Source organism: Cannabis sativa, chromosome 1, assembly GCF_029168945.1.
Source record: "Cannabis sativa cultivar Pink pepper isolate KNU-18-1 chromosome 1, ASM2916894v1, whole genome shotgun sequence".
NCBI classification, from domain to species: domain Eukaryota; kingdom Viridiplantae; phylum Streptophyta; class Magnoliopsida; order Rosales; family Cannabaceae; genus Cannabis; species Cannabis sativa.
The window spans coordinates 23,369,405-23,441,493 of NC_083601.1; the positions used below are offsets into that span (position 1 = coordinate 23,369,405).

The following is a 72,089-nucleotide window of genomic DNA, read 5'->3' on the forward strand; positions in this document are numbered from 1 at the left end:
GATCTGGGCCCTAAACAATAAATGAGCATATTTCATTTGAAAAGCTATAAGGTTTAAGGGTTACATATTTTATTATCCATCTCACAACACTAGAATTGTGGAATTAAGAATTGACTTGATCAGTGGGAGTGATCAATCTAGGAACCTAGTTTCCGAGAAAGATCATTCATATTTTCTCAAACTTTCACCTCAAGTGTTAGATTAATTATGATTCACAACAACCCTTAAGATTAATGGTTATTGAGAATTCATAACTAATCATTAATAATATACAAGTCATTGGTAAAATTCTAATAAGTTATGTTATTTAGTAATTGCTTACAATTTCTAAAATCACATGTTATTAAACCATTTGCTCTTTTAAGAGTTTGTTGGTCCATCCTTAAGATGACTTATTAGAACAGTAAGATCAATGTTTTCTAGTGATTACATTTTGTATAATAAGAGTTCAACTACAATATTAATTTGAGACATAAATTAAATTATAGAATGATAAAGAATTGAAGTTGTAGTACAACATGCCATGAATGAAGAAATAAATATCTTAAAGAGCGATTAATAAAGTTTATCTTTAGTAAAGTTGCCTAATGGGGTGGAGAACATTAATTAAGCATAAGTTTTTTCACCAATAATATTCATTAGGCAACATTGAGAAACATAAAGATATAAAAGAATATTCATTGCTAAGTAGTTCATTTTGAACTAAGAATCAATAACAAAGGAGATTTACATTCTCACTTGTTTTTATAAATGATTCTATTATAGACCTTGGCATTTGTTGCTCGTTTCAATTCATTAATCAGTTCCAAACAGTGAACTAGAGGAGAATGTATACAGACTGCCATAAATTTTTCCTCTAATAGTGGTGAACATATGCAAGCTTAAAGTGTCTACCTGTAGATTAAAACAAACATCTCACAAATTGGTATTATATCATCTTTTCCTTTAGGTTTGAAAAGAGAATTGTTGAAATAATTATATACCAGAAGGTTAGTGGGAGTAATATTTGTTTTATACGTAGACAATATATTACTTGCAAATGATGATAAAAGTTTTCTATATAAGTTAAAATAATTCATATCTCAAATTATTATTTTGAGATAAGGAATATAAATAATATATATAATTTTAATTAATTAGAGAGTAGCCACAGCATCTCTGATTAAATAAAATTATGTATTATTCATCTGATATAACTTTTATCTTTAAGTGTGATAAATTCAACTCGAACCAAAGCATACGAAAAATGATCTGGAGTGAGAATAAATTAAGAACATTCATTCGCTTCTATTTTAGAAGCCTAATGTATGCCTAAGAGTCTGAATAAGACTTTGCATTACATTTGTTTCAGGATCGTTAAGCAGTATCAGAATAACTAAAGTTAAGACCACTTTATTCTTCATACAAAGTGATGAGGTGTCTTTAAGATACTAAAAAAAATTATATTCATACATATTTTGTTAAGATGAATTGACCATCTGGAAATATAGTTAACCAATTAGATTCTAATGTACTTCACTGGTTGTATTGATTCACGTAAATCAATATTTTATTACGTCCTTAAGATTACCGGTAAGTTATATTGTAGAGAATCTTGATTGTTATTTCCACTATAGAAGTCACATTCATTTATTGTTTTGAGGATACATCTCGTATGATGTATTATAGAGTTTCATAGTAGGCCTAGAGTTCAGAATTACAGTTTCATTAGGCCATTAAGAAAATTTTGCGATAAATTCAGCTACAATATTTATGGCTAATAACTCTAAGAGTACTGGTCAAAGCTAGCATATCGACATTAAGTATTTAGCCATAAAAAGGCGTGATAAGTGGTCATTAATCACGCAAACTGAATTGGGTGATCGCATAGATCCTTGGCTAAAGGCATGCCGCAACACAAATTCAAGGATCATAAAGTAAATATGGGATTCAGTTAACCCATATGCAGTTTTTTTTTTTATTTGTACAACCAAAAATTATTTAATGAAACTCTAATTTCGATATTTTCTCATATTTATGTGCACCTTAATTTCATCTGAGAAAATTATCGTAAGAGGACCTGAATAAATATAAGGGTTAGGGTTTATTCACTTAAGTACATTGCCACATAAAGTACATTGTTATATAATAAATATATCGTAATACATGGAAGATAATACTCGAATTATAATGAGGACATGTCGCTATGATTCGTATGTTTATTATATAATGAGGAACGTTTGGGTTTGAATGTTTTAGTTTAAATGCTGACCAAGTGGGAGAATATTAGAATATTTCTAATATTAAGGAAATAAAATAATATTATTGATTCTGATAAATGAATATTTTATATTCATTGAATCTGAACAGAATCAATTACGTAATATTCTATATATGGTCAGATTTCTATATTCATTACCTGATTTGATTTCCTGAATTAATTGTCAAAATATTCTGACAATTAATGTGGCACAGATACTGATGGAGTATCTCACCTATAAATATAGGGTCTCGGTCCCCGAGCTCCTCACTCATTCTGTGTATAACAGCAAAATCCATCTAAAGAGAGTTGAGAGAGCGAGGAAGCCCGATTACCCACATCAACCAATTTCCCTTGCAGATCAAAGCTTATGTGGGTTTGAAGCTCAAGAATCAATGGCTGGAGGTATTTCGAACCTTTATTCATAGTATATATATGTTTGATTTAATTCCGCATTTTATACATAAACATATATATTTCAGTTTATACATTTAAATATCTAACAATATAGTCTTAATTTATGAATAGTCTTGTTTTATTATCACCCCTAGCTCCTTGAGTCATGTTTTGCTTCTCTTCATTTGAGGTGTTTATCGTGTGTCTGATCAATCATTAATTATAAAAAAAAATAGTTACTTTTAGTAATAATTTTTTAGTTATAATATAAATGTTTGGTGATTAAATGTGACTTTTAGTCACAACAAAAAATTAGTTGTGACTAAAATGTAATATTTAAACACAAGTTGTTACTAATTTAGTTTTAGTCACAATAAGTATTGTGACTAAAAACACATTTAGTCACAACAATTTGTAATTTTTGTGATTAGTACTTTAAGTATCACGGACTTTTCAGTCACAACATAAGAATGGTAATTTGTAATTAATCACAATTATTTTACTTTTAGCCACAAATTTTGTTATGACTAAAAATAAGATTTTTTTGTAATGAATGGGTAGTGTTTTGATACGTTCTCCATATATTAACGTGTGGCCTTATCTTGATAGAGGGTTCAATCAATATAAAAGCCCCTACACATCTTCATGCATGCATTGAGTTAATATAGGGTGATTATATATAGTAGCACACATGAGGAAAAGATTCAGAAATAACCAATGTTATTACACGCCCCACCAACATTAGAGGCTGTTTCTTCCAATCCTTAATTGGTACTAATAAAAATATGTTGAAAAAATAAAAAATAAAAACATTAATAAGAACTATAAGTAGTACGTAGTAGTATAAAAAGAATTAGAGTTTAATTATGGACAATTGTAGTTCAAATCTCTCTTATGTCTTATTCTTATGATAATACTCACAAAAGGCCTAAAAAGTCTAAGTTTGGCACCGAAATTTTGGACTGTCGACCACCTGATATGATAAATAATTACTTATTTCTTCCTTCGATCAGATGTCATATAAAATATAATAAAATAATAAGCCCATCAAATATACATGACAAAATAAAAATATCACTACTTAACAAATTTCACATTTTTTATTATTTATATTAATAACTAATAAATAATTTTATGATATGTATATTGACAACAAATAATTAATTAATGATAATATTTTAGTATTAATTACATTAATTTGGGACAGATTTAAATTTTAGTATCATCTAATTTAGTGTACAGCATTTTTTTTAATAAGAATTTCATTAACAGAGCAAAAACTCAAACATGATTGGGTAAGTCAGCAGCTGCCCTTACCACAGAGGGACAAAATTTCTTCCAAATAGCATTGGCTTTAGACTTTAAAACTGACTTAGCTTAGAACTTGTGCCACTTTGTTATTGTTAGTTTCCCTAACAGCAAAACATAAATTCAAACGATCAGAAATTGAAGATAATTGTTGGTGTACACCATTTTAGTGTATATAATTTATTTATTTTTTTGTTTAGGAGAGGTGTATAATAATTTAGTGTATTTTTTTAAGTGAAATGGAGAACATTCCCCACATGAAATGGTTGTTAAAGAAAATATATATATATATACTAGCGAAAAGCTGCGTGCGAGGCACGTATACTAAATTTTATGCTAGTTTTTTTCTATGTTATTTGAAAGTGATTCAATTAAAAATTAAAGAAAAAATATTATTAGTTATTAGGTGAGATTATTATTATGTGTATCTAAATATTTTAGTTTATAATGTTGTGACAGTCAGTATTCCCGTGATCCGTAAGGGGGGAAATACCGGGTAAGCTGTGTAATCCCACATCGCCTGAGGAAGGTCAATTGAGATGATTCTGAGACTGTGTAGGTATGGGACTACACAGTTGATGAGGGCTTAAATGGATTGATTGGTACTACCTATATCAATAAGGTGCATCTTATTTTTCGGTAGCCCATCTTAAAAGAACTCCACAGTTAAGCGTGCTTGACCTGGGGCAATTTCAGGATGGATGACCTCCTGGAAAGTTTTCCCAGGAAGCGTGCGAGTGAGGACAAAGCACGCTGGAAACACTCGTGTTGGTTTGTAGGGTCCGTCGTCAGTCCAGGAAGCAGCCAGAGTGGTGAACTCGTGTATAAGAGCCATAATTTCGTGGGTGTAAGGGCCCAATGGAAGCTTGAAGCAAGGACGTTACAATGGTATCAGAGCCTTGACCCAGACGGAAGTGTGGTCAACGAGGACGTCGGACCCTGTAAGGGGGGGTGATTGTGACAGTCAGTATTCCCGTGATCCGTAAGGGGGAAATACCAGGTAAGCTGTGCAATCCCACATCGCCTGGGGAAGGTCAATTGAGATGATTCTGAGACTGTGTAGGTATGAGACTACACAGTTGACGAGGGCTTAAATGGATTGACTGGTACTACCTATATCAACAAGGTGCATTTTGTTTTTCGGTAGCCCATCTCGAAAGAACTCCACAGTTAAGCGTATTTGACCTGGGGCAATTTCAGGATGGGTGACCTCCTGGGAACTTCCCAGGAAGCGTGCGAGTGAGGACAAAACACGCTGGAAACACTCGTGTTGGTCTGTAGGGTCAGTCGTCAGTCCAGGAAGCAGCCAGAGTGGCGAACTCATTTATAAAAGCCATAATTCCTTGGGTGTAAGGGTTCAATGGAGGCTTGAAGCGGGACGTTACAAATATTGTCAATTAAAAGTGAATACCGAATGCAATATATTAGTGTTTAAGAAAGCTTGATGATTTAAATATGTTCTTTAGTTAATCCAAAAATAAATTAAAAATTGCTGTTCCAATACTTAAAAGAAACATTACGTAAATAGGTGTAAGATAAAAAGAAAATTAAAAATCAATCTCTAAATTGTTGATAATTGAAGATAGTATTTGTTTAAAAATTGTGTAGATAAGAAAACTAATGATAGTCATTGGTAGATTTCAATTTTCATTTGCTTCGATAAAGACAATAGTGTAATTTTTGTATTTTGCACTTTTCATTCTAGCCGGATCCGCATATATTTGGATTGTCCATTTTTTTGTTAATAAATTGAATATGGTAGTGTCGACAAAAAAGTGAAAACCATGTTTAACAAAAAGTGATAGTATTCTATAACAAAATACTATTAAATTATTTGCATTTAAATTATTTTAAAATACTATATTTTATTAAAATAAAACTCTACGCGATTAAAATTTCATATTTATCTTTATTCAAAAAGAAAAAAAATGATAAAAAAAATAAAAATTTAATTCTATTATTATCTCTACTGCCTTTCTAGATGTGAATAATGGTCTCTCTTTCTTCCATATTCTTCTTTATTTTTTGTATATTGTGTTTGCAGCATATATGTAAATTATTACGTAACTTTAAAAAACTTTGCTCCTGGAAACTAATGCATATGCCGAGCACTTACAATCATTTGTTAGCTGTAAATTTTGTTGGGTTTTTTCGCCATTGATGCTTGGTTTTGTGAACTTTGGTAAAAGTCACGCTTCTTCTTTATTATTATTATTATTATTATTATTATTATATTTTGTTATTAAGTTATGAAGAAGAAAAAAGAGAAGTGCGGATTGGAATATTATGTGTGATTCTATGGGAATGTCCAAATTGTAATAGGAAAAGGAATACAATAAATAATTAAAAAAAAACTCAATCGTAGATGTACAACAGCAAAAACCCAATCATATTTTTTTTTAGATTTAATGGGATTTATTTTATTTATTTTATTATATTTAAATAAAAAGTGATCCGTGAATTTCTCATAAACCATTTTATTTTTAATAATAAACTATTTTATTTTTAATATAAATAAAAAGTCACCCATGAATTTTTCATAAACTAAGAATTCTGTTATATAAGCACACTTTATATACAATAGATATATATATTAACATTTCCGAATGGAGATACAATAAATTTCAAAAAAGAAAAAAAAAATGGAGATACAATACTTATGTTTAAGTACATTCTAAAGTATTTTTCTATCTGTTCAAAAATATATATATATTTTTCTATAAACAAAAATCTTAATTTATCAAAGTCTATTTTAGTTTTCAGATTTTTTTTTCAAAAAAAAAAAAAACATCATCTCATATTATTATATCCCAACTAATTAGTGAATTATTTTTTTGGTATATATGTTTATTATATATGATTAAATTCAGACATTATATATGGTTCCACCATTACGCTACACTAAAAAATTCACACGTATATATAAAATTATAAATGTTCCACACATAAAATACGTACGTAATATTTTTACAACAATTAAAAAAAAAAAACTTTATGCACATATAATAATTATAGGCTAATTAAGATTTTTGCTCTTAAACTTTTAAGGTCATTAAAAATGTTCCTGAATTATTGAGATTGTTGGATTTTATGATTTTTTTTCAATTTTAGTTAAAAAATCTTACATGAATGAAAGTTTAAGGACCATAATACGTGTTAAAGTTCGAGGGGCATAATTTGATAGATATCAAAATTTGGGGAGCATGATTTAGTACATAAACAATCACTGATATAATAAAATTGAATGAAATTAGACAAAAATCCTTAAATCCAACAATCTCAATAGTTCAATAGGCGTTTTTAACGATCTTAAAAGTTCAGAAATATGATTTGGTACATATCAAAATTCAAGGACAAAAATCCTAATTAACCATAATTATATGTAATTTACTCGAGACGAGAGAGTGTTATGACCAACATGCTTACATGATCGAGCAGTTAATTTTAAAATATTGAGATTGAAAGTTCGTGTGTAAGGGCCTTATTCATTCCTTCAGTTATGCTACTACTATTTATATATGTAATATATATATATTAGAGAGAGAGAGAGAGAGAGAGAGAGAGAGAGAGAGAGAGAGAGAGAGAGAGAGAGAGAGAGATGAGACTTTGTTTATGGCACAGCACATGCATGTGACCAGCTAGTGTCCACATCAAAATAATATTATTGTCAATATATATGTATTGTAGAGATATGGTGCTGATTTTGTTATTGTGACCTAAAGCTAGCCTACCTCTCTAAGTTTCAAGTTCCTTTTCAACTAGGAAAATTAGAGACTATATATTTATCACATGACTCATGTTCATAAAGCTATCATTTTATTATGCTCCAGCCCAATTGCCTCCCGCATTCAATCTTTTTGAACAAATCAAAAATATATAATAGACTTTTATATAAAGTGTATAGAGTAAATTTATCGGATTATTAACAAGCCTTTATTTAATAAAGTATGAGTGTATCGTATCGAAAATATTACTTTATAATTAATAAAAAGAATAAATATATATGTGGAATGTTGTATAAAATAAGTTGCAAAAGTTAACAGATAATTCAATATCTAAAATGCTGATCGAATAAAAGAAAAATGTGTGTGAAGCTTCGTTTCCTCTCTCCATGAGGCGGAGGAAAAAGTTCGAAAATTCAGGTCATCGCCTATGTTGCGAATGCTAAAAATGATTGGGTTCGATCCATGGTGGTGTAGAAGACTTGACCAATATGAAGTTTTGCAAGATACCTAATCTGATTTAGGTAACGATTTGGGGCCTATCCAGGCTGAGATTGGTAATGAATTGGGAATCAATCCAGGGTCCCAATAGTGTCTGCTCAGCGAGCGGGAACTTGGGCGAAAGAGCTAGAGAGAGTGGATTACCAGAATTCAATGAAAGATGTTTGGAGTAAATTCAAAGCTAATTAAGTTTGTGCTCATACTACTAAACTTGAATTACTAAATCTTTGAAACATGGGATCAACTCATTGCTAAAATTTATGCTGATGAAATTGTTACGGAAACTTTTTTTTTTGGGAAATTTTTGTGATATGGGTTGTTTTATTAGGAGTTAATTCCTCATTTTCGAGTGTTCGAAGGTTTCATTAAAAGGGTATGGAGAAATCTAGGAGTGGATCGTATAGTACGAATGCACTATGGTTTCACTCTTGTGAGTTTTTGTGAGATAGCTACTAGAGATTTGGTCTTGAAAATTGAGGTAATCAATTTTGATTAAAAAAATCCAATGGTAATTAGACCCTGGACGAGTGATCTTGATTCGATTCATATGGTGCATTCAGTTTTAGTTTGGGTTCGATTAAAGGGTTTGGTTTATAGTACTCGGGTAAGAATAGCCTAAGTGCTCTTGTGAGTACGTTAGGAAAGCATATTATGATTGATAAGGTAACTCGGGGCATCAATGATTAAATATGCAAGAGTGCTTGTAGAAGTTGAGATATATATCAGATAAGCTCCATAAAACCATTAGTTATTTCAATGAGAGAAATCAACTCATGGAACAATAATTAGTAGAATACAAATGGCTACCAACTAAATGTGGTTCGTGTGATATTTTTGGAACATAATGTGAGTAATTGTGGTAAGGACAAAAGGCTTATTTGGGTTAAAAAGCTAAAAACATATCAGGTGAAAGGAAAGATTGTAGAGAGTAATCCTCAAAAAACTTAGGAGACTGCTTCAGATGCTGAGATTAAATAAAGAGGTTGAGATTATTCAGTTTGTTGGTTCTAACACTGGAATTTAGCCAATCTCTCTAAGGCTATAACTGTGTTACCATGGGCTAAAAAATGGAAAATAGGTTGGGAATATCCATGAGTCTGCTAGTGGTGAGTGGATTACTCCAACGAAAATTAGAAATAAAAAATATAAGGGCTCAGGGGTGGCAACTTCCATTAAAAACACTTATGAAGCACTTTAAGAGCCAACTGTTGAGGCAGGTTTTGATACTTCTACAAATAATCAAGATGGAGTGGTGCAACCTTCTTTTGTTGGAATGTTAGGGGTATGAATAAAGTCAATAAGCAATGTTCTATCTTGAATCTTTGCGGCTTGAATAAGATTAGTTTTGGATCTTTTGAAAACCAAGATTAGGGGTGAGAGTTTGAAGACTATGATGAATAATAATTTCCTTAAATGGAATTACTAATATAGTATAATAATTGAAGGGTGATTCTCTTATTATGGCAGAATTTTTTTTGTCCAAGTTGAGGTTCTTGATGCTCAAATGGTTCATTGTAAGGTCAAGGCAACTGGTCTTAATTATGTTTTTTTATTACAGTTGTTTATGGTAAAAACACTTGTGTTAATTGGAAGCCACTTTGGGATCTTCATGTCGGTATTGATTTTAAGAAGTGTCTGTGACTAGTAATGGGGGATTTCAATGCCATGTTTAACTATGAAGATAGTGAGGGTGGTAGATGAATTACGCAATCTAACATTATGGATGCTCAACAGTGGCTTGCTCTTGGCCAAATTGACAATCTGAAATGTTTTGGATCCTATTTTACCTAGTTAAAGAAACATGATCTAGGTGTTTATATTTATTCCAAGTTGGATTGGATTTTTTAAAATAAAAGTTGGCTAGCTTGACTTATTTCCTTTGACTGAAGCTATCATGCAATGGAATGTTATTTTGGATCATTATTATTATATTGTCAATAAATTGGGAATAAAGAAGATGTAGATTAAACCTTTTCAGTTCTTTAATTACTAGATGGAGCACCCGTAGTATAAGGAGCTAGTTATTTAAAACTGGAGGAAACCGATGTGTAGTAAAGGGTTGAGAGGTATCATTGGTAAGTTGAAATGCTTAAACACTACCTAAAAAAATTTAGTAGAAATATTTTCAGAAATATCTCATTAGATTACCAAGTTGCAAGATAACTACATTATGGCTCAATCATTGTTGGTTGCTAATCAAAATGATTTGGGTCTGCAAATGGTAGAAATAGAAGCTACGGAGTAATTTGACCTTGCTAGTGCCAAATATGTGAGCTATCTCCATTAAACAAGTAAAATCACTTGGCTTCGATTGAGTGATAAAAATAAAAGCTACGAAGAAGGCTCAAAATCAGATTACTACTTTTGAAAAAAGTGGTAGATTGTAGATGATATAATCTTGTTGTTGATCATTATTTTTCTCATTTTTGAAATTTTATGGGTAAAATAAGTTTATCTACAAGAAAGATTAATTTGGATTGTCTTGCTTATGGTCCTAAACTAAACTTGAATCAGATGCTTTCTCTTAACAGAGCTTTCTTGAAGAAAGATGTGCAAGAAGCTGTTTAGCATTCATTCCTCTAAGAGCCCAGATCTAGATGACTTTAGAGCGGGTTTCTTTAAGGGGTTGTGGTCAGAGATTAGGGATGATATTACTTTAGTTGTGCTAGTCTTTTTCAAAGAGGGGTGAATCCTTGAAAAGCTAAATAAGGTTGTTATCTCTTTGATCCCAAAAACTAATTCTCCTTCCTCAGCGGTGGACTATAGACATATTGCGTGTTGTAACACTATCCACAAATGTATCTCTAAAATGATGTACTGTTCCAAAATGAGTGAGATTATTCCGACTCTAATCCATAACAACCAAGGAGTCTTCATCAAAAAGATGTCGCTTTCCCATAACATTCTCATTAACTTTAATGAGTGAATCAAAGAAACTAATAACATGAAGAGGAGTTCATGATTACTCAAGATTTAGGCCGATCTACTATTGATCATCATGATCATATAAATTAGGTCTTTATAGTAAACAACATGTTTGATAAAGACAACTTAATTACATATCGGTCCTTGTCATATATAATCTCTACTATATGCAACACATTCACTTAGATGTCATACTACATTAGTAATCCGAATCGAGATTACTTCCACCGAATAACAGGCATCAGTGAACTGCACTAGCAGCCGTTGATTAAAGATTCTATAGCTTTAATATGTTGTTGATTATTTTACTTGTGGCTAAGTACTGATCTTAATTCTCTGTACAGTACAAGTCATAGTCTCATGTATGAATAAGTAATATTCTGATATTTATATATAAATTATTCAATATTTAATATTAATAATTTAATTTTCAAGCATATATGAAAATATTCAACTCTTATTATAAATAGAAATATCTTTAGAGACTTTTAAGAGCATAAACCCTGACAAAATGGTAGAATAGTTGCCTATGTTTCTCAAAAATTGAAACTACATGAGAAAAATTACCCTATGTTATCTGTATGGTACAAATTTTGAGCTATACTTGGATCATAAAAGCTTGAAGTATCTTTTTACTCAAAGAGACTTGAATTTGAGGCAAAGAAGATGGATTGATTATATTGAGGATTATAATTTCACTTTGCAATATCATCTTGTAAAAGTTAATGTAGTATTTGATGCACTAAGTAGAAAGCCTCGTGATATCTTAGCATGTTTGGCTCTTGAAGATTTAAAAAGGACAATCACAATGGGTGATTATAACTTGCAATAATATTAAGGAGAAAAGGTAGCTTGTATCTCTAACATAGTGGCTACACCAGTGCTACTTCAACAAGTTAAGCAAAGTTAGTGGCAAGATTAAAAGCTAAGGCTTATCTAGAATAGAATCCATGATGGTGAACAGTTAGATGGGTGGGCAGTTAATGAAGAAGGGTACTTAAACCATAAGGGAAGACTAGTTGTTGCAGATATCCGTAATTTTAGGGAGTCTATTTTGATTGAGGCTCATAGATTCAAGTTTGATGTACATCTTAGAAGTAAAAAGATGTACCAAGACTTGAAGACACATATTGGTGAGAAGGTATGAAAAGAGATGTGGCTAGTTTTGTAGCTAAGTGTATAGTTTGTCAGCAAGTTATGGTTGAGCATCAAAGACCTTTAGGTTTACTTCAACCTTTTTATATACCCGAATGAAAGTGGGACGAGATTACAATGGATTTTGTTACTGGATTTCCATTGGCACCCTTGAAGCACGACGTTGTTTGAGTGATTTTTGATCGTTTGACTAAGTCTACTCATTTCATTCCAATAGAAAAGGATATAAGCTTACCAAGCTAGCTCAAATTTATGTGGACAATATAGTTTGACTGGGTGGAATGATTTCAAGCATTGTTTCTAATAAAGATCCTCGATTTATATAAAGGTTTTGGAAGGCCCTGTAATAAGCCTTAGGAACTAAACTTCACTTAAGTACCGCCCATCATCCACAGATAGATAGACAGTGTGATAGGACCATATAGACTTTGGAAGACATGTTTTGCTCTTGTATTTTGGATTATGGAGGTAGCTAAGGAGAACACTTATCATTGGTGGAATTGATCATGTACAATAATAACTACAAAGCCAGTATAGGCATGGATCCTTATGAGGCCTTATATGGGGGACGGTACAAATTGCCACAGTGTTGGGTCGAACCAAATGAGCATGTCATTATTGGAATTCATATTATCACTAGTACCACTGAGAAGATTAAGGGAATCCAAGAGAGACTTAAGGTTGTTCAGAGTCGTTAGAAAAGCTATGTCAATCTCCATCGACGAGATATTGAGTTTGATGTTTGTGATTATGTCTTCTTAAAAGTTTTTTTTTTTTTTTTTGATGAATCAGAATGCTCATTGCACAAAACACTTTTATACAACCTATAAGCACCAAACAAGGCCTTAAAATAATCTATACAACTTTGTATTTACAAGTTTTGAAACCAATCTAGATCTTTTTGCTTTACTTTTTTTGGTAAAAGATACAAAGTTCTATTCTAAACTGCCCATTTCACTTGCTTTACTAAATCTGCTGCATGATGACTAGTTGCATTCCAAAATAAGTCATTTCTAGCTCTCCAAATTGCATAAGCCAAGGCAACAACAGCTGCCATTTTTACACCCTTGCGGAACTTGGAGTCTTCGAACTTTCGGATACACTTCAGCAGCCCCTGTAAAGTATCCAACTGTACCTGCCAATTCAGCCAAACTTTCAACATCTTCAAGAAATCAAGAGCAATGTCACACTTAAAGAATAAGTGTTCGACATTTTCAGATGACCTGCTGCAAAAAATACAACCGGGGGAGTCAATGATGTTGAATTTATAATGTCTTTCCCGAGTTTTCAACTGGTTTTGCACAGCCAACCAAATCAAGAAACTGTGTTTAGGAGAATTAAGTCTATTCCAGACCTCATTGCTCCAAACAACTCTGTCAAACACAGGAGCAAACCAGCAATAACCATTTCTGATTTGATATTTTACAGCAGTAAATTGTTGTGGCTACTGCACTTGCTTGATTTTGTTCTTTATTTCCACCATTGTCCTCCAATACTAGTTGCTGGTTGTGGAAGCATTGTACTCCCACGATTCTTGTTGTTTGATGTATACACAATGCACCCATTTAACCCATAAATTGTCTTTTTTATTGGCTACAGCCCAAACATGCTTACCCATGGCTTCTATGTTCCATGCGGCAATATTCATTATGCCAAGACCCCCCTCTTTCTTAGGAGTGCAGATCTTCTCCCAAGAAATGCTTCCAGCCCCTGTCATCATATCTTTTTCCAGTCCACAAGAAACTTCAACATATGGCTTCTATCTCTTTTATTACTTTCCTTGGAAGTATCATCATTTGACTCCAGTAAATATGAATTGAAATCAGGACTGCATTTACAAGAACTAATCTGCCAGCAAAAGATAGGTTTCGTGTTCCCCATACCTTGATTCGGGCAGCCATTTTCTGAGCTAGACTACTGCAATCGGATGCATTGATCTTCCTGTTGGAAATTATTTTACCAGGATCTTAGATCTACTCACAAGTATGTTTATTAACATCCTAAATATGAACTTTCTAAAACGATGAAATAAACACATATAAAGTTTAAGAAACCTTACATTGGGTGCAGCGGAATATAATGACTCCTTCCGTTCAGATATCTAGCCCTTGATTCCTTTCTGTAGCAGAGCATTATCAATATCTGAACCTGGATCTCTTTCTCTGAATCTTTGATGCTGAAACTCCTTTGCTGATGATCTTTCTTCACGATCTTCCTCACTATGATTGAGGTATCACTTGATGTGTGTGGGCACTACTCATACACTAAGGATTTCGAAATTATCAAGGAAGAAGAGAGAGAGTGGTCAGCTAAAGATAGGGAGAGAGAAGGCTCAATTTTTCTGAATAGAAAAAGTCAGAAGAAAAGTGTGTTATTTTCCTGAAGCCTTCACTATCTATTTATAGCATTCCACTAGGGTTTGATTTGAATTATATGGCATTAAAATAATGAAAAAATCATTTAAAAAAGATGACATAAGTGGCCGGCCCTAGGCTAGGTGGACTGGGCCTTGATTTTTGCAATTTTGCAATTTTACCACTTTTTGTATCTGATTTTCTCAAAAATGCCAATTTCCTAATTCAATCATTTAAATGCCAATTCTAACTATTTAATAACTATAAATAATTATTAAATAATATTGTCATTTATCATATTTATTAATTGCACCATACAAAGTATCATAATTAACAAATATGCCCCTGTTAACTCTTTCTTTACAATTTCGCCCTTACTTAGTGAAAATTTCACAAATAGACATAGTCTAATTTGTGAATTATAATTGATTAATCAAAACCAATTACATGAGTCTTACAAGCAACATTATCTCAACTAGTGGGGGGACCATGGGTCTATATAACCGAGCTTCCAATAAGTAGATCAAGAATTTAGCACTAAAATTCACTAACTTATTAATTCTTCGTTGAATCCACGCATAGAACTTAGAATTGCACTCTCGCTTATATAGAATGCTCTATATGTTCCACCATATAGACACATCATTAGTTATCCATTGTTATAATCCTAATGTGATCAATGATCCTCTATATGAATGATCTACACTGTAAAGGGATTAAATTACCGTTACACCCTACAATGTATTTATTCCTTAAAACACTTGACCCCGTATAAATGATATTTCACTAATGTGAAATGAGTACTCCACCATTTATGTTCGTTTGGTCAAGCTCGAAGGAGATCATCCTTTGCTTACTATTCGCCAGATAGAAGCTATAGATTCCATGTTTATGATAGCGCTCCCACTCAATTGCACTACCGTGTTCCCAAAATGTACGTATCACCCTGACCTAAAAGTAGGCTTAACTAACAAATCAAAGAACACGAATAGCCTTTCAAGATTGAGCCTAATCATATCTGGATTAAGATCATTTGATCTAGGATCAACTAGGCGATATTGACTTGAATAGATTTTACGGTAAGTTTAATTAAATCTAAGTCAAAGTTCAATATCGGTCCCTTCCGATGCATACTCCATGCATCCAACCTGAGCTTTACTTTAACCAATGTTGGAAAGAACATAGTATTTCTCCAAATACAAGTAAACTCTTGTTGTAGATTATCATATCAGTAAAACCCTTTGTCTGATAAATCTAGGAAACTTTATTCACATAGTCATGTTTACTTTCCAATGTGTTGACGGCACAATAAACAGGATCAAGTATGTGAAAAGGGTTTCATATGAATTTATACATTATGTACATATAATCATGAAATAAATCATGTGAACCATGCAACATTAAATGTTATTTCGATCTATATTAATAAACAAATACGATTATATTGAAATGAGTTTTATTTAGGGCATAAAACCCAACAAACTCCCACTTGCACTAATATAAAACAAAAAGTGCGTTTCAAATAATCTCAACACCTTGATATGCAAATCAAGTGTAGTAGTAGTAAACTCCTCGTAATAGGATCTGAAAGGTTGAATTAACCACAACCTTTTCTCCACTATTACTCTTCCTTAATCACAAAATCATTGATAATGTGAAATTCCTCTCTATATGTTTACTCTCTTGGGATACTGGATTCTATATCTTTGGCAACTACTTTTGGTTAATCAGGAAATTAACACTAGTAGTTTAAGGCAATTTGGAATGGTGCCAAAGATGTATAGAACTTTCCTTAGACTGAATAAGTACCTTTCCCGCAGCTTTAACATTCGGTCTCTCTCGGTAGACCTAGAGACTTCGGATAGGTTTTTCCACTTCTCCAAAATCACTATTCCACCCCTGTAGTAACCACCATCTTATCAGAAATATTTACTAGCACATAGGCAAATTTCGAAATCTGATATGGTGTAGTCTAAGAGTTTTAAACACACCCTTATAGACTAACATATAGTTCCTCTTCTTTATCTTAGGATTTACTTGATTGTCTTCCAATGTTCTTCTCCCGGATTAATCCGATACCTACTCATTACTCCCACTCAACAACAGTGTCCGGTCTAAGGCATACAAAAGCATATCTAAGACCTCTCCTTGTTGATGTAAGAAATTCTTTCATGGCTTTATCTTTTACGGAATAGTCAAGACTTTTCCTTAGATAAATAAAATCTATACCTAAGAAGTTGTGACGCTTCTATAGATTGCCATGAGAAAGAAAATGCTTCAAAGATCTTACTAAAGTAAGTTGCTTGCATTAGAGTAAGTAATTACTGTGTATACCACAAGCCATAGATTTAGATAAACTCAAACATATAATACTAGGAACAGGAAGTTTGTTAAGTCTATTGAATGGACTTATAAACAAAAATTTCCTTTTATGTCCTTGTAATAGAAAACTTTAGGTTATTCCATGTGAATGGATTAAACCATAGTTCTATTGGCTTTCTTCTTAGTTTCTTATCTTGACAATCCATTACTTGTTTAAACTCACAATGGATTTTAATCACTTGTGTCTCCCAAGTCATAAGAAGGTGAGTTCCTAGAAACTCTCCCACTACGACAAGGTACTGTGAATTATGTCGAAGAAAACTAAATGGTATTGATATCTTCGGTTGTGACAAGACAACAGAGGCAGTGGGATCATCATATGTTATATAAGATGATAGAACACTTTTGGAATCAAGAATAAATATCTCCTTTATTTGCTACTTGTGTTTCAGACTTAGTCATTTCCTTAGAAAAGTAGTATTTGTTTGAACAAACACTTTCTTATCTATTGACAATGGGATGGTCCACCCCTAATCACTTAGAAAAGCTAACAAACCATGGTTAACAGTTCTAGCCTTTCTTAAGATTTTGATTAGGTCATCCATGAATCTAGTAATGATTTACATTAAGTATACAACCATTACATCATTACGAAATTGTATTACCATAGAAGGACTTAGGCAACGACTAGTAACTAATCATCAATATGCAAATCGAAATTTACGGGAGGTAAGTTTGGATATAATTCAAAAATCAATTTAATGATCTTTGAACTGCATATCTACTAACTATTTCTCCACCCCTATCAGTTCGCAAGATCTTTAACCACTTACCTTAATGGTTTTAACCATTGCTAGAAATTAATGAAATTTTTCAAACATTTCAAATTTCTTTGCTAAAAGGTATAATCTAGAGTTATCGTCTTAAGAATACAACGAAAAACTCATATCCACCCCTGAATGTACATCCATCTGCGAATGAGATGAACTACTTTCAGTGGATATAGGCATATTATCTCTTTGCAGAGATTGATCATGTCAAATTCACTATGAACAAGATACAAATGCCATAGATTAAAAAAAATGTGGTAGTGTCTTTTGATGACATAGGTTTAGTTACATCAAAGAGTTCTTAGAATAGTGCAAGTGGATCCTGGTCACAGAATACCTAACTCATATTCCATACAGTTTGAATCCATTAATAAAAGATGGATATTAAACACTTGAGAAAGTGTAACTGTATTGTATTCTGGAATTAGAAATTTAAGAAAATTTCTATTTGGAATCTAAAATTAAAGTCAAAGACTTAAATTTATACCAAATATAATGAGTAATTCTATCTTGGACCAGCACTACTAATACAAACTCTAAGTCGATTTGCCCATTACAAGTAGGAGATTTCTAAGATTGAGGATTTATATCAATTGGGAATAGAATTTCGGGATTATAATCATATGCGTCATATAAAATGACATGAAATGATTTATAGACCATTCATCCAATGATATGTTTTGAAAGCTAATTCGAAATGAATAAGCTAAGAGGAATTAGGATAATTTCGTTTAAAATAAGAATCCAACGATGCTTCGATTAGCGAAAGTCAAAGTAATCTTATTTATATAATCTTCTTGTTTCATATCGTAAAAATACTAGTCTAAGGTGTCATCAATTGATGAACAGCTAGATGTCGCATATACAATATTTATCTTTCGAGATCTTACACTATTATGTATGTCTAATGGTGAAAATCCACTAGGGATTTATCTCATTAGAAAAACAAACATGTTAGACCAACAATGAAGATTCGAAATTAAACTACAACTTAATAACAGAAATTAACATGGTTCAATATAAATTCATACACAATTCAGAAATTATAAACATATAGCAAGTAGGAATGACTAGTGAAAATACTAAAACATACAATCCTAAATAATTTCCAAGGTTTTCAATAAACCGATACAAAGGTCCCCGTAGGCGAGAGTCAAAGCATCATTTATTGAATAGAGTTGTCAGCTCATCTAAAATAAAAACCATTCTAGCAACCTTTTATTCGATCAAAATAAGAATCCAACGTTGTCCCGGTAGGCGAGAGTCAAGGTTATTCTCATTTTATGAGCTTCTACCATTGTTTCATGTTTCATAAGTTTATCTCTAAGTAGTCACCGTAGGGGAGAGTCTAATAGAGACGAAAACTTACAAAACACTTATCAAATGAAATCTTACGGTGTTAAATGCGTTCAACGAATAACCATCCATAGGGGACGAAGTCTAGCGTCTCGAGGTTATATTGAAAACATTTAACTTTTGTAAGACCAACAATGGAGATCGAATATCTTAATAATAATCAAGCTCATTATTTAAAGTGAGTTGTATTTTCTTTGATTCTCTTTATTTAATTTATTTATTTTAAATATATATTTATTTAAAATTTCCAATTTAGAATGAAAAATTCTAAATATAAATTTTAATTTAATATTTATAAATTTTACTTAGATGGATATGAAAATAACATGAATTATTTCCATCTTAGTAATAATTTCCAATAAATATTTAGAAAAATATTCAATTTAAGTTGTTACAAAATTAATATAAATTAATTTACAACTCAAATTTAATTTTCTATAAATATATTTTGCATTTCGAAAAATTAAAGTATTTAAGGATACAATTTTCGAAAATGCATGTTAAAATAAAAAATTAATCCTGGAAAAATTATTCTAATTTAATGTTGGCCCAAAATTAATTAATAAAATTAATTTACAACAAAAAATATAATTTTCCTATTTAATTAAATATATAAAAAAAATTTCAAATATTTAAGTATGATGATGAAAATCAACTTAAATATTAATTTTCTATTTAATTAAATACACTAGAAAAATACTTCAAGCAAAAATATCATCTATCTAGATTTTCCTTTGACTAATTAATTCAATTTCTAATAATATACTTTAATTCAATTTATTTTAAATTAATCAATAAATGAAAAAATCATTGATTTAAGTTGATCCAAGAATTAATTAAAATAAATAATTAATTTACAACTTAATCTATTTTTCAAGATAAAATTCGAAATTCTAGCATTTAAGAAATGCAATTTCGAAAAATTGATTAATAAAGAAAAAATATATTTTGAAAATTATTTAAATTTAGTTGAAAAATTAAATTTCAACTAAAAATAATTTTCTTTTTAATTAAATGTCATGAAAAAGAAATATTTAAGTATGATGATTAAATCAACTTAGATATTTTATTTTCAAATTAATTAAATGTATTAAATTCAAGAAATAAATAATTAAGTGTAGAGAAGACTTAATTATTAATCTCTAGTTTAATACTAGGAAAAATATACTTAAAATAAATTGTACCAAAATTAATTATATAAATAATTAATTTCACAATGTATAATATTTTCCTATTTAATATTAGAAATAATAAGTAGTCTAGAAATAACTATCTAGAAAATATCTTATTTAACTAAGTATCTTTTCCACAAAATTTGAAAAAATATCTAATTTAAGTTGTATTAGAAAAATCTAGAACTTAAATATTTTCAAATTTAAATTTAATTAAATATCAAAAATTAAGTTGTAACCACTTAATTTGAAAATATTCCATTTTAAGTTAATATTCGAAAAGATATTAACTTAAAAAAATATCTAAAGAATCTTAATAACCAATGCCTAAAATTCCTCAACTTAATTTTGAAATTTGAAATTCAAAAGATATTCAGATTTAAGTTGGTTAGTTGTAGATAACTAAATATCAACTTAAATAAGAAAATTTAATGAAAAATTTAAATTAAGTTCCAGAAAGAATCTAGATGGTTATAATTCTATATTTAATTAAATACAAGAAAATACATATAGTTTAGCTTAGAATATAAAATTCCTTAAACTATATTTTTCTTAAATTAATTTCAAAATAAATGAAATTAATTATGTTGCTAATCAATTTTATTAGGTTAAACTAGTTTAATTAACCTAGTACGATCATTCAAATCGAGCAAATGGGCCTTCACAATTGGGGTGGTTTGTGTGAGGGGGTGCTGGGTTCAGTATGTCGTACCCACTTCTATGGCTCCCAACTCTCACACAAGGCCCAAAAGAGAGGAATTTAACCTTAATAAGAACAACTGTTATTAATTGAATAAGCCCAAAACTAAATGGGCCTAAATAAAATCTATCAATGACTATGATATTTTATTTAGCAACATTAACCTATATGCATCTATAATAAAATTAAACACACAGGCTCACACAGGCACACTTTGGATGGGTCCTATCATGTTGCTAGGTCATACACAGATGAAAGAAGATTGTAAAATTTACCTGTTACAAATTATTAACTTGACCAAGGGAGCCATCAGATCATTAGATCTGGCAAAAAGTAACCATGGCTATTTGCAATCAAGTAATAATAGGTTTTGAAAACTTACAAACAAGCTAAAACACATATTCCTGCAACAGGGTTAGCTGGATAGTTGGAAGTAGGATTTATTTAATTTTAAATAAATAATTTCGAATAAATAAATAATTAAATTAAAAAAAAATATTCGAAAAATAATTTAAAAAAAATTAATTTCGGAATTTAAAATTAAATTTCGAAAATAAAAAAAATTTTAAAATTAAACCTACTTTTTTTATCTTATATCTATTTAAAATTACATGATTATAAATATCTATTTTAAATTTAAATAAGGTCAAAATATCTTAAAAAGATTTAAAAAAAAATCTTAAAAGATAAGATATTTTTAAATATCTTAAAAGATAAGATATTTTAAAATATCTTAAAAGATTTTATAAATATCTTAAAAGATATTTTTTAAAATATCTTAAATATCTTAAAAGATATTATAAATATCTTAAAAGATATTACAAATATCTAAAAAATCTGACCTTAAATTTAAAAAAAATATAATCAAATTTAAAAATAAGATAGATTTTTAAGCAAAAAGATAAATACTAATTCTATTCGAATTCAAATTACACTAATATCTTGAATTAATTTAAAAAAAATTAAATTAATTCAAAATGATAATTAGAATTGAATTAGGAATAGTAATAGTATATATACAAAACCATACAAAAAATTGGAAGTTAATTCCATGAAAAAGTATGAAAAATTGAAGAAAAAGGAAAAAATCCGAAACTGTACGGACAGTTCTGCGATCGCAGGAAACTATCAGCACAGCCCCGATTTTGTCAAATCTTCAAAAAATCATAACTAATTCAAATAAAATCCAAATTGAGTTCTGTAAAAGGCTAACTTGCTTAATTTTTTCCATACTATCCAATAAAAATAATTCCAGAAACGAAATCACAATTATTGTTCACGAAAATTTCACAAACATCAATCAATCATCAAATAACACTCAATACAACATGATACCATCCAAAGAACATACAAACAATCGTTTTAAAGTCCAAATTTCTTGCAAGTAAATCAATTACCATGGCTCTGAGGCCAGTTGTTGGAAATTATTTTACCAGGATCTTAGATCTACTCACAAGTATGTTTATTAACATCCTAAATATGAACTTTCTAAAACGATGAAATAAACACATATAAAGTTTAAGAAACCTTACATTGGGTGCAGCGGAATATAATGACTCCTTCCGTTCAGATATCTAGCCCTTGATTCCTTTACGTAGCGAGCATTATCAATATCCGAACCTGGATCTCTTTCTACCGAATCTTTGATGCTGAAACTCCTTTGCTGATGATCTTTCTTCACGATCTTCCTCACTATGATTGAGGTATCACTTGATGTGTGTGGGCACTACTCATACACTAAGGATTTCGAAATTATCAAGGAAGAAGAGAGAGAGTGGTCAGCTAAAGATAGGGAGAGAGAAGGCTCAATTTTTCTGAATAGAAAAAGTCAGAAGAAAAGTGTGTTATTTTCCTGAAGCCTTCACTATCTATTTATAGCATTCCACTAGGGTTTGATTTGAATTATATGGCATTAAAATAATGAAAAAATCATTTAAAAAAGATGACATAAGTGGCCGGCCCTAGGCTAGGTGGACTGGGCCTTGATTTTTGCAATTTTGCAATTTTACCACTTTTTGTATCTGATTTTCTCAAAAATGCCAATTTCCTAATTCAATCATTTAAATGCCAATTCTAACTATTTAATAACTATAAATAATTATTAAATAATATTGTCATTTATCATATTTATTAATTGCACCATACAAAGTATCATAATTAACAAATATGCCCCTGTTAACTCTTTCTTTACAATTTCGCCCTTACTTAGTGAAAATTTCACAAATAGACATAGTCTAATTTGTGAATTATAATTGATTAATCAAAACCAATTACATGAGTCTTACAAGCAACATTATCTCAACTAGTGGGGGGACCATGGGTCTATATAACCGAGCTTCCAATAAGTAGATCAAGAATTTAGCACTAAAATTCACTAACTTATTAATTCTTCGTTGAATCCACGCATAGAACTTAGAATTGCACTCTCAGTTATATAGAATGCTCTATATGTTCCACCATATAGACACATCATTAGTTATCCATTGTTATAATCCTAATGTGATCAATGATCCTCTATATGAATGATCTACACTGTAAAGGGATTAAATTACCGTTACACCCTACAATGTATTTATTCCTTAAAACACTTGACCCCGTATAAATGATATTTCAGCTAATGTGAAATGAGTACTCCACCATTTATGTTCGTTTGGTCAAGCTCGAAGGAGATCATCCTTTGCTTACTATTCGCCAGATAGAAGCTATAGATTCCATGTTTATGATAGCGCTCCCACTCAATTGCACTACCGTGTTCCCAAAATGTACGTATCACCCTGACCTAAAAGTAGGCTTAACTAACAAATCAAAGAACACGAATAGCCTTTCAAGATTGAGCCTAATCATATCTGGATTAAGATCATTTGATCTAGGATCAACTAGGCGATATTGACTTGAATAGATTTTACGGTAAGTTTAATTAAATCTAAGTCAAAGTTCAATATCGGTCCCTTCCGATGCATACTCCATGCATCCAACCTGAGCTTTACTTTAACCAATGTTCTGGAAAGAACATAGTATTTCTCCAAATACAAGTAAACTCTTGTTGTAGATTATCATATCAGTAAAACCCTTTGTCTGATAAATCTAGGAAACTTTATTCACATAGTCATGTTTACTTTCCAATGTGTTGACGGCACAATAAACAGGATCAAGTATGTGAAAAGGGTTTCAGATGAATTTATACATTATGTACATATAATCATGAAATAAATCATGTGAACCATGCAACATTAAATGTTATTTCTGATCTATATTAATAAACAAATCTGATTATATTGAAATGAGTTTTATTTAGGGCATAAAACCCAACACTTCCTTGCACAGATAGGGACTCCAAGGTATTTGAACGGGTCATTTTGTCTAGTAAAACTAGACATATCTAATATTCTTTGGATCTCTCTATCTGTCATGCTCGAGCAATACACAGCTGATTTCTCCTTATTAACATTCAAGCCTGAAGTAAGAAAGAAAAGCAAAAGGCCTTGCATTAAGAAATACACACTCTTGAAATCACCTTTGCAAAATAAGAGAATATCATCCGCGAAACTAAGATGATTAAGCCTCATTTCACCACATCTTTCATGGAAATTAAATTCCTCTTTCTTCCCCACCTTGATCAGGATTCTACTTAGGTACTCCATACCTAAAATAAAAAGTAAGGGGGACATAGGGTCCCCTTGCCTCAAACCCCTTTTAGCCTCAAAAAAACCATGAAGAGATCCATTGAACATCAATGAGTATCTAGGAGTCTTCACACATGTCATAATCAAGCTTATGAATTTTGATGGGAACTTCAGCTCTCTCAACATTTCCTCAAGGAAATCCCAATCCAATGTGTCATAAGCCTTTTGCAATTCAATTTTGATCATGCAATTAGGCTTTGCTCCCTTTTTTGCATAACTCCTGATCAAGTCTTGACACATCATGATGTTATGTGCAATATACCTCCCTTTGATGAATCCTCCCTGGTTTAAAGACACTAAACCAGGAAGAATATGCTTCAATCTAGAGCAAATCAGCTTAGTGGCCACCTTATAAAGCACATTACAACAAGATATGGGCCTAAAATCACTCACCTTATTAGGGCATTTGATTTTAGGAATTAAAGTAATGACTGTAGAGTTGATCTCCTTTAGAAGGTTACCTGAGTGCAGAAAAGAAGTTACTGCTTCACAAATGTCTTTTCCAATAAGATCCCAGTTGTCTTGGAAGAAATAACTGCCAAACCTATCAGGCTCAGGGCTTTTGATTCCAGGGATGCTAAATACTGCATTCTTAACTTTAGATTCAGAGAACTCCTGTAAGAGAAACTCAGCTTGTGACTCTGATAAAACCGGCCCCTCTGCTATCACCGTATATTTCACATGCAATCTCCCATGCATCTTAGATCCTAAAAGGCCTTGGTAATAATCCAAGAAAGCTTTTGTCACCTATTCAGGATCCTCAACTCTCTCTCTATTACTCGCTGCAATAGACAAGATTCTGTTGGAAACTCTTCTATTTCTGATGCTGGCATGAAAAACTGTTGTATTGGAGTCCTCTTTCTTAATCCAATCCACCTTAGATTTCTGCTGTAAGAAAGATATGTAAGCTTTCTGTAAAACAGCATAATTCTCCCTAATATCTTGCTCAGCTTGCTGAAGATCAATGTTCAAAGGGTCCCCTTGAAGAGCCTTCTGAGCCTCTTCCAAATTTATCTTGGCCTTCTTCTCAGCAACTTGAATGTCATGAAAACCCTGCTTATTGGTCTCTTGTAAGACCGGTTTAAGAGCTTTCAGCTTCTTCACAATTTGATACATTTTAGTGCCCATCACATTCATCTTCCAAATCGATTCCACCTGTTGCTGATAATGGGGGTGACTTGACCACATCTTGAAATACTTAAACGATTTCCTACCGCTAGAAATGGAAGGATAAACCGTAAGCAGAGCAGGAGTATGATCAAATAACCCCTCATTAAGAAAGATTGCTTCAGCATTAGGAAAAGAATCCATGCAACTTTGGTTTGCCATTACTCTATCAATTTTAGAGTATATCCTGTCCTCACCTTTTTGTTTGTTATTCCAAGTAAAAAAAAAAACTACCACCAAATTTGACATCTTCAAGGTTACAAGCAACAATAAAATCCTTAAAATAAGGATTGTACTTTATCCGAGCCCCTATCCTTTCATCTCTCTCAAGGATGTCATTAAAATCCTCAAGAATTACCCATGGTACATCGATTTTGAAGAGCATCAATTCTTGCCAAAGTTTAAGTCTTCCCTCCTCATTATTTAAACCATAGACAAAAGTGACAAAGCATTGATTCCTTTTATCTGTGGAAACAACAAAGAGATGCATAGCTTGGCTAGAACAAGAGATAATATTTACTTCAAAGCTCAACGGATTCCAAGCAACTATTATTCTTCCCTCTTTATGCCAAGCTATGTTAGAAGTGAAACACAAATTACTAAACATTCTCAAGTATAAGGCTCCAAGCTTTGGAGCCTTAACTCTCGTCTCAAGGAGACCAATAAGCCCAACATTATTCTTAGCAATAAATTGTCGTACCTCGTTGTGCTTGTTTGGACTGTTGATTCCTCGGACGTTCCAACTAAGCATTCTATCCATTAAGAAGAGGAGGCTCTCCCCACCCCCTCCTTTGCTTGACCCTTCTTGATCCATCCTCTGTTGCACTTCAATTCCTGCAGTATCTTCATTCAGCTCAAGAGCTTTAAAAGTGTTAGTCAATTGCGTATCAGGGACTGGTTCTTTATTTTTTAGTTTCCAACCTTTTGTCACTGGCTGGAAATCACGAGGATTCTGCTGCAATTCAGCTCCCACGTCCCTCGTTTTACTCTTATCTTTCACTACCCATTCTTGCTTCTTCCCCTCTTTCCTTCTACAGTCCTCCGATGTATGTCCCATTCCTTGGCAATGCTTGCAAACAATGGGTTTCCATTCATATTTATCTGTCACCGAGACCTCATTACCATGTTCATTATCAAAGTAAATCAAATCAGGGAAATCCTGCTGCATTGAAACCTCTATTAGCACTCTAGGATATGTCAGCTTATCCCTTTCTTTTGTAATTGCATCTTCCAAAATTGGTTTTCCTAGCTGCCCCACTATCTTAAAAAAAGATTTTTGCCCCCAATACTTCAATTCTAGGTCTTCTAGCTGAATCCAAATAGGCACAATCCTAATATCTTCCTTTTGTAGATTGAGATTTGGATCCCAAGCCTTCATAATGATAGGCCTTTTATTAAAGAAAATGTATCCTTAGCCAATATCTCATCTCTTTCAGCAATACTTGTAAATCGAATTATGAAAATGCCATATGAAATCATACCTATTTTGTCCACCTTTCCTTTCCAAATTCTTCTAGCAAATCCATCCAGTACCGAGAGAGGTGGATTTGCACCAAGAACATAACACACAATAGCTAAGCTCCAGTAAGAGATTTCATCTTCAATGTCATCCATTGTAATCTGGACTTTATCCTTTTTCTTTGAATTGGCAAAAGTAGAGTCTAAGCTCCGTTTCACTGAATCTGGTCTGAGAACTGGTGGGGTAATTGTAACACCCTTCGAGATTGAACTTTGACATTCTTTGTTAGCCGCAAGAAAGAATCCAAAGTCTGCAACAATCTCATCCTACCTCTGCAATAATCGCAAATATGAATCAAGGGATAATGGTTGAAACAGATCCTGGCTCTTATCCTTTAGTTGCTCTTTATCCTCATCGTCATCTGAGATTTCCAGGGGTGCAACCCCCAGTATTTCATCCATCGTTTTCGTCTTCTTCACTTCAGCAGATGAATTCGGACCCTTTCTCTTAGTTTTCTTGCCTGAAACCTTCATCTTCCCCACATTCTTAGCCCTAGTTTTCGCCATGGCACCAACTCACAAGGGAGTCGAACAGAGCGAAGAGAGAGGAGATTGGAAGGGTTACAATTAGATATACTCTTAAAAGTTACACCTATGCACGATGTAATGAGATTTGGAGTGAAGGGTAAGCTAGCCCTGAGGTATGTTAGAGTTTTTGAGGTTATAGAAAGGGTTGGGGAGATCACTTATCGATTAAACTTACCAGTGCAGTTGGGACATGTTCATAATGTGTTCAAAGTGTCAATGCTAAGAAAGTATGCTCCAGATTTATCGCATGTGATTGAGTATGAGAATATTCCTATTCAAGAAGATGTAAGCTATGAAGAAAAATCTATCAGAATCTTGGCGACAGAGTTAAAAGTGTTAAGGAACAGAGAGATGCTAGTAGTGAAGATCGTATGGTAGAATAATAGAGAAGATGAGGATGCTTGGGAATTAGAGTCCGAGATATATATGAAGTGTCCTTACTTGCTTAATTTACAACCTAAGGTTGTACTTTGAAATTTTGAAACGAAATTTCTTTGGCGAAAGATTGTGAAGACTCCGTCAACAAAGAAAGAAAAAGAATAATAATTATATTATATGTGGTGGGACCCACTCCATACATTAACTAAAAAGAATTCTCTTTCTTTTTCTCTTTCCTTGAGAACACCTCTCTCTCTCTCTCTCTCTCTCTCTCTCTCTCTCTCTCTCTCTCTCTCTCTCTCTCTCTCTCTCTCTCTCTCTCTCTCTCTCTCTCTCTCTCTCTCTCTCTCTCTCTCTCTCTCTCTCTCTCTCTCTCTCTCTCTCTCTTCAAAGAAACCCACAACCACCACCACCGGTGAACGTTGACGACCACTTTCCGGCCACCTTCTAACCCCACGCGCCACACCATCACAGCCTTCAGTCATTGACGATTTTAACCCGTAAGCGGTGCTGCCTCTTTCGCTGACGTTATCCCGGGATTTTGAGTCAAAGTTTTGAGGTTCAAACTTTGAACGCATTTACAACCACCTTTGGTGTCTATTTGATGCGTCGTCTTTACCACTAGATTCAACTCATCGAGAAGAACAATCTCCACTAAGCCATTTCACCCAGTTCGCTGCTTATTCGGTGATGTTTTTGTAGCTCCACCCCTTTCCAACAACTTTCCAATGATATTGTGTATCTTTTTGAAAAATAGTTGACATGGGTGTGATCTACTCATCGAGGTGGTTGTTTTGATATATAACACTCCTATTTTTGGTGACGTTTTCGGTACACTGATTTCTACCCCCACCGATTGTTATTATGCACCACTTAGGTGAGATTTTGAAACTTCAAACTTTAAATATAGTCATGTTATATATCATTGAACTTAGTTTTGAATATAAAATACAATGATGATAACCATTTAACTATTCTATGATCATAGGTGAATGTGATATCTAGGATTAGACTAAATAGTTAGAGCTCGAGACTTGAAAGCTTAGGATTGTCTTTTTGGACAAAGTTTAACAACTTGGGGGAGAGTTAAGGACTCAACTTGACTATTGGACTTGATTTTATTGTGATGAATAGCATCTGACATATACATGTTCTAATTTTATTGATTTATAAAATGTTTGAAAAAATAAAAATTTAATCTGCATATTTTTCTAGACTATTCTAGAATTATTGAGTGCCAAATATATTTTTGTACAATTATCTATGCATGTTATGAGTTTTAAGTTTTATCAAATTACAGTCGTTATGCGCTGCTGAATTTTCTAAAATAAAGGGAATATGTACTTTTGTTATTTTTGATACTTGTATTTACTTTTACTGGTGAGAGCCATATTTATTGTAACGTCCCCGCTTCAAGCCTCCATTGGGCCCTTACACCCACGGACTAATGGCTCTTATACACGAGTACGCCACTCTGGCTGCTTCCTGGATTGATGACTGACCCTACAGACAAACACGAGTGTTTTCAGCGTGCTTTGTCCTCACTCACACGCATCCTGAGAAAACTTCCCAGGAGGTCACCCATCCTTGAAATTGCTCCAGGCCAAGCACGCTTAACTGTGGAGTTCTTTCGAGATGGGCTACCAAAAAACAAGATGCACCTTGTTGATATAGGTAGTACCAATCAATCCATTTAAGCTCTCTTCAACTGTGTAGTCCCATACCTACACAGTCTCTGAATCATCCCACTTGACCTTCCCCAGGCGATAAGGGATTGCACAGCTTACCCGGTATTTCCCCTTACGGATCACGGGACTACTGACTGTCACATTTATCATGTCTTCTGCATGTTGTTGTTTCATGACCTAGTCTCTGCATCATCATACGTAGATCAGATGTGCACTCACCTGTAGGTGTAAGACTTAGAATTTGTATAAGAAGTGAACTGAATATGAGTCCCAGTATTTTGGTGGTTCGCGACTACCCTGTTTAGGATATCATTTTCTATGATTAGTATTGAGAGCTAGGAGTTTAGTGGACGGTGGGATATGCATTTGAAGCTTAATTTTGTGATTATTTATGGTCTCTCTATTTGTTTGTACATGATGAGATGTTTTGTTTTAAAAGCCAACCATGCAGAAATTTTTATTAAACTAAGGGTCATTCAATATTAGTTATTTTTTTTATTGGGTTTTATAAGCTCACCCCTTATTTTCTCTTATTCTAAGAACTCAGTTTGATGCTAGTGAATAAGAATGGTATTGTTGAGGAAAAATATCGTTATTAGTTTAGTCTTATTCTAGTTATTAAAATTTCTATTGAAAACTAATTTTGTAATTAAACTTGAATAGATAGTCTGGAGGACTTAATTTGTTGTGTGTACGGGTTAGGGAGAATGAATAATGGATGCTTAATATTATTTTGTTGTTTTATGACTTATTAAAACTATCTATTTGGTGAATATATAACTATGAAGATATTATTGTTCATTTATATTGATGTGTGGTCCTGATTTAGTTACTAATATGTTCTTTATATTATAGGAGTTACTCCATTAATTTTAAATATGATGATTTTGTGATTTAAATTAAAGGATCATTTGTAAGCTCTGTTTTCTAATAAGGGTTAAAGTGTTACCTTTCACTACTAAAAAAATACTTATAGTGACAACTTTTTAGTCACAATAAAAAATTACTTATGACGAAAACATAATATTTAGATACAAATTGTTACTAATTTAGTTTTAGTCATAACAAGTATTACAACTAAAAATATATTTAGTCACAATATATTATGATTTTTGTGACTAATACATTTAGTCATGGACTTTTTAGTTATAATATAAGAATGATAATTTATAATTATTGAAATTTTTTTATTTTTAATATAAGTTTTGTTAGGACTAAAAATACAATTTTTTATAGTATTTGACCACCTCAAGTTTTAAATTTTACATATCTGCCACGTCTAATGGTCACAATAAACCTATACGTACTAATTAATATACTCAGAGTCACTAATGATAATTATGATTGAATTCATATGATAAAAGTAACCTAGTTTTGGTTATTATGAAGTATCATTAAATAACTAGCTCATTATATTTTGTTTGTGCATGTAAATGTAATGTGTGTGTGTGTCTATTTAATTACTATTTATTAAGGGAACAAATAACACAATATTTAAAACCATTATATCATGCATATATACCAAATCTCACTCGAGCTAGCATTGAGTTAAAAAATAAAATAAAATAAAAAAAGTACTTGAAGATAAAGTAACCTAATGCGTGACCATCAATAAACTCACCCTACGTACTATCAGTCATCAAACTCTATCTATGGTACTCTAGAGTAGACATATAATATATATAATATAGCAATACTCTTTCTAATTTCTATACTATATTTTTTCTTATCATTTCTTTTAGATTGTGCTTAAAGTTTTCCTCCTTGATGTTTAATTTACAAAAATAATATAATGATTGGAAAAAGGATGCTACATATGTTTCATGACAAAAGAAGAATACAATGAACTGGAAAAAGAAAATAAAAAGAAGAACAAACAAAAATAAAGAAGTGAATATGGAAAAGGCCCAGCCCACACACTCCTTCACCCCAAGCTTATTAGCCCACACACATCAACATAGCTTAGAAAATATAGGGAAACTTACAAAAATACTGTTTTTCTACCAAATATTTTCAAAAATACTGGGACACGGCAAACTTTACATTTTTACTGTCCAAGCCCATTTTTATTTCTTTTATACTGTCCATGCTCAATATATTTACTTTTATACTGTAAACAGTAACAAAACACAAACAGCACCTCTCCTTCGTGGTTGGGGATGGACAAATCAACACCAGAATTATAGAAACACCAGGAAAAAACTATAAAATCTGGCAAAGAGAAAAAAATACTAAATCAATAACAAATTACTGTTTTGTAGTGTTATTTTACTGTTGTTTTAATATGAAAAAAAGGTCACATAAATGAAATATTATAAAAAATGACAGGACATGGAATCTATACCAGTTCTCATAAAGAGCAATGGACAATGGGAAAAAGAACATAATTATTTCAAGAGAATGTGACAATCCTATAAAAAAAAACATAAGAAAACAGTACTAAAACAACACAAAAAAAATAAAAAACAAGCATAAAAAAACTTCTGAATGGTAGTATTCCGATCGGGTGTACTTGGATTCCCAATCCTATAAAAAAACATAAGAAAACACTACTAAAACAAAACTAAAACAACACAAAAAAAAAAAATAAAGAACATAAAAAACAAGCATAAAAAAACATTAAAACTAAAATAATGAAATGACACACCTCGACAATTCTTTTCCTAATTATGTCTTCAAACAAATCAGTTGATTGAACAATCTTCACTTGGTGTTTACCCTTTCCCTAAGAGTTAACAAAATAAAACCAAAACAACAACAAGACACAGAGTCAAAAAAACAGAAAACTATAGAATGGGACTAACAAAAAAAAAAAAACATGTAAAAAAAAAAAGAAATAGGAAATATAATCAACTTGAAAAAACCCTTAAAACAACACAAGATCAATAGAAAAAAACCTTATCAGATTTGGGAGACTTTGGAACTTTGGCTCAAACTCAAAATCAGAGTTGGAGTTCTCCAACACAGATTGAGGGTATTTTTGATTTAGTGTTCTTTGAAGTACCAGAACCTATATTTACAAGAACAGATCTAGAAAATCAAATAAAAAAACCACTCTTTTATTTCCTCCCAAAAGTGTGACTAAAAATTAGAAAAAGTAAAAAAATGAGAAGAAGATGAAGAAGAAGAACTTAAGAAGAAATAAAATAAAAAATTTATATGTTAATGGAGAGAGTAAGAGAACTTAAAGAGGAAGATAGTGAGAAAAAATATAATAAGAGTATGGATTTTGAAAAAAAAAAAAAAAAAAAACAAAAAACAAAAGAAAGAGACCCATGAAGAAGAAGAACAGAAGAAGAGCAATTACTATTACATGACACCTTATCTTCATGTTCATCATATGAGTCCACCCATCTTCTAAAAAGAACAGGTACTTCATGTTGTTCTTGTTCTGCAAATAGTTTAGAAGGAAAGGTGTTTGATAAAATATTTGGTCTGAAAGTTTAATTTATTTGTGGTTGTGAATGTGATGAGTAGAGACGACATGGACCAGTGGCTCATATAATAATAGGTGTGATAAGAGTTGGTGTGTTGTCACTTTCATGGAGTGTGACTCACTTTCATCAAAAAGTAAAATGAAACTCAATTAAAAGTGACAGCTTTTGTCACTATAAAATATATATATAAAGGTTTAAAAAAAAGCTGCTACATACTGTCAAAAAAAAAAAAAAAGCCTGCCGTATAAAATAGTAAAAATGTAAATATTATCGCCTTACAGTATATATGTAAAAAAATAGCAAAAATAAGTATATTATGTAAATTTCCCAAAATATATTATATAAATCTGCATTCTTATTGATCAATGGCTTAGTGAAATACTAAACTTTAACAAATTATACCATTTTCAAAAAAAAAAAATTAGTGATCCAATAGTAAGTAAGGAGCACTGATACATTCAGAAAAAAAAAAAAAAAAGAACACGTGTACAAAACAATGTTCAAGAAGATGATGTGGCATCTCAAATGAATTTTCTTTCATTTTTTTCTCCCTCAATTTTTCACAATTTTTGTTAATTTTTTATTATTTAATTATTTTTATTATTTATCATTTGATAAATTATTAGTATATTTTATTTTCTTAACTCCTAACCCAATACCATATTATTACTACAGTATTATTTTTTTAACAATGAAGATTTATTGAAAATAATTTGAGTTTAATACAAATTAGTTTATCATTGCTAATTTATGTATATAACGAATATGAATTAGAGATACCTCAAAAAAATTTGATAACCTATAACTAATAAAATCATTCAAAAAGGATCCAAGTAACAAAAAAAGATCTCCTAGGGAATGTAATAGGTGTTGAATTAAAAATTCTATTGTGGGCACATATGTATAATGTATATGTTATTATAAAGTGTGATTAAAATTATTATATTATAAGTATCAAAAGGGTATTAAATTGTTATGGAAATAATGTGTAGATACCATAAGTTAATTTATAATTTGTTGAGGGGCCAAATTATAAATACTCAAAACTCATTCTAAGATGAGTCTATGAATAGGGTAGTGGTCCCCAAGAAACACTAGGTTTCTGTATTCTTTCCTTCCCTATCAGAAAAAATACTTTAGAAAGATAGTGTATTCTTGGAGGATCATAACTTTCTATGCAATCTCTAACAATGACTTCATGTTAATACTTCCGCTCATCTTATTATCATCATCTTCTTTTTCTTTAATTTAATAAAAGTTCTATAGATTTATGATTTAAGATTTTCTATATTAAAACACTTTTAAGAATATGTTTAAATTTGTGATATATATATATATATGTATATATATTTTTTTTTTTGAGTGTTTTATAAGTCTTAACAAGTTACAGATTTGATGGTTTTATTCATGAAATTTAAGAATTTTAATAATTAAGGTTTTAATTTTTGTTTGAATAATTCAGCCACTATAATTTTTTTTTTGGCTTTAGATTCAATCGCATATATCAAATTATATATACGTTGTTAGATATGATTACTGTGTATATATTTGGTATGTATATATATATATGATCGGTGTATAGTTTTGGTTCGGCCTCAGTAATGATTCATATTACATCCCATAAAGTTTTGTTTATTGATCAATGGCTTCAGTAGTTGTTGTCATTGATGTTTCGGGAGTGACATTTGATGAATTTGATTAAAACTTTCTGTTTTCCTTAATGGCATGTTTACTAATAAGTAATGGGAATCAATAGTAAGGTAATCATTCCCTTATATTTGTTTACTTGTATTATTAAAATTAGGAAAGGGAGAAGTTGATTAAATAAGGGAGAAAAGAAAAGGAGAACTTCCCTTACTAATTTTGTAAGGAATGCGATTAAGGGTAATGGATTTTTATTATTTTTTTTTTATTTTTTAATATTAAATATATAATGAAAATTTTGTCCTTTAAAATATGTCTTGCTAAATAACTACCATATAATATACTTTAACTCAAAAGGGCAATTTAGTCAATTTAAGCATTCCGATTACGTTTCCTAATAAAGTAAACAAAATAAATCACAACTATTCCATTTCTAAAAAATTTTAGTAAACAACATATTACAAATATTGATTCTGATTATTTTTCATTTATTCCGTTACATTTCTCCATTAATTTATTCCGATTCTGATTACTGTATAGTAAACGTGCCATAAATGTAAAGGCCTAACCCATTAGTTTTTTGTTTATTATATTTAAAACTTTTCTTTTATTGATTTATGTATACGATGATGAGCTTTTACTTTGGACTATTATTTAAAATATTATAAATGATACATATTAATTATATATATTGTTTACAATGAGATAATAGTATGAAGCAATAAAATTTAAATTTGGTATAGGTTTATGTCTAATATTTTAAGTAAATTAATTGAAACAATATGTCACTAAAGTGATCTTTTAAATATTAGGATGATTGTGTGTTTGTAATTGATGCATATGTTGACTAACCCAAAGATAAGTGAATATTTTGCTAAATTTTAAACATATCATGTAGCAATAAATGTGTGACAATTATAAGATATTTTGTGTGAGCAATACGTTAGTCCAAAGATTGACCTATTGTTTGGCACAGTTTTATTGTCAATATTTGATTGCTACACCAAGAGTACTGCTTATAGTTAATATTATTGTCCAAAGACTTGATATTAATGTGTGTTTAGTATCTTCAGATGGGATTAATCAATTTTTGAATTTATTGTTTAATTAAGCATATTGATGTGAGCTTGTTTTATTTGTTTTATATTCAGCTAGTTCATCTTCTAGTGCCTCAATGTCTGCTAATATTAATTCTATTCATATGCTTAATGGGACCAATTTCAAGGATTGAAAAAGAGACTTACTTATATTTATGGGATGTATGGATTTAGACCATGCACTGAGAAATGAACAACTTGCACCTCTCACTAAGGAAAGTTCCCATGATGATAAAAGGGAATTTGAGAGTTGGGATCGTTCAAATCGCATGAGTCTAATGATTATGAAACACAACATTTCAGAAGCCTTTTGGGGCACAGAATCCGAAGGGGTCACTATGGCCAAGAATTTCCTTTAACAAATTGAGGAACGTTTTGCTAAAAATAATAAGGTTGAAGTGACAACACTTTTTGGTTCTTTAATGTACATGAAGTATAAGGGGTCAAGGAAATATAAGTGAGTACATTATGGAAATGTAGCATATTGTCTCAAGATTAAGGACACTTAAGATTGAACTTTCGGATGATGTACTTGTACTCATGGTTTTGTTAACGCTTCCTCCACAGTTTAACAAATTTAAAATTAGTTACAACTGTCAAAAGGAGAAATGGACTCTCAACGAGTTTATTTCCCATTGTGTGCAAGAGGAAGAAAGGTTGAAAAATGACAAAACTGAAAGTGCCCACTTGGCCACCACCCCTAAGGATAAGGGCAAGAAAAGGAAATTTGAGAATGAAGCTGCTAAGGGTCCAGTTCAAAAGAAACAACAGCAGGATTCTAAGAGTTATTTCTTTTGTAACCAACTTGGACATGTGAAGAAAGATTGTGCCAAATATCACGCATGGCGTGTAAAGAAAAGTATTAATCTTGCTTTGGTCTATTTTGAGATTAATTTAGTTTCACTACCTAGAAACACTGTGGATAGAATCTAGTGCTACTACTCACATAAGTGTTTCTATGCAGGGTTGCCTGAGTTACCGAAAGCCAAGTGATGGTGAAAGACACATCTTTGTGGGCGATGGATAATCGGTAGAAGTGGAAGCAATTGGGCATTTTAGATTGTTATTAGGAACTGATTTTTATTTGGATTTGAAAGACACTTTTGTTGTGCCGTCTTTTAGATGAAATTTAGTTTCTATTTCCTTGTTGGACAAATTTGGATATTGTTGTTCATTTGAAAACAATTAGTTTATTTTGTCTTTAAATTCAAATGTTATTGGAACTTGTTATTTGAATGCATATGACAATCTTTATTTGATAGAAATAATTGAACCTATAATGAAACTTTGCATGTGGAATCACGAGGTACTAAAAGCAAATTAAATAAAAAATGCAGCGTCATTATGGCACAAACGCTTAGGTCATATCTCAAGAGATAGAATTGAGCATCTTGTGTTTGATGACATTTTAAAGTCTCTTGACTTCACAAAGTTCAATGTCTATGTAGATTGTATAAAGGGAAAACAGACCAAAACTAAGAGATTAGGTACCAATAGAGCTTCAGAAGTCTTAGAATTAATGCATACATATATTTATGGGCCATTCCTTACGGCATCTTGGAATGGTCAATAATATTTTATATCATTCATAGACGATTACTCATGTTATGGGTACCTATATCTCATTCATGAAAAATCGCAGTCTGTGGACGTGTTCAAAGCTTACAAAGCTGAAGTTGAGAATCAACTCAACAAAAGGATTAAGAATGTCAAATCTGATTGTGGTGGTGAGTACTACGATAGATATGATGGCTCAGGTGAACAACGTCCATGACCATTTCCTAAAGTCCTAGAGGAATGTGGTATTGTCCCACAACACACCATGTTAGGATCACCTAGCATGAATGGTGTTGCTGAGAGATGAAATAGGACTCTTAAGGATATGGTAAGGCGCATGATCGCTCATTCTTCCTTACCTGAGTCCCTCTGGGGAGAAGCATTAAAGACAGCAACTTACATTCTGAATAGAGTACCAACTAAAGCAGTTGCAAAGACACCTTATGAGCTTTGGATAGGTTGAAAGCCTAGTCTAAAGCCTTTCCACATTTGGGGATGTCTAGCTGAGGCAAGGCCTTATAGGCCACATGAAAATAAATTGGACTCCAAAACAGTTAGCAACTACTTTATTGGTTATCCTGAACGATTTAGGGGCTATAAGTTTTATGATCCCACTGTTAGAAATATTTTTGAGACGGGAACTGCAACATTTTTTGAGGATGTTAAATTTGGGGGGAAATAAGGTTAGAGACATTGCTTTCGAGGAGTAATTGAATTCAAACTCAGTTCCCACTATCATTTTAGACAATGTTCAGGCTTCCACACCTATCATTGATCAAGAAATGAAGCTAGAACCTCAACAAGACAATGTTGAACAACTCCCAAATCAAGATGAGGTTATTGTTCCAGAAGAACAAATTCAACACCCTCAAGAACAAGAGCCATTAAGGAGGTCCACAAGAGAAAGAAGAAATGTTATTTCAGATTACTATTTTGTATTTCTTCAAGAACATGAGAATGAAATTGGAATGATGGAAGATGATCCAATCAACTTGCATCAGGCCATAAAAAGTTCTATTTCCCAAAAGTGGAATGATGCCATGAATGAAGAGAATAAGTCTAGCAAGACAATATAAGTTTTGGGAAGTTGTCCCATTACCAGAAGGTGTAAAACTAATTGGTTGTAAATGGATATCTAAAACCAAGAAGGATGAATATGATAATGTTGTGAGATTTAAAGCACGTCTTGTAGAAAAAGGCTATACTCAGAAATAAGGTATTGATTATACAAAGACTTTCTCTCCGGTTTCATTGAAAAACTCTTTTAGGATAATATTGGCGCTTGTTACTCACTTTGACCCTTATTTACATCAGATGGATGTTAAAACAATGTTTCTCAATGGCGACATTGATAAGACAATTTATATGGAGCAACCAGAAAACTTTTTGGTTGGTGACCCAAAGAATATGGTTTACAAATTAAAGAAATCCATCTATGGACTCAAGCAAGCTTCTCGTCAATGGTATCACAAGTTTCATCAAGTAATTATCTCATTTAGTTTTAAGATGAATATTATTGATGATTGTGCATATCACAAGTTCAGTGGGAGTAAATACATATTTCTAGTTCTATATGCCGATGACATATTGCTTGCCACTAATGATATAGGCTTATTGCATGAAACCAAAAGATTTTTATCTAAGCAATTGAGATGAAAGATATTGGTGATGCCTCTTTTATTTTAGAAATTTAGATATATCGAGATTGTTTTCGGGATATTCTTGGATTATCATAAAAGAGCTATATCGATAAATTACTCAAAAGGTTTGGCATGTAAGATTGTAGACCAGGCGATACCTGTTGCTAAAGGAGACAAATTTAGTCTTAGTCAATGCCCTAAAAGCAGCCTTAAAATTCAAAAAATGAAAAAGATTCCCTATGCATTAGCTGTTGGGAGTCTAATGTATCTTAAGTATGTACGCGTCTAGATATTGCATACATTGTTGGGATGTTAGACAGATATTTAAGCAACCCTAGTATGGACCATTGGATAGCAATCAAAAGGGTTATGAGGTATCTTAAGAGAACAAAAGATTACATGCTCACATATAAGAAGTCATATCATATGGAGGTCGTAGGGTATTCTGATTCTAATTTTGCTGGATGCCCAGATAGCAGAAGGTCTACATCATGCTACATTTTTCTACTAGCTGGAGAAGCTATATCTTGGAAAAGTGTCAAACAAACACTTATAGCTTCTTCCACTATGGTAGCAGAATTCGTAGCGTGTTATAAGGCATTAAATTAGGGAATATGACTGAGAAACTTTGTTACTAGGCTGCATATTTTGGAGAATGCAGAAAGACCACTCAAAATATTTTGTGACAATAAATTAGCAGTGATGTATTCCAATAACAATAGGAGCTCATCCAAGTCAAAGCATATTGACATAAAGTTCTTAATTGTAAAAGAAAGAGTGCAGAGTGGACAGAATTCTATAGAGCATATTGGGACAAACTCCATGATAGCAGATCCACTCACAAAAGGATTACCACCCAAGGTCTTTCAAGGGCACACTGCTCATATGGGTGTAGTATTGCTTGAAGATATCTTGATTTAGTGGGAGTTTGTATTTTTTTTTTGCTTTATGTTTGTTTAAGATATTTATGCATTCATTCACTATGTTTTGTTATTAAGTCTGACCTTACTTTAATTTAAGGAGGACCAATTAAAAATAGGCATGTTCGGTTCACATTGCATGTAATGAAATGTAACCTCACTTTGGTTTAAGGAGGACCAATTGAAAATAGGCATATTTTGATTTTGCTAATCTCCCTAGTAAAAAATGCTATGATGCTATCAACATGTTCACATAATTTGTTTAAATGACAATAAAAGCTCTTACAAAGATGTTAAAAAGAAATAATCAAACTCTTAAGCAAACTAACAAATCCCAAAAGTTAATAATATTAGAAGAAAAGATATGAAAAACTTATTTTATTCATGCACTCTAAGTCTTTATCAGAGTGTATGTGAAAATCAACAGTCTTCCAACAAAGAGCAAAATCAAACAAAGACAATACCAAGAACCAAAAAAAAATTATGGTTACAAAATACTAACAAAAAACTTAACGGTATACCAGAAATAAACCCAATATATTTACATAAACTACACATTTCTAAAAGAATAACATAAAAAAATAAATATAAAAAAAATTAAATGATATAAATTAATTTTAATAAGGAAATTTAATTTCTTAATGAAAAAAAACCGCCTAATAACTGCATGATAAAAAAAGAAACATTTATGGCATGTTTACTAATAAGTAATGGGAATGATAATCATTTACTTACATTTGTTTACTTGCATTATTAAAATTAGAAAATGAAGAACTTGATTAAATAAGGGATAAAAGAAAGAGAATACTTCTCCCACCAATTTTATAAGGAATGTCATTAAGGGTAATGAATTTTATTTATTTTTATTTTATTTTTTAATATTAAATATATAATGATAATTTTATCTTTTAAAACATGTTTTATAAAATAACTACCATATACTATAGTTTAACTTAAAAGGGTAATTTAGTCAATTTATAGCCTTCCGATTAAATTTTCTAATAAAGTAAACAAGATAAATCACTATTATTCTATTTTCAAAAAAAATTAGTAAATAACATATTACAAATATTAATTCCGATTATTCTTCATTTATTCCGTTATATTTCTCCATTAATTTATTCTGATTCTGAATACTGTATAATAAACGTGCCATTAGTTTCAAATAAGAAGACTTTGATTCCAAACTAATCAGTAAATTCCAAATAGGAAAAGAATGATAAAAATTTGTTTAAATTGATTAGTGGAAACCACAAAAAAAAAAGGACAATATATGTATCAAATAGATGTTAGACTTTTATTTGGGCTTACATTAAATTTTATTGGTTTTATTAAAACTTGGGTTGATTGGATAGTTCTTTGCTGTGTTAGCCCATGTTGTTGGTGATCAATTGTTAATGGGCTTAGCATCTGTGAGTAAAGTCTAGGTGAAGCAGAAGTGTGGGCTTTTCTAGTTGACTGAAGCCTTTGATGAGCAGGCCCAGCCCAACTAGGGTTTTGTAGCTAAGTCCCCTCCCTAACTCTATAAATACATATTGTCTCATCACAATTGTATACCTTTTGATAATCAGAGAAAATAAACTGCTTCTGATTTAGAGATCTAGGGAGGAAGACTTAGTTGATAGTATTGCACTATCGAATTGGAGTAACTGCTGTGGATCAATCAGAGATAATTGCTATGGATCAATCAGGTACACATACCTAATTATTATATCTTATTATTGTGTTCTATGTTATATACAAATAGATCTTGGGTTAATTGTTAATTTATATAACATGTGGTATCAGATTGCCTATTGTATATGATTTAGAACCTATAATTAGTATAATTAATTTGTATATATTAATTATCCATAATTTCATATTAATTTCGTTATTATTTTATGTGTAATTTTTTGTTTATAAATCTTAAAACTTTAGGGATTTTATTGATCGTTAAATTCTCTTTCAATTCATATATTATATGTTTGAATTCATAGTCTATATTAAGAGAATTTTAATTTTAAAGTTTTAGGGTTTATATGATTATAATGTGAAATTATAATTGTGTATTTTGATTTTATCGTTTTTAATCTAAAATTGATTATAGATATCTCATTATTAATTATTTATGAATGTTCTTAAATGATTAATTTTGTATTTTGATTAAGATCGATATTCCAAATCAATTTTTTTTATGTTATTTATTTTTGGATAGCTTTTCTTTAGATCTATTGTTTTTTAGCAATTAATACCCGAAATTAGTAGCCTAGATTGATTAGAAATTCAATCCCGAGCAAAACCCATCCAAATTCCGGTGTTTTCATCGAGTTTTTGGCCGGAAAACACCGCCAGACCCGACTGGGCCGAACCGGGTCACGTGACCCGTATTGCAGGACCGGCTGGAGGAAGATGAAGGTCCCAGCCGCGAAGCCCACTCGCGCAGGCGGCGCGTGGGGGCGCGTGGGGCCGGCTGGGAGGTCCGTTTTCGACGATTTTTTTTTTCAGCGTTATTAGAATTTAATTTCTGATTTTTCTATGATTTTTAATTAATTTTTTGACTCCGTTTAATAATTATTATTATTTTAATGATAATTATGTAGTTAAAAAATTATTAAAAATATTTTTTGATAATTTTTCGAAATTTGTCAATCATAGAAAATTTTTTGAGTTTCTTCTCGTTCCATAAAACATAGTCACTCTCTTATTTAATTTGTCTTGACTATGTAATCTCCACCAATATTCTTTATTTTACATTTTCCCATTAATTGTTGTTCTAAAGTTATAAAACTTGATTATTTGATATAAAAATAATGTGTTATGGTGGACACTTTATTTTTTTTTATTATCAATATAATAAAAGCAATTATATATCTCTTTTGGAAATTTGGTTGAAAATTATTAATTTTCAATGATTGTTATATCACCAAATTTCACATGTTGAAGACAATATTATATTTTTGGTTGACTATATGTGTAATTACTTGCCCAAAGGTAGTATTTACATATATTAGTTCACATTCCATGAAGTGAGTTAATATTAAATGTATATATTTTAATTATTTGCCCAAAGGTAATAATTTAAATATATAAATTTATTATTATTTTTTGCTTGAATTAATACATATTTTTAAGAAATTTATTTGCCCAAAGGTAATAAAATTCTTAAATGATATGTATTTTTTCTTTGTTGTTAACTTCATGAAGGTAGATCATGTGTGTGTTACATTCTCACCCCAAAGGGGAGTTTATAATGACCAGTTGATTCTACAATATTTTCTAATACATTGCTCATATTGCTTATTCAAGTTTTATTTTTTGAATTTTTCAGTCTCCTTTTCTGTGAACAACAATAATGCTTCCATCCATATTTTGAATGCTTCCAACTACAAGACATGGAAACGAGATGTGGAATTTACATTAGGCATAATGGATTTGGACTTGTGCCTACGAGAAGAAAAACCTGCTGATCTTACTGATTCCAGTACAGCTGCCGAGAGAACTCATCACGCACAATGGGAAAAGTCAAGTCGACTTAGTCTTCTTACTATGAAAAGATCCATTCCTGAACATCTATTGAGTGGTTTGCCAGACACTACAAATGCCAAAGAGTTTTTCAATGCTGTAGAAAAATTATACGACACTGGTGAAAACGCTGAAGCTGGACATCTTATGGATGAAATGACAACCATTAAGTATGATGAATTAAAAGGAGTGCGAGATTTTATTCTGAAATTGGTGAATGTTCAGTCCAAGTTAAAAGATCATAATATTCCTCTTCCTGACTCTTTCATTATTCATCGAGCTCTTCATGCTCTTCCTGCCTCTTTCAGCCTTATCAAGACAGCCTACAACACTTACAATCAAACATGGACTATCAGCGACCTAATTTCTCAATGTGTAGCTGAAGAAAGCAAGCTTAAAAGGGAGAAGAATGAATCTGCTAACTATGTTTCTCACCTCAAGCCCAACAAAGGAAAAGGAAAATTCAAGAATAAAAATGATGGTGCTACTAAACATAATGGTAATGGTAAGGAGCATAAGAATAAACAGAAGAATAACAATGAAAAGTCCAAATACTCTAATGTGAAGTGTTACTTTTGTGAAAAATTGGGGCATCGGAGAACAGACTGTCACAAATTTAAGACTTGGTTAGAAAAGAAGCAAGCACAATCAGGTAATCCATTGGCATGTGTTTGTTTTGAATCTAATCTAGTTGATGTTCCTATTGATTCTTGGTGGTTAGACAGTGGTGCTACTGTTCACGTTTCTGCTTCCTTACAGGGGCTAAGGGATCTCAGGAAGCCAAGTGAGAGGGAGTCCAAGCTTAAAGTGGGCAATGATGTTGGAGTTGACGTTATCTATGTTGGAACATTTATTCTTGAATTACAGTCTCGTGATAAGATTATTCTGAACAATACTTTTTATGTTCCTACTTTTAAAAGAAATTTAGTTTCGCTTCCGCTTTTGGTTAAACAAGGATATTCTTTTCATTTGCAAATGATAATGTTGACATTATGCTTGACTCTCGAATTATTGGAAATTGCTTTTATTCTGATGGTCTTTACAAGTTGTCATTGGCTCCTTTAGATTCCTCTTTTAATGTTGTGAATACTGTGGGTAAAAGACCTCATATTAAGGAAACATCCTTATTGTTATGGCACAAAAGATTGGGTCATATTTCCAGAGAAAGGGTTGATCGTTTAATTAAATCTGAAATACTTCCTCCTCTTGATGCTTCTGATTGGGATACTTGTGTTGATTGTACTCGTGGAAAATTGACTAAAACAAGAAAGAAGACTGCAAACCGCAGTCAATCTTTATTGAAAATTATCCACACGGACATCAGTGGTCCTTATTCCACCACGTTGTGCAGAAATAAGTATTTTATCACTTTTATCGATGATTTTTCTCGTTATGGATTCACCTATTTAATTAAAGAAAAATCTGACGCCCTTGATAAACTCAAAATTTTTCGAAATGAGGTTGAGAAACAATTAGGAAGAGTCATCAAAGTTGTTCATTCTGATCGTGGAGGAGAATATTATGGTCGTTATACGTAATCCGGACAACACATGGGGCTTTTTGCGAGTACTTACAAGAAAATGGTATAGTTGCTCAATACACTATGCCCGGTTCACTCGAGCAAAATGGCGTTGCTTTGAAAGGAGAAATCGCACTCTCATGGATATGGTTAGAAGTATGATGAGTAGAACAAATCTTCCGTAGTTTTTATGGGGTGAAGCACTTATGATCGCAACTTATATTTTAAATCGTGTTCCCGCAAATGTTCCCAAGACCCCTTTTGAGTTGTGGACCGGGCGGAAGCCTAGTCTAAATCATCTTCGTGTATGGGGTTGTCCAGTGAAGTAAAGATTTATGATCCTAATTTGAAAAAGTTAGATCCGAGAACAAATCGCTGTTATTTCATTGGTTATCCAATGCGCTCAAAAGGCTATCGCTTTTACTGTCCCACTCGTGGTACGCGAATTGTTGAATCTCGCATCGCTAAATTTCTGGAATTTGATGTTGCTGAAAAAATTCCTTCAACATCTCTTGAAATGGGGGAGTCATCTAAAGGAATTTGTATTCCTATGTCATTTTCAAGAGATGATAATAGTAGTCTCCATCCTACTCCAGTTGGTAATGCTCCCAGTGTTGATGAATACATTGCTCCCGATATCGAAGATGATGAAGGTCCTATTATTGATGAAGGGCCTATTAATGATGAAGCTCCTATTGTTAATGAGAATCCTGTTATTGAAGAAATTCCAGTTGTGGAAGATGTTATTCAAAACAATGATCAACAAAGAGAAGTTATTCCAGAAGTACCTCCTCTAAGAAGATCTCGTAGACAAAAGAAGTCAACAAAGTGTCATGATAATTTTGTTTATCTTGGAGAAGGAGAATATGATATTGATCATTTTGTGGATCCTGTCACTTTTAGTGAAGCACTTAATAGTCCACAATCTTCAAAATGGTTAGCAGCTACGGATGATGAGATCGACTCCATGAAGAAAAATGGTGTATGAGAGCTAGTTTTATTACCTGATGGTTTTAAACCAATAGGTTGTAAGTGGATTTTAAAGGCTAAAAGGGATAAAAAGGGACAAATTGAAAGGTTTAAAGCGCGTTTAGTGGCTAAAGGCTTTACTCAAAGAGAAGGTATTGATTACACTGAAACTTTCTCACTGTTTCCACTAAAGATTCATTCGAATTATTATGGCCTTAGTTGCGCATTTTGATTTAGAATTGCATCAAATGGATGTTAAAACTGCTTTTCTGAATGGAGAATTGAATGAGGAAGTCTATATGTCTCAACCTGAAGGCTACAAGGAGAATGGAAAAGAACACTTGGTTTGCAAGTTGAAACGATCCATTTATGGTCTCAAACAGGCATCTCGCCAAAGGGTACTTGAAGTTTGACCAGTTGTGACATCGTTTGGTTTCGTAGAGAACAAGTTTGATCGGTGTATTTATATGAAGATCGGTGGGAGTCGTTATATTTTTCTTGTTCTTTATGTAGATGACATTTTACTTGCCAGCAGTGATTTGTCATTACTAAATGAGACCAAAAATTTTCTGTCTTCCAATTTTGATATGAAAGATCTTGGAGAGGCATCCTATGTTTTGGGGATTGAGATCCATCGTGACAGGAATCGAAAAGTTCTTGGCTTATCTCAAGAAGCTTACATTAATCGTGTGCTCAAAAGGTTCAACATGGATTTATGTAAAGTCGGTTCGTTCCTATTACGAAAGGGGACAAGTTCACTAAGCGGCAATGTCCTAAGAACGACTTGGAAAGAGGAGCAATGAAGAACATCCCTTATGCAAGTGTAGTAGGGAGTTTGATGTATGCTCAGGTTTGCACTCGACCTGACATAGCTTTCGTAGTAAATGTTCTTGGGAGATATTTATCTGATCCTGGCCATGATCATTGGGTTGCAGCCAAGAAAGTTTTGAGATATTTGCAAAGAACGAAGAGTTTTATGCTTGTGTATAAGCAGGTTGACAATCTTCGAGTTGTTGGTTATTCAGATTCAGATTTTGGTGGTTGTGTAGATGATTTAAAGTCAACTTCTGGCTATATTTTCACCTTGGCGAGTGTGCCGCTATTTCTTGGAAGAGTGTCAAACGGACTTTGATCACATCATCTACTATGTATGCTGAGTTTGTTGCATGTTATGGGGCATCTTTGCAAGCTTTGTGGCTGAAGAATTTTATTTCGGAGATACGAGTGGTTGATTCTATTTCCACACCTATGCTAATCTATTGTGATAATGATGCTGCTGTTTTCTTTTCAAAGAATAACAAGATTAGTAGTGCTTCTAAACATATGGAAATAAAGTATCTCACTGTCAGAGACTTGGTCAAGAAAGGAGACATTGTCATTGAAAATTGCAAGACCGAGTCGATGTTAGCTGATCCTCTAACCAAAGGGTTAAGTGCCGTGCTGTTTAATAAACATGTTGTTAATATGGGCATTTTAGAATCTTTTGATCTTTTGGGTTAGTGGGAGTTTTGTTTTTTGTTTGTTTTTAGAAATTATTATTTATAATTTTCTGAATAAAGTTATGAACTACATTTTATGTTTCAATATTTTATTATTGAATGGATATGTTTTCAATTATGTTTTGTTATATTCTCGAGAATGATTGAATTGAAAGCATGTGGTTCATATTGTTGTGATCATTGTCTTTTAAATTTATTTGCTTATTGACAATGATATGTTGTTGGCTTAATTATTTAAGCAAGTTTAGTGACACTTACTTATTTTAAGTGGTGTATGTTTAATTTTACTGGCTTATTTATTAAGCATCACGGTATCAGTGAAATTGAGGACTGATAAGGATATTATGTTATTTTAAATTGATCACATGTTGAACATAATTCCTTACCACACTACTAGACTTATTGACCATGTCGATTTAATACTTTGGTATTTGTGATTATGAATGTCTTTTGTTGAGCTAAAAACAATATGACTGTCATAGTTCATTATCAAAGGTTAAATTGGACCGGTATGTTGAGATGCTATCAGAGAACTATCATTTTTTAAAGTGGCCACAAATGTTTTCCTGTTGTTCAACCCATGAGTCGTTTTCAAATAAAATTATTTTGATATATAATATATATATGTATTAAAATCAATGTAGCCCAAGTGGGAGAATGTTAGACTTTTATTTGGGCTTACATTAAATTTTATTGGTTTTATTAAAACTTGGGTTGATTGGATAGTTCTTTGCTGTGTTAGCCCATGTTGTTGGTGATCAATTGTTAATGGGCTTAGCATCTGTGAGTAAAGTCTAGGTGAAGCAGAAGTGTGGGCTTTTCTAGTTGACTGAAGCCTTTGATGAGCAGGCCCGGCCAATTTCAACTAGGGTTTTGTAGCTAAGTCCCCTCCCTAACTCTATAAATACATATTGTCTCATCACAATTGTATACCTTTTGATAATCAGAGAAAATAAACTGCTTCTGATTTAGAGATCTAGGGAGGAAGACTTAGTTGATAGTATTGCACTATCGAATTGGAGTAACTGCTGTGGATCAATCAGAGATAATTGCTATGGATCAATCAGGTACACATACCTAATTATTATATCTTATTATTGTGTTCTATGTTATATACAAATAGATCTTGGGTTAATTGTTAATTTATATAACAATAGATACATAATGTGTACATTAAGCAAGAAGATTAGTAGGGCTATAATATCCCATCTCAAAGTAGTTGATATTAGAGAAAGGTCGTTAAAGCCAAAGAGAGAGTAAGAACTCTAATGAATCATGTTCAATTACAATTCCATCGAAATCATGACACTTTCAAAATTTCTTTTTGTTTTTTCCTTGAGATTTGTTAAAATCTTTGTCAAACAATCGACATGTCTACCATTTTGGCGATTAGTAACATTTATTTTTTTTTGAACTGCGATTTTTTTTTGATAAAAAGCGTATTTATAATAAATTGGTAAAATTAGACCTCTCTGTCATTACATAATAAATTTGTAGGAAGGGTTGATTGAATTGCAATTAGTAGTTATTATTAATGATTATACTATTATTATTTTGAAATAATGACAGTTTTTTAAAATAATTGTAAATTAGATTTTAAGTTTTTTTTTTATTTTTTATTATTGTACACTTTATTTTTTATATTCAATCAACAAATCTTTATAGTTTATTGAAATATCAAACAAAAAAATTTCATACTATACCATAATAATTATTTATCAAACTAAATAATTAAATAAATAAGAATATAATTATATATTTATATATATGTCAAACAATCATTACAAAAAGCAATTATTTTTAGCGACAATTTTTTAGTTACAATATAAATTTTTTGTGACTAAATGTGATTTTTAGTCATAACCAAAAGTTACTTGTGACTAAAATATAGTATTTAGCTACGAGTTGTCACTAATTTAATTTTAGTCACAACAATTATTGTTATTAAACATACATTTAGTCACAAAAAATTGTAATTTTTGTGACTAAGTTTTAACCACGGACTTTTTAGTCACAATAATATAGGAATGATGATTTATAATTAGTCACAATTTTTTTTACTTTTAGTCACAAGTTTTATTGTGACTAAAAGTAAGATTTTTTTTGTAGAGAGTAATATACAAGATAAATCCAACTTTATATGTTTTCAATAGAAAGCCAATTTGCATACATATATAAACACAAAAGAAATTTTTAAGTGATCACCATATCAAAATAACCCATATCATAATATAATCAATGAATTGTCAACTTTTCCAATCAAAATAAAATTGCACGGAATAAAACAAATAAATCATTCATGAAATAAAATCATTAGTTCTTAAACATGGCTCTTGATACCACATGTAAGCTTTGCACATTTATATATTCTTAATTATGCATGCAAATCAAAACTTCCTTCTGAATAAATCTTAATAGCTAGGCAAGATCTTGATCAAAATGTGTGAAGATCAATCTTAGCAGAGAAAGAACAAAGAGAACAAAAAGAAGAAGAAATTTTATATTGATTGTCTTAAGTGGTAAGGATTACGTACAGAGATGGTTTATATATAAGTAACAGCTATAAGAAGTAGCTAACCAACTCTATAACCGAACATAACAAACAATAACTGACTTCAAACTATACCATGAGGACAAGTGTCCTTGACAAAATGAATTTCACATTCCACATAATAGATTAAGAAAGCATACATTGATCCATAGCAATAGACATTAATTTGTATGAAAGAAATCTAAAAATTGTATTTCTCCCTTTAGAGCGCATTAGATTGACAAGCTTTTTTTGATGGAGAAGAAAACTTTTAGGTGGGTAAAGAGAGAGAGAGAGAGCCAATTCCTATTAGGGTTTTCTTTTCATTATATAGACCTTCTATCAATGTCATAATAGGATATATATGACTTTTTTTATTAAACCAGTAATATTTATTCTCTTATTTTAGTAATTCACCTGGCTCGTTTAATTATAGGGAAAAAAACAAAAAAATACAAAAAAGGAAAAAAAAATACAAAAATACTTTGGGCCGGCCCATTAAACATTTATACAGTCCACATACAAATATTTACGAAAATACCACATGCACTAAGCCTTCAGCTGTACAGAGCGAACCATGAAAATGAAAATACGCGCTCGTTTCAAAACCGCAAAACAACCAAAATGAAACCAAAACGAGAAAAATACAACTATTAATTCTGGCAAAATCAACTGGAAAAGAATACCTGCAATGATCTAAACTGAAAATGACGAAAAAAAATCAGAAAAACTGTGAAGAAACTGAAATTACACATTTGTTTTCTGTTTTATTCGATCAAAACAACTCCCCCTAATATCGAAATCCAGATTCATGAAATGTAGATCTGTAAAAAACAGATCTGGACCTCCCACCAAATTCAAAACAATGTATGATGTGAAAATTTTTAAAAAAACCTCATGAATAATACATCTACGTTATATACAGTTACATTTTGATTTATTTTTTGTTTTGGTTGTCTTATAGTTGCATTATCGTTTTATGATAGTTTATATATTATGCAAGGATTTAATTTGATGAGGACTAAGAAATAGTAGTTATACATAGTAAGTTTTGTGCAAATAGTTGCATATTAATTTTATAGTGAAATAACATATGCAAGTAGCAAAATTATAATAAAACTACAAAACAACTGTATGCAAGTGCAAATAGTTGCCTTATAGTTGCATTATCGTTTTATGATAGTTTATATATTATGCAAGCATTTAATTTGATGGGGACTAAGAAATAGTAGTTATACATAGTAAGTTTTGTGCAAATAGTTGCATATTAATTTTATAGTGAAATAACATATGCAAGTAGCAAAACTATAATAAAACTACAAAACAACTGTATACAAACTAAAATACAGGAAAAACTCTTTGAACATCAACATCCATGATAAATCTCATTGTTACCCATTGATGATATAAAAATGGACAGGAAACAACTAGATAAAAAACATATTAAAAAAATACATACAGAAGGTGTAAAATTTCAAATATGGGAGAAAACCAAAAAGAAACCGAAAACAAACCTCGGTTCGAACATCAGCACCAACATTAGCTTTTTTCCCAGAAACGTTGACAATGAAATCTCTGCATTATTTGTTGAGCAAACATACATAAGAAGCACAATGATTTCCTAAGATTGTGCCTAAAACCAGTGAAAACATTTTTCATTTCTCAGAACACTTTCCTTGGCTTCGTAAGAATATATAAGAAACTAGCTTTACAATTAAAAATTAAAAATAAAAAGAAAAGAAGAATTGTTATGTAAAAAAATTAAAAATTAAAAACTGAAATAAAATTAAAAATTAAAAATTAAAAACTGAAATAAAATTAAAAATAAAAAGAAAAGAAGAAAAAAAGAGAGTGAAATGATGGATTGATTGATAGAAGTCAATCCTAGACCTAAGCAACAATATATAAGAAACTAGCTTTACAACTAAAAATTAAAAATAAAAACAAAAGAAGAATTGTTATGGAAAAAAAATTAAAAATTAAAAACTGAAAATAAAAAATTAAAAACTGAAATAAAATTAAAAATAAAAAGAAAAGAAGAAAAAAAGAGAGTGAAATGATGGATTGATTGATAGAAAATGAAAAAAGAGAGGGAAGAGAATAGGATTTGATTGATGATGGATGGAATGATGACTAAGTGGTATTTGTGTAATAAAACTAACATTGTAAGTAAAAAAGTTGGTATAGGCGTGTAGGAGTATTTTGGTAATAAATTGTGCAAAAGTGATTTTTCATGTAAAAATTTCTTAATTATATTGAACTTTAAATGTTGATTAACATGGGTCCAACATATATGTGTGTATGTGTTTGTTTATATATATACGTGTAGGGGTGGGCATCCGATCCAATCCAACCTTTTTTTCCTCATCCGATCCAATCCAATTAGTAATTGGATTTGGAAAATCATCATCCGATCCAATCCAATTAGACCTCAAAATCCAATCCAATCCAATCCAATTACTAATTGGATTGGATCGGTTTTTTAATTGGATATCCAATTACACACCTAAATTTTAATATTAACTTAAAAATATAAAGATACGTAAGAAACTAAATATCACTTTTTATTTAAGTTTAATACCTCATAAATAAACTATTCTTACAAGTGTATTGTAGCTAAAAGTTTTAAATAATTACAAACAACATTTCTAATTAATAAAATAGAACAAAACATCATGAAAATATATACACTAAGGGTGTGTTTGGAAGAAACTGTGTAATTACTAGGTAGGGTATTACTAGGATAGTAATTACACTATATTTTAAAATGCAAGGTGTGTTTGGATATGAGGTGGTAATTACATATGAATTCCTAATATCTTGTTTGGCCAATAGTTAGTAATTACATGGAAAATAATATTTTTTAGTAGGTAATGTTTAATATGGAAAGTTTTTAGTAATTACAGAGTGTAATTACATTCAATTCTCATGGGGGGCCATGAGAATTGGAGAGTGTAATTGGAACCCCTCAATTACTTCCAATTACACAGTTCCAGTGTAATGACATGGTCAGACAAACATGCCAAATTGTGTAATTACCTCCAATTACACACAAATCCAATTACATTGTGGCTTTCCAAACGCACCCTAAACAGTTAAGTGTTACAAATTCAACATACAAAAAAAATCTAATTAAAATCTAATAAATATTTTTTATTATATAAATATTTTTTTAATATATATAAATGTAATTGGATTGGATCGGTTTTTAATTGGATTTTGAGATTGACATCCAATAACCAATCCAATCCAATTAGAATCCAACTTTTAGCATCCAATCCAATCCAATTGTAATTGGATATCCAACTTTTTGTAATTGGATTGGATTGGATCGGTTCGGTTCAATTGGATTGGATTGGATGATGCCCACCCCTATATACGTGTATGAGTGTGTATATACGGTACGTGCATGATTGTCATACATTAGTGAGATTTGTGATCTTTGATGAAAATAAACTATTTATTTCACGAGTATAAATTTTTTAATATATGTGACTATATATATTTACACTAATTACGTACTTTTGCTGCGTAAAACTCTGTCTAATAATATAATTTGCCCTAACTACCATACATTATGCATGTTGCACCCATCCTATAATTCAAATTGAATTTCATACACCCATCATTCCATCCCGCCAATGGCTGCTTCAACCTAGGTACATACCTACACTCATCACTCGATCTCTACACTACATATTATATTAATTTTTAAAAACTGTTTTCAGTTTTAAAAAATTAAAAATGTGTTTTATACGTCAATTAGTTTTATTTTTTTAATTTTATAAAATCGTACCAAACATAACCTTTATTTAATTAGTAAATCTTATCACGAGTTATAACTTACTTGTTCTTAAGTGTAAGCCAATTAGTTAGTTGGTAGGTATAATACGTATAACGACTTAATTTACATGCTTTTTGCATATAGTAAATTTTTTAAGTTAGACTTATTTGGAAGAAAAATTTCATGCACTTCTTGTTTCCTTTTCAATCTTAATTTTTTTAATTAATGAAATTTAATTACACTTGAAAAATCAGGAAAAAAAATTATGTTTAAATAGTTTATGATTTTTTTTTGCAAGGTGATTATCTTATTTTTATCTAAAACCAATAAAAAATCTAAAGCATATATATATCTTATAAATATAAATTATATTAGGTAAATGACACCTACCATTAAAAAAAAAATCACAATTTCTTCTCTCTTACAAAAATTTCCACCACAAAATCCAATCAAAAAAAAAAAATCTATTATGCTACTTTTAAAAATGCTCACCTTATTTCCTAAAAAAGTCACTAAACATTCTAAAAAGTACAAATAATAAATATATCCCTATTCTTTCAAAAAAAAAAATAAAATAAATATATCCCTATCCTTCCTTGGTGTCCAGTACTGTCCAGAATATAATAAACATATTCATACTTTACCCTAAATAAAAAAGTTTTTTATGGAATAAACGAATTTCAAAATCAATACAAGAGAATAATTTTATTTATTTTAAAAAAAATAATATTCTTTCTCAACTAGCATGATTAAATATGAATAGAGAATAAACCTCATCCAATCCGACGGCCAACAAGAATAGATGAAGTTTGACTCTGTAGATTTAGTATATCTCTTTTATTTATTTTTTTTTAAAACGAAATAAAATAAAAAAAATAATTGGTAATGTAAGTAAATAATAAGTATATTCGATAGTCCACTAAAGAGGTTAAGTGGTGGGAATGGGTCAATGGAAGTGATTTCTGCTTTAGACAAGGACTCAACCAAACCGCCACTACTACACAATCCGCAACTGATAACAGACTCCACGTGTCACTCCTGCTTAACTCAAAACTTGTTTTACTTAAACTCACTTTTTTTTTCAAAAATAAAATAAAATAATAAATGAAGAAACCAAAAACATAAAGAGAGTATTTAATTTGTTCAAAAAATCAGATTTTTTTTTCGACAATAAAATTAAAATAAAGCTTCACCTGAAATAAACAGAGGAGGAAGCTGTTTGACTGAGGAGATCCCGGTCGAAGAAGACGAAGAAGAATATATATATATAAGGTTATATAGGCTTTGTTTTAGACCGTGGAATCTGTCTCAGGCTTTCCTACTCCAAAACCCTAATTACAAAAACAAGTTAAATCTTTTTAAGGGTTTTACGATGAAATTTTTCAAATAACTTAGAGAGGCTGACTCTCTTTAAATCATTTCCTCTCCTCCGTTTTTTGTAATTTTTTATTTATTTGTCGATATACATTATAATATATTTTTACTAGTTAGTAGACTAGATAGTAGTGAGGGCCATGGAAGATGAAGCTAGGGTTCCGGGGAATTCGGTGCGATCGGAGGAGGTGAAGCCGCCCTCGTATTGGCTAGACGCTTGCGAGGACATATCATGTGACCTAATTGGTGACTTGGTTGATTTTACCGACGCTTCTGTTTTGCCCGACTGTTCCTCGGTCCCCGATCGCCATGGCACCTCCACCAACTGCAATCAGGAGGATTTCTTTGGCGGAATAGACCACATTCTCGACAGTTTCAAGAACGGAGATGGTCTCCCTCTAATCTCGGATGTAATTTCTACTGATGATGCTTCTCGGAGCTGTACTCCTAAAGAAAGCTTATTATTATTACAGAACGGTGGAGGAGTGACTTCTCCAGTTTCTAAGGCCGAGCTTTTGGGTTTGCAGAATAATATTCAGAATGGTAATGGCTTGGATGCAAACAAGTTGGTGGTGAATGGCAATGGAGAGCAGAATGAGAAACCTGGTGCGGAGGGCGATGAAAGATGCAGCAAAAAGGCTAGAATTGGCAGAAATGAGAGGTATGGTTCCGGCAGAGGACAATTCCATATCAGGGATAGAGAGAGGGAAAGATGTCCGAGCAGGAAGAGGACCCGAGATTGGGATGATGTAGATAAAAGAGATAGGGATAGGGATAGGGATTCTTTTAGGAGAAAAGAGCATTACAACAACAACAATAATAGGAGAGATGGTAGAGAGAGGGATTTGAGAGATAGAGAAGTAAAGGGGTATTGGGAGAGAGATAAATCAGGTTCTAATGACTTGGTATTTAGACATGGTGCTTATGAAGTTGATCGTGAGGCAAAGGTTGTTATCGACAAAAGCCAGGATTCTAATGGGAAAGAGGAGAGTAAATCTGAAGAGACTAAAGAGAAGATACCCGAGGAACAAGTCCGCCAATATCAATTAGATGTTCTTGAACAGGCTAAGAAGAAAAATACAATAGCTTTTCTTGAGACGGGGGCGGGGAAGACGCTAATAGCTGTTCTTCTCATCAAAAGCCTTTCATGTGATATGCAAAAGCAAAACAAGAAAATGCTTGCTATATTTCTTGTTCCTAAAGTACCACTTGTTTATCAGGTAATGTGTTTATTTTATGTGCTGTAATTTTTTTTTTTCTGATGTTGTCCATTCATTTTCAATGTTTTCGAAGTGTAATGTGTTGTGAAAATGTCATCTTAGCAAGCTGAAGCCATCCGTGAGAGGACCGGTTACCAAGTGGGTCATTATTGTGGTGAAATGGGTCAAGATTTTTGGGATGCTCGGCGATGGCAACGAGAGTTTGAATCTAAACAGGTAGCTTTTAAATTTCACGTTGTTTTAAAACTTTTTTTTTTCATATGAAATGTTTCTTAGGACAAACTTACTTAGTTATGAATCACACTATAAGTATAGATTTTAGTTTATTACTGGATTGCCAATCACAAAGTTCTTAGCATAGATTATTTACACTTGAGCGTTTGTATTATTTTTCCCATCTTAAGATGTTTTTTATTTGTATGTTTATCTTAAAAATATATTGTATCGTTTTCCTAATTTGTCATGTGATGAACATGCTGTTTAAGTAAAGTATTTGGACTCGGGTTGTGTGCAAATGTGTCGGTGTTATTCAAACTAGCGCAAGGATTTCCTTTTACGCATATATTTCTATAATTTCATCATTATTGCTCACTCTTGCCAGAAAGATAACCTTTTATAAATTTAGGTAAGAAATCAAGCATACCGTCATCTGATGTAAAAGTGATTATTACCATTCAAGCTCCTTTCATTGGTTTGACTTGTATAGTGTAGTTAGTTTAAGCTTAACCAAGGTATCTGAAAGAACAATTGGGTATGGTTGGCATTCACTTGCTCATTACCCGCAATTTATGACTTTCATTCTGTAATTTACAGGTTGAATGTACTTTTGATTATGTTTTATCGAATAATGATTTTCCTTGAAGCTGTAACTCCCCATGTGACCATGTCACACCCTTCTCTTCCCCTTCTAAGCTATTGTTGTGTGCTGTTAGACTTGTTGCTTGATGTTTTGATTGATATGTTACTTTGCAGGTTCTTGTAATGACTGCTCAAATTCTCTTGAATATTCTGAGACACAGTATAATAAGAATGAATGCAATCAATCTTTTGATTTTGGATGAGTGCCATCATGCTGTGAAAAAGCATCCATATTCTTTGGTGATGTCTGAATTCTATCATACAACAGCAAAAGAGAAAAGACCATCTGTATTTGGGATGACTGCTTCTCCCGTCAACTTAAAAGGTATTTTATTACTTTTTACAGTGTTTTCATTGACAGTTCTTCAACTGCCATATGTTAACAAATTTTTGTAATTGTGTTTTATTCAGGTGTTTCCAGCCAGGTAGATTGTGCAATTAAGATTCGTAATCTTGAAAGTAAGCTAGATTCAACAGTTTGTACCATAAAGGATCGTAAAGAGCTAGAAAAATATGTCCCGATGCCCTCAGAAAGGGTGGTAGAGTATGACAAAGCTGCCACCTTGTGGTCTCTCCATGAGCAAATAAAACAGTTGGAAGTAGAAGTTGAAGAAGCTGCAAAATCAAGCTCCAGAAGAAGTAAATGGCAGTTTATGGGAGCAAGAGATGCTGGGGCCAAGGAAGAACTGCGCCAAGTTTATGGTGTTTCAGAAAGAACAGAAAGTGACGGGGCTGTTAATTTAATTCAAAAATTGAGGGCTGTAAATTATGCACTTGGTGAACTGGGTCAGTGGTGTGCATACAAGGTACCATCTATCATTAACTATTTGTGAGATAGTGTACTAATTGTATGTGTCTTTGTGAACTTATGTACTGTGTGTGGATAATTTCTCATTCTGATCTTTTCACAGGTTGCACAATCTTTCTTGGCAGCTTTACAAAATGACGAGAGGGCCAACTACCAACTTGATGTTAAGTTTCAAGAGTCTTACCTTAGCAAGGTGGTCTCTCTTCTACAATGCCAATTATCAGAGGGAGCTATCTCTGACAAAGAAAATGTCACCGATTCTGGTAGTGAAGATCCTCATAATGTAACTGATCCTGATGAGATTGAGGAAGGAGAACTTCCTGACAGTCACGGTGAGTCTGGTTGTTTACTGTTTTCACTTGCTTGAATGCATGGTTTGTTTACTACTACTTATGAAAAATGAATACCTAAGGGTTATTTAAGAATAATGAAGTATAAAGTTTTGAAATTGGGTTTTTGCTCAAATCTGTAAATATGAACCCAATCAGTTAGGAAATGGTGTACACACCAGTTGTGAAAATATTTTAAGCACAGAATATCTGGTTCTTCATAGGTTCGAGGGTGTGTGCATCCTCTAACATTTTGTAAATTCTCTGTTTTGTTAGTTGCAAGAGGAAAAAAAGGAACTGTTCTTGTAGGAATTACCATTTATTTTCTTTATTACTTTTTCATGGAATAAAATGTTGTGAATTATTAAATTTCACATCTAGATATAACTCATCAGTCTTTATTGTGCTTAATTTTGTTATAAGTTGGAATTTGTTGTTAACTGCTCTTCTTGTATTGCTTAGCTGTGTCTGGTGGGGAGCATGTTGATGTGATTATAGGAGCTGCAGTAGCTGACGGAAAAGTGACACCAAAAGTGCAGTCACTTATTAAAGTACTTCTAAGTTATCAGCATACTGATGATTTCCGTGCTATCATCTTTGTGGAGCGTGTCGTCTCTGCTTTGGTTCTTCCAAAGGTTTGTTTACACTATAATGCTTATTGTTTATGTATTTCTTCTTGATTAGGTTTTATATTCTCGACTCCTTACTTGTCATGTTCTTCAAGCATGCAGGTTTTCGCAGAGCTTCCATCTCTGGGTTTTGTTAGGAGTGCTAGCTTGATTGGTCATAACAATAGTCAGGAAATGCGATCTTGCCAAATGCAAGACACAATTGCTAAATTTCGAGATGGTCGTGTATGTTCAACTTCTATTGTTGACTTGAGCCTTTGGGGTAAACTTATTTACTAGGTGATCTGAGAAAGTTCTTTTTCTTATGTTTTGCAGGTCACATTGTTAGTGGCAACTAGCGTTGCTGAGGAAGGTCTTGATATTCGGCAATGCAATGTAGTTATTCGCTTCGACCTTGCAAAAACTGTATTGGCATATATTCAGTCCAGGGGTCGTGCTAGAAAGCCTGGGTCAGATTATATATTGATGTCCGAGAGGTACCTTATTTTACGGGAATGAATAGCGTTCCTGGAAAATTCGATTGATATTCTAGGCTTGTGGCACCCCTATCTCTTAAAGACAGTTCCAAATTAATATATCTTTAAGAACTTTAGCTTTTGATCCCAGTTTTATTAGTTTAAATAAAGAGCATGAAATATTAGGTTAGGATTATTATAAATTAGGGCAGAAATATTTAAATGACTGAATGCAATAGCAGAACTATGATTAAAAAGAAGTAAATTTAACTGAAATTTAAATCTAAAATGAAAAAAGAAAAGTGTAAATTATATGAGAGGATTGGAATGTACTAACTGCAAAATAAAGATTAGAAATGTTAGCAAGGAATCTAAAACTTAATTGGAAGCCTCCTATTTGTAAGAAGTTGAAACATGGGGCTGTGCCCCTCTTAAGGCTTCATCTCCAAAAGACTGAAAGTAACTCGAGGTCCTATTCATTGAAACTCAGAAGGTTAGCCCTCTTCTTGTTTAAGGTCTTTACCACCTAGCAAGTATCCCTGGGCAGACTGCTTGCCACTTGGCTTCTGATTTTTCCTCTAACCCATTAATGTAAAACCCCATCACTAATAGTATCACAGTTTTGGACATGACTTGCTTTTATTTTTCAAGTAAAGTTGTTCTTTCCTGTGATCTTTTAGTATGGCAATTGTCCCCGCCTTTTCATCATCCACTTCTAACCCTTCAAATATATAAAAAAATCCTAGGAAAAAAAATAGTATCATAGCTTTGGTAATGACATGATTATGATTTTGCAAATAACGTTGACGAACAGAACTTATTTTTAAATCTCTGAAATATATACATTTTCTTCAGGGGAAATCTATCACATGAAGCATTCTTAAGGAACGCCAGGAACAGTGAGGAGACCTTAAGGAAAGAAGCTATTGAGAGAACTGATTTAAGTCATTTGAAGGATACTTCGAGGCTAATTTCTATAGATACAACACCAGATGCAATGTACCAGGTGGAGTCAACTGGTGCTGTTGTGAGCTTAAACTCTGCTGTGGGACTCATCCACTTTTACTGCTCTCAGCTTCCCAGTGACAGGTACTTCTTTTCAGTCTAAGATTTAATTTTCTGATATGACCCATGGGACACACTCAAGGAAATAGAGATTCTACCCTAGTTGTGGTTGTATCAATTTCATTGAAATGAGATAGTGGCAACAGTGTTTAATTTTTGGTGAAATCTCTGTTGTGGTCTCATTTGTTTTCCAGGTATTCAATACTTCGTCCTGAGTTTGTTATGGTTAGGCATGAAAAGCCGGGAGGTCCCACTGAATATTCATGCAAACTTCAACTTCCTTGTAATGCACCATTTGAGACACTTGAGGGACCTATATGCAGTTCAATGCGCCTAGCACAACAGGTAAGCGTCATCTGATGAAATTCATATTAGTTTTCATCTTAAAGCATTCTAGAATGTTCATTTTATTTCTTCTTTCTTCTGCAGGCTGTTTGTCTTGCTGCTTGCAAGAAGCTTCATGAGATGGGAGCCTTTACTGACATGCTGTTGCCAGACAAGGGAAGTGGAGAAGAAAAAGAAAAGGCTGACCAGAGTCATGAAGGGGATCCACTTTCTGGGACGGCTAGGCATAGAGAGTTTTATCCAGAAGGTGTAGCTGATGTTCTCATGGTAAGCCCCTCTTGCTTGTTCATTTAGAATCATATTGTTTTATTTATAATTTTTGAGTATAAGAACAAAGCTAGGAGTTCATCAAGTTTTGGGAATTGGTTGCATAGTTTCTAAGCTACATAAGATTTAACCAAAATTTTGTAGAGCTTTCTTGTGTCTTGCTTTTGACTTTATATCGGTAGCTTATTTAATGAAATATACTTGACTAAACTTCTTAGCCTAACTATTTAAAATAAAACTTCACAACTAAGGCACTTTTCCAATTTATAAGAAGTTGTGAGATTGAGAATTGATATTTGACTTTCTGAGCTTAATGTCTTTTGTAGTTAATTCTATTGAGATGGAAATGGAAACAGTTTTAATAGTGCTGCTTTGACTTTCTTTTTTTTTCTTTACAGGGAGAATGGATCTTATCTGGAAAGGAAGTTTGCAACAACCCAAAATTGCATCTATTTATGTATGATGTGAAATGTGTAAACGCAGGCTATTCAAAAGATCCATTCTTGACTCGGGTTTCAGATTTCGCATTGCTTTTCGGCAATGAGCTGGATGCAGAGGTATTTTGTTTCATTTTGCACTTCAGGTGTGGTAATATTCATTGTCACTTTCTTTAACCATAATCTTGTGCTAATAGGTGTTATCGATGTCGATGGATCTATTTATCGCACGAACCATGACTACAAAGGCATCACTTGTCTTCAGGGGCTCAATAGATATCACGCAAAGTCAGGTTAAATATTTTATTAGCCTACTATTGTCTGATTAATCACACAAGCTTTTTTACTTTTAGATTTTCAACAACTGATGCTTGAATGAAAATTTCTATTTTAAACAGTTGGCATCCCTTAAGAGTTTTCATGTAAGATTAATGAGCATTGTACTGGATGTGGATGTTGAACCTTCCACCACTCCTTGGGATCCTGCAAAGGCGTATTTGTTTGTCCCTGTGGTTAGCGATAAATCTGTAGATCCTATTAAAGAAATAGATTGGGATCAAGTTGAGAAAATAATTGGTACTGATGCTTGGGGAAATCCCCTTCAGAGAGCTCGGCCAGATGTGTACCTTGGCACAAATGAGCGTACACTAGGTGGAGACAGAAGGGAATATGGATTTGGGAAACTGCGTCATGGTATGGCTTTTGGGCAGAAATCTCATCCCACATATGGCATCAGAGGAGCTGTTGCACAATTTGATGTTGTGAAGGCTTCAGGATTGGTCCCCGATCGGGGTGCAGTTGAAATGCAAAGACATGTAGATCCTTCTCCCAAAGGAAAACTAATCATGGCTGATACTTCGACTAGTGCAGAAGATTTGATAGGGAGAATTGTAACAGCTGCTCACTCTGGGAAGAGGTTTTATGTGGATTCAATATGTTATGATATGACTGCAGAGAACTCTTTCCCAAGGAAAGAAGGCTATCTAGGCCCGTTGGAGTACAGTTCATATGCTCATTATTACAAGCAAAAGTATGTAGACACTACACATCGTCGAATCATTTGGCCTTTTTAGTTCCTTTACCATTTCTAAATATTTGGCTTAAGCAGAATGTATTTCTCCTTTCTTTTCTGGTCTTGGAATATATTGATTCTAATTTATGGGCTGGATAGCCACAATGCACTTATATGTTGTGTCTGAAGAAAAGGAAAAGCTAATGTTATTCTGTAGAGTTACTTCTTAAGTCTCTGCTACTGTCAAGTGAAAAATGTATGGACATAGATTTGTTCCAGACATTTTTCAGTGACAATAGCTGTGGATACCTACAGATTTTAAGCTTTTTCTTTCTTCTCGCACAACAGAAGTGTGTGCATTTGGTTGGCTATTGGGTTCCTCTTTATATAGGTATGGAGTTGAGTTGATGTATAAGCAACAACCTCTTATTAGAGGACGCGGTGTTTCCTACTGTAAGAATCTTCTGTCTCCTCGATTTGAACATGCTGAAGGTACGGTTTTGCCATTTCTACTTTCGAACTGATTTTACTCCACGTTCTTATAAATTCTTAAGCAAATGGACCAATTTTGTTGGTGTAGGTGAGTCAGATGAGAGTGTAGACAAAACATACTATGTTTTTCTCCCTCCTGAGCTGTGTTTATTGCACCCACTGCCTGGTTCACTGGTTCGTGGTGCACAGAGATTGCCCTCCATAATGAGAAGGGTTGAAAGTATGCTTCTGGCAGTTCAACTTAAGCACATGATAAACTATCCTGTTCCTGCTTCAAAGGTGCTCTTTTTTTCTTTTCCTTTTGTGGATATAAGGAACTAATTTTAAATTGTTTTGAACTGTAAATTGATGAATAGACACCTCTTTTATCTGTCTGCAGATCTTGGAAGCTTTGACAGCTGCTTCATGTCAGGAGACATTTTGCTATGAGAGAGCAGAGCTTCTTGGTGATGCTTACTTAAAATGGGTTGTTAGCCGATTTCTTTTTCTTAAATACCCCCAAAAACATGAGGGTCAGCTTACTCGGATGAGGCAACAAATGGTAAGTAACTTTGTCTTATACCAGTATGCTTTGAGTAAAGGACTTCAATCATATATCCAAGCAGATAGCTTTTCTCCGTCCCGATGGGCTGCTCCTGGTGTGCTGCCCGTTTTTGATGAGGATACAAAAGATGGAGAATCATCTCTGTTTGATCAAGGCAGATCAAGTAATAAGAATACACATGAGAAGAATCAACCTTGGGATGAACTCGAAGATGATGTAATGGAAGATGGGGAGCTTGAGGGTGACTCTAGTTCATATAGAGTCCTTTCTAGCAAGACCCTTGCAGACGTCGTCGAAGCATTAATTGGGGTATATTATGTACAAGGTGGAAAGTATGCTGCTAACCACCTGATGAAATGGATTGGGATTGAGGTAGAGTTTGACCCTGATCAGATTGACTGCCCAGGAAAGCCGTCGAACATTCCAGAAACTGTGCTTAGGAATGTCAACTTTGATGCGTTAGAGGGAGCTTTAAACATTAAATTTAGAGATCGGGGACTGTTGGTAGAGGCTATTACTCATGCATCTCGGCCATCTTCAGGGGTATCCTGCTATCAGCGTCTTGAATTTGTTGGTGATGCAGTCTTAGATCATCTCATTACAAAGCATTTGTTCTTTACGTACACGAATCTACCCCCTGGGCGATTGACTGATTTGCGAGCTGCTGCTGTAAATAATGAAAATTTTGCTCGTGTAGCCGTAAGGCGTAATCTTCATGTGCATCTTCGACATGGTTCCAGTGCCCTTGAAAAACAGGTTATCTAAAATATTCTTCTTCACTGATTAATGTTTTTACACTGGAAAGATATCCCATGGAATGCTATATGCTGTTAAATTTAAAACCAATACTTTCTGGTGTGTTTACAGATTCGAGATTTTGTAAAGGAAGTTCAAGTTGAATTCTCAAGGCCAGGTTTCAACTCCTTTGGTTTGGGAGACTGCAAAGCTCCAAAAGTTCTTGGTGACATTGTTGAATCCATTGCTGGTGCTATTTTCCTTGACGCTGGACGTCAAACTGCTGTAGTTTGGAAGGTCAGTTTCTGAAGGAACATTCCCTCACTCTTTCAATTTCTTTTTTTGTGCTTGTAATTGTGGAGCTAAATTTTTCTGGACATCTATCTTAATAGGTGTTTGAACCTCTGTTGGACCCAATGGTTACTCCAGAGACACTTCCAATGCATCCCGTGCGTGAGCTGCAAGAAAGATGCCAACAACAAGCTGAAGGTTTGGAATACAAAGCAACTCGAAATGGCAATTTGGCTACAGTAGAAGTCTTCGTCGATGGTATCCAGGTCGGAATTGCACAGAATGCACAAAAAAAGATGGCACAGAAACTAGCAGCAAGGAATGCACTAGTTGCTTTAAAAGAGAAGGAATCGGCAGAAGCAAAGGAGAAAGAAGATGAGAATGGTAAGAAGAAGAATGGTGCCCAAACGTTTACCCGACAAACCTTAAACGACATATGTCTGCGTAGAAATTGGCCAATGCCATTTTATCGGTAAGAGAAGAATGAATTCAACATCTACTAACATATATAAAGCAAACATGTTGTATGTATTTCCGACCATGCTATTTCTGTTCTGTATTTAGGTGCGTAAATGAAGGTGGCCCTGCACATGCCAAAAGGTTTACTTTTGCTGTACGAGTGAATACCACCGACAAGGGATGGACCGATGAATGTGTCGGAGAACCCATGCCCAGCGTCAAGAAGGCCAAGGACTCTGCTGCAGTGCTCCTTTTGGAGCTTTTAAATAAGTTGTACTCATGATCGAAAAAGAATTTTGGTGTTCCCATCCTTAATTTTTACAGTCGGATGAGTCACCAGTATCATTGCTCATAAGATAGAGTTTACTATATTTAAAACGGATAAAAATGATTTATAAGTGGTCTTAGGTGCCTTTAGGTGACAAATCAAGTGTCCTTTGTACGTATGTATTAAATTTATTAATACTAGAGCCTTATACCTCATTCATTTAATAAATTATCTTCTTTTTTTTACTGTCAAAAAGAAAAATGAAGAATTAAAAAGCGTACAGAAGGAAAAGAAAAGACAGGCTTTTATTGAATCACAAAAACTCACAAAGACCACAATGGGGTGAATTGAGTTGATAAGAGAATTGGGTAGGGTGTGGGGTTTCTACAATTGTTAAAAAGGATTGGGAGGAAAGCAACTACCCAATCTTATGCATACAATTAAGAAGCATACACGGCCAATTCTTTCTTCCATGCCTGATACCAAAAGGGGTTCTTCCCACTATTCAAATTGCAAAAATGAAACACAAGACATCATAGTTTTCACAACGATGGATACACCAGACTTATTCAAATGGTCAAAAAAGTAGTCTCTTTCTACCGCCTCAGAGTATGCAGAATGTACTCAGCATAAAGGTCCCTGCAACAAATTTATAATATGAATATAGCTTAAGTCAGATGGCTGGCACAACATTATCATGCAACCTAAGTAGAATTTTTATTTTTACTTTTATGTATATAATTCTTTGGTTGTGAACATTCCTGTTTAGGAAGTCTTTACAGCATGGTCTAGTTTGTTTTAGCCGTATGATGCACTTACATTGAGTACTGGATGGCTTCAGTGGCAGTAGTAGAGGGTAAAAAGTCATTGACTGCAACCTCTTTGTTCTCATTTTTCTTGTCTGTGTAAAACAAGTTAAGTAGACAAAATTCATCATTCAAATGTACTACTAATATAAAATGTATCAAGTCTTCTAAATTTATAGTTTTAAAGGATACAGTCTTCAAAGAAGCGGCGAATCTCTGAAAGACGGTGAGGAGCAAGTTCCTTGATGTCATTGTAGTGCTTGTATTCTGGATCATCAGCACAGACAGCAATGATCTTATCATCTTTCTCTCCCTGGAAAAGCACACTAAAATATTTGGAAAAATTGACGGTAAAAAATGGAAATGTTTCAATTTGTTAACGAGATTGAAAAAGTACCTGGTCAATCATGGGCATTAATCCTATGGCCTTGGCTCTCAGAAAACAACCAGGAAGAACTGGCTCCTGCTCAGATAATTAGATTTGGTTTAGTACTTACTGACATGATACATTGCAAGTATAATTTTGAAAGGTACATGGCATGTTTATTATAAAGCTGTGAAAGAACCAGCAATTCTTTGTACAAAGAAAAGAAAACCAAAAAATTATTGAATATGTGGCTTTGTAATAACTGACCTGCATCAGGATCAGAACATCCAGTGGATCATTGTCTTCACACAATGTGCGAGGAATGAAACCGTAATTATGAGGATAGACAACTGATGAATACAGAATTCGATCAACCTGAGAATTTATTCCCACAATAAGAACAATCTCAACATATAATTCATATGTCCAGGAAGAGCAGAACGATGCAAATTCTACCGACCAAGGTTATACTCGACAGAAGTAAAAGTTTAAAGACCCCTCTTTGGGAAGTATTCGTATTTCAAATCTTACACAAGCTTGGCAATAAGTGGAGAAGGATATTTAGCAGGACTGACATGCACAAAAAGCTAAAATAACATCACAAAGGAGCTAAATGTTTTGCATACCTTAATCAGTCCTGTTTTCTTATCGAGTTCATATTTGACCTTACTTCCCTTGGTAATCTCAACCACCTGTACCATTGCAACAAGAATTTCACAAGAGAGACTAAAAGACAGAATACATTAAGTTGGTGAACTTAAAAGCTTCAAATACTGAAAAGAGAGACTAAAAGACACTAGCAAATGGGAATATGAGATCTTCAGCTGTATTTTTGAGGGGAAGAAGTTTGAGCTTGTGGTGATCAACATAGTAACTTTGAAATGTATATACATACATATATATATTCTATAGTGGAACTAATACAGAATACCCTAAGTTGGTGAATTTGAAAGCTTCAAATTAGTATGTTGTTTTTTGGACAGGTTTTCTCTCCAGCTTATTTATTTTCAATCACTTATTTAAGTTGGAACAAATACATACACAGTTAAAAATGTGGGGAGCTTCAGGTCCTGCAGAGAATAAATTTGATTCATGATTAGTTTCTTAATATTAATGGATCACAAAGAATGACAGAGAGAGATCGTGATCAACTTATAAGTACCAATCTCAAGATCATGCCAGGGATGTGCAGCAACTGATCGCCTAGATAAAGATGAAAGAATCCTCTCATTTAAACGTGGGACTGAACGTTGTGGGTGTTGGTAGGGCTTCTCCTCAACCTCATGGTTGGCTTCGTCACTCATCTGTAAGTACGAGCATCAAATACAGAAATTAACTCTCTTTTCCTCAGATTTAAGTATCGTTTGCTCTTATTATCATTTATTTTATTTTTTTTTTACAAGCAAAAGAAAAATCCAATCCAATCCAATCCAATAAATCATAACATAAGTATTTTTAGATGAAAAAGAATAATAATCCATGGAATCGGATAATAAAAATTAGATCATGTTGTAAGGTGAATCAGCTATTCATGCCGAGGAAAAAAAACATCAATAAATGATTCAACAAATCATATAAAGTACTTATTTGGTTTCTAATATTGGCATTTAATAATTGTGTGTTGAACAGAGGCAGAGTCAAAAAAATAAAAAAAAAAGGTTCGATTGTCAAGCTACCCATTTCTAATTTGAAAAAAGAAAAAGACAGATTCAGTTTTATCTATGAAGAACAAATGAACAAAGGATTTTAAGTTGTATTTTCAGTTTAATAAAGCTTTTACATAAAAACGTAGTAAGCAATCTAATTCCCTTTATTTTCACTCAAAGCAAGATCTTTAACCAATACTACATCTTCAGCTAGGAAAAGGGTTTGTTGTAAATATGATTCAAATATGATCAGATTCCCCATATGGTCAAACTGGGACTTCGTAAGTGAGCCCAAAATCCCAGAAAACAACATCGTAAAGCACAAGATTTGCGTCCAAAATAGAGTAAAATACGATCTAAAAAGCTTTTTATTAATAAATAAATAAATAAAAGAAGGAGAAAAGTTTGGCAGTATTCATTGAACAAAATCAAGAAAAACTCACAAAAACATTAGAGACGTACCTTAAAGGTTAACGAGGGATTCACAGAAAGTTTGGTGAGAATGTAAAAGAAGGCGCAAAGAATAATATTTTAGATGGGAGCTTTTGGGTTTGTGTTTGGTTAATTAAAATGTATATTTATTTATATGTAGTGTAATTGAGATGAATGCGGGTGGGATTGGTCAAAATTTGCAGTCACATACACGAGGTGTCTCTTCCTGAGAGAAGCTTGCTCCCCAACCCACTTGTCCTCCTCAACTTTCCACGTTTGTTTGCTATTTCTTTTCTCTTTCATTTTTTTTAAACAAAAAAAATCAAAAATTGGAAAGTAGAAGGAAGGGGATAATGTACTTCAAAAATTGGAGAATCTCTACAGCAAAAAAGAAGGGAAACAAAAGGAGAATATATCAAACAAAAGAATGAAAGGTCCTAATACTTTAGATGTAAAACATTATTTCTGATCGTGTATGAAGTGTAGAATTATATTGAAGTAAATGTATTTATTTTTTGAGATTCAATCTCCATGAGCTTTAGATCTAAAAGAAAAAACTTAGTGTAGGTATTTAGACTTTTAACCTCTCTCTTAATCTAGTTATTGTAATATCAATTTAAACGATTTTCTGGTAACGACGCCAAAAACTTGTTACGCAGTGCATGTATCAAGTAATACTCACACAGGTGAAGTCGAACCACAAGAATTGAAATTAAATACCACTAAATTAGAATATTTTTATTTAGTTAATCGAAATAATTTTAGAAAGAGAATAATAAAAATTGACAAAAATTAAAGAAAGCTATTAATGTAAATATGGATGAGAGATTAGAATGTAAATATGGATGAGAGATTAGGGATATGAATTCAGTTGTTTCAATTACCCAATTGTTAATGTTATTTATGGGCGGACCCACATTACAGCAAGAGAGAGCAGTCGCCCCCAGAAATTATTGGGAAAAAAATGTATGTATTTTAGTTAGTTACAACATATATTTATAATAAAATATGATATTCACAAATATATAGTAAGTTTGGTGTAATAGAGGTCAAAGATTCAAATTTCACTAACAATACTTTATTTTATCTTTTTGAAAAAATTAAGTCCCCCTCACTTTAAATTCTGGATAAATAACTCTAACTCTTTTGAGATTATTAAGGTCTTAAATTATATATAATTTAATAATTTTGCATATCTGAGATAGAATAATATACAATTTACATTAAGAAATAATCTATTAGTTACTCGTTTCATATCAAAATAATCAATTAGAGCATTTAATATTCACTTTTCAAATTTCATATGAAGATTATAAATCATGTCAAATATGGCTAATCTAGAACATATATTAACACAAATATGAACAAATCACAAAAATCCAAAAAGAAAAATTAACAAATCACATTAATATTTAATAAATTGGAATAAAATCAATCAACATTCATCATATCCTTAAATTGGAAAATTAGTTCATAACTTCAACAATCAAATCCATGTCTAAACTAAAAATATAAATTAACATAAGAAATAAAAGGGAAAAAGAAATAAACTAGATGGAGAACTTGATCAGATCGCCACGCTCGCTTTCCAAGTCTTTTTTTTTTTTTAGGATTCTATTTCTGAATAATTGACATAAAAATTCGAAATTGTCCTTCAGTCCCGTATGGAACATCTCGTCGCGGCCATAGATAGTCTAGTCACGGCGAGAGCTTTGAGTCGAAAAAACCATAGTTCTGTAAGCTTTCTTTGCCGCAGCCACCATTCATTCTCATCGCGGCAATAATTAGTCGCGACAAGATAAAGGCTCGCTGGAATTTCAACTAAGATTTTTTTTTATTATTTTTAACCCATCTCATCCTTTCGATATTTGATAGATTTTGCACTTTAAAATTCTGGGAACCTGAAATCAAGAAAAACAAGTGTAAAACCGTCCAAAAAATAACAACGAAGAAGAATAATAATTCTAAATAGTAATCTAAAACTTAAATAGTTTAACACAATATAATCATCACATGTACATAAAATTTTTAGTCATTCATTCAAATTATGAATTAATTTATTAAGAAAAGTATTAATTATGAAATCAATAGATATGGGGATCATTATTTTTTTATTGGAAGTGAAGGAATTCCTAAAAATTAAACTTATCATCAAATACTCCAATTCAAATAAATTTAACTCATATGCGATAATCATAATACAAAAATTTGTATTATTATTTACTGCGACAATAAACATTATGAGATAACAATATTGAAAACTAAAAAGAAAAAATCAAAAGTAAATGTTTTTACTTTTTTCTTATATAGAATTCTATGAAAGGACTCAATGATCAAAATTATAAATATTTGTAAGCTAGAATATAGTTTAGTTTTAGAGTTTTAACGGAATGGTCAATCATATTGATTAACTAGGGGCAAAAACACATTATAAATTTGATGTTCATTTAGATGGATTTTAGGGATGCTACCTTACGTATGTTTTGTGCTTAATTTTACCTAAGTATAATATTAAAATACAATTTTGATAGTTGGATTCTTTAATGTTTTTTTTATTTTTTTTTGAATAAAATCAGGAGATTTATTAATGTTTTGTTAAACGATCTGCAAACAAATTGACGCATTGTTTGGCAAGAGACTCTTATTTCTCTACAGATTGTGTGCTTCAGTTGGATTCTTTAATGTTCAATTTTGTTTCTACTCAACAATTATTTGGAAATGTTTTATCTTAACTTTATTTATAAAAATATAAGGGAAATTGTTACTTATTATGCAAAAGTTGTGTTTGATTTTCAATCTTTTCCTATTGATGGAATTTATAAAAGTTTTATAATTAAATAACTTTCAATTATAAATGTCACCATTGAGAAGTTTAGGTAAAGAGTCTAATCAAACCGGTTTTTCTTTGGTTAGAGACTCTATTATAAATATACTATATAGTAGTATAAGGTTTTTGAAGATGAGTTATTTATTGCAGGAATTATATTTTTCTATTGCAGGTTTGGTTTTAGTTTTTTAGGCAGAAACAGTAGCTTTATTGGTAGGTTTGTGTTGGACTCAAGATGTGGGGTTACTAGTTAAAAGGGTCTTCTCATAATCGTTATTTTTGGTCCCAACTTTGGAAGGTAATATAAAGTATTTGAACAAATTGAAAATTATTTTTGCTAATATTAAAGTTTTATTGTCTAATGTTTTTTGGGCATCTCTT

At 32.2% G+C, this 72,089-nt stretch overlaps 5 protein-coding genes and 1 long non-coding RNA gene across 10 annotated transcripts; 3 read left to right on the top strand and 3 right to left on the bottom strand.

Annotated features, from left to right (window-relative positions):
- Nucleotides 1–26,038: 26,038 nt before the first annotated feature.
- LOC115704048 (uncharacterized) lies at nt 26,039–27,208 on the bottom strand. The gene has a single exon (XM_030631270.2). The coding sequence runs from the start codon at nt 27,206–27,208 to the stop codon at nt 26,039–26,041; it is 1,170 nt and encodes a 389-aa protein (XP_030487130.2).
- A 734-nt stretch (nt 27,209–27,942) lies between these two features.
- On the top strand, nt 27,943–28,254 carry LOC133032498 (uncharacterized). The gene has a single exon (XM_061106476.1). The coding sequence runs from the start codon at nt 27,943–27,945 to the stop codon at nt 28,252–28,254; it is 312 nt and encodes a 103-aa protein (XP_060962459.1).
- A 2,305-nt stretch (nt 28,255–30,559) lies between these two features.
- Nucleotides 30,560–33,573, bottom strand: LOC115721786 (uncharacterized). 5 transcript variants are annotated; one of them, XR_009685027.1, is made up of 3 exons: nt 32,840–33,175; nt 32,590–32,667; nt 30,560–32,153 (listed from the first exon to the last, which is right to left on the bottom strand). It is a non-coding gene; the product is annotated as an uncharacterized LOC115721786 (long non-coding RNA). The 5 variants fall into 5 exon arrangements; XR_009685028.1 differs by lacking the exon at nt 30,560–32,153 and adding an exon at nt 33,250–33,573 and having other exon boundaries at nt 32,313–32,667; nt 32,840–32,952; XR_009685029.1 differs by lacking the exon at nt 30,560–32,153 and adding an exon at nt 33,256–33,571 and having other exon boundaries at nt 32,313–32,667; nt 32,840–32,952.
- Nucleotides 33,574–43,688: 10,115 nt separating this feature from the next.
- Nucleotides 43,689–45,257, top strand: LOC133029137 (uncharacterized). The gene is made up of 2 exons (XM_061101615.1): nt 43,689–44,393; nt 44,501–45,257. Exons 1-2 carry the CDS (start codon nt 43,766–43,768, stop codon nt 44,527–44,529), a joined length of 657 nt encoding a protein of 218 aa, XP_060957598.1. The 5' UTR covers nt 43,689–43,765; the 3' UTR covers nt 44,530–45,257.
- A 9,874-nt stretch (nt 45,258–55,131) lies between these two features.
- Nucleotides 55,132–66,234, top strand: LOC115706055 (endoribonuclease Dicer homolog 1). Its single transcript, XM_030633569.2, has 20 exons — nt 55,132–56,636; nt 56,739–56,852; nt 57,609–57,819; nt 57,906–58,300; nt 58,406–58,634; nt 59,094–59,266; nt 59,363–59,485; nt 59,576–59,736; nt 60,571–60,804; nt 60,975–61,125; nt 61,210–61,392; nt 61,791–61,949; nt 62,027–62,122; nt 62,228–62,859; nt 63,233–63,333; nt 63,422–63,612; nt 63,713–64,633; nt 64,745–64,909; nt 65,005–65,375; nt 65,468–66,234. Exons 1-20 carry the CDS (start codon nt 55,557–55,559, stop codon nt 65,643–65,645), a joined length of 5,868 nt encoding a protein of 1,955 aa, XP_030489429.2. The 5' UTR covers nt 55,132–55,556; the 3' UTR covers nt 65,646–66,234.
- LOC115705847 (soluble inorganic pyrophosphatase 1) lies at nt 65,917–69,153 on the bottom strand. The gene is made up of 9 exons (XM_030633293.2): nt 68,912–69,153; nt 67,966–68,109; nt 67,845–67,873; nt 67,430–67,495; nt 67,071–67,178; nt 66,834–66,899; nt 66,629–66,749; nt 66,450–66,531; nt 65,917–66,269 (listed from the first exon to the last, which is right to left on the bottom strand). Exons 2-9 carry the CDS (start codon nt 68,105–68,107, stop codon nt 66,227–66,229), a joined length of 657 nt encoding a protein of 218 aa, XP_030489153.1. The 5' UTR covers nt 68,108–68,109; nt 68,912–69,153; the 3' UTR covers nt 65,917–66,226.
- Between the last annotated feature and the right edge of the window lie 2,936 nt (nt 69,154–72,089).

What these genes read in the sequence shown, in the direction of transcription:
- LOC115706055 (XM_030633569.2), top strand. Translation starts at nt 55,557, where the DNA reads ATGGAAGATGAAGCTAGGGTTCCGGGGAATTCGGTGCGATCGGAGGAG. An exon ending in GCAATGAGCTGGATGCAGAG is followed by an intron (nt 61,950 to 62,026) that starts GTATTTTGTTTC and finishes TTGTGCTAATAG; the next exon opens with GTGTTATCGATGTCGATGGA. An exon ending in TGGCCAATGCCATTTTATCG is followed by an intron (nt 65,376 to 65,467) that starts GTAAGAGAAGAA and finishes TTCTGTATTTAG; the next exon opens with GTGCGTAAATGAAGGTGGCC.
- LOC133032498 (XM_061106476.1), top strand. Translation starts at nt 27,943, where the DNA reads ATGCACGATGTAATGAGATTTGGAGTGAAGGGTAAGCTAGCCCTGAGG.
- LOC115704048 (XM_030631270.2), bottom strand. Translation starts at nt 27,208, where the DNA reads ATGAAGGCTTGGGATCCAAATCTCAATCTACAAAAGGAAGATATTAGG.
- LOC133029137 (XM_061101615.1), top strand. Translation starts at nt 43,766, where the DNA reads ATGAAAAGATCCATTCCTGAACATCTATTGAGTGGTTTGCCAGACACT. An exon ending in AAAGAAGCAAGCACAATCAG is followed by an intron (nt 44,394 to 44,500) that starts GTAATCCATTGG and finishes GCTTCCTTACAG; the next exon opens with GGGCTAAGGGATCTCAGGAA.
- LOC115705847 (XM_030633293.2), bottom strand. Translation starts at nt 68,107, where the DNA reads ATGAGTGACGAAGCCAACCATGAGGTTGAGGAGAAGCCCTACCAACAC. An exon ending in CTGGCATGATCTTGAGATTG is followed by an intron (nt 67,874 to 67,965) that starts GTACTTATAAGT and finishes TATTCTCTGCAG; the next exon opens with GACCTGAAGCTCCCCACATT. An exon ending in CTCCCCACATTTTTAACTGT is followed by an intron (nt 67,496 to 67,844) that starts GTATGTATTTGT and finishes GCAATGGTACAG; the next exon opens with GTGGTTGAGATTACCAAGGG.